The sequence below is a fragment of the Hypomesus nipponensis genome, chromosome 14 (assembly GCF_054491055.1).
Source record: "Hypomesus nipponensis isolate SF chromosome 14, ASM5449105v1, whole genome shotgun sequence".
In the NCBI taxonomy this organism is placed as follows: Eukaryota; Metazoa; Chordata; class Actinopteri; order Osmeriformes; family Osmeridae; genus Hypomesus; species Hypomesus nipponensis.
In genome coordinates, this window is record NC_140374.1 from 11,160,784 (window position 1) to 11,232,872 (window position 72,089).

Below are 72,089 nucleotides of genomic sequence, written 5' to 3' on the forward strand. Positions count from 1 at the left end.
TTCCATTGGTTACTTCAAGGTCTGATGCCTATAAAGACAACAGCTCCTCTTCCCTGGACTGGTCACCACTGGTAAAGCTATTCAATCATTTCAAAGTAATTCAAAAATATACTTCAGTGGATTTCCAATTTGATCTTAAGACTTAATTTTCAAATCTCTATAGTGCTTCTACAAGACTCTTGAACACCTTTTTTGTAAAGGATTCTCCATGGAATGTCTCAGACATGCATGTGATATTAAATTCACACAGTACAGTATGCAAACAAGAGTGTTTAGTCTCTGTTTTCATCTGCTGCAGTAAAATAGATACACTTTCAAGAAACAAATCATAAAGTGAATCTTGCAATTAAAGCATGTGCTGATGTCATCCTTCTCTATGGAAAACCACATCCCATGGTTCAATACTTCATATGTATCCTATTCCTTTAATCTTGACTCGTCCCATCAATTGCAGCAGGTGACTAGAACAGGTGTAACTCATTAGCTCTGCATGTGGGCATTGAGCTCCATCAAAGCTGACTCATCATGAAGCCTCATCTGTGCTGGTGAGCTGTGCTCCAGTGGGCCATGCCAGGCAGGACATAGTGCTTGGATGAAAGACTACTTTCCTGGACCACAGTCTAATGCTGTCCCATTATCTGCTCCTCATCTGTGTCTGTCTCAGTGGGCTTGTTCTGCCTGCCAGCCTTTTACTCATGAATCAAGCATGTAATCACTTCAACCACTGTTCCTCTTCACTGGCAAACACATTCCACATTCTCAAAACTTTATATATTCAAAATAATTTTGACAATAACAAAGGGAATAATCACAAGCAAAATAAGGTTTGTTTTTGATTAATATTCCTTTTTTATAGAATGTTATTGTTTGATATTGTATATTCCATCAGTGAAACAATGGATTGCTTTCTGCCAGGATGGCATGAGACTAAATTAAACAAAGGCTTTGCTGACAGTTTGGTGCTAGAGACCGATGACAACTCGGCCTCTCGCAGATACACAGGCTACAAAACAACCTTTAAACATACTTCTCTTAACTATCACTGTATAACTTTTTACATAGATGAACGGCAAATGACAAATGATCTATAAGACGCTAAAGAGCACTCAGTTTCAGGATGCACATTATTTCCGAAAGAATATGGCATCTCATTATTACACGTTCTATGCCTCAGTAGCTTGACTAGAAGCAGCCCTTGTCTCTCGAATCCTAGGCCCCCCGGTGGAATGCAAAACAGGTGCCGCACCATTGGTTCCCCCGCAGTGGGGGTGAAAGAAAAACACCCGCCCCCGGTGGAACATGACTGACAGCACATCACATTCTCCAGCCAGCTGTGTCCCTGGCTGAGCACGCTGACAAACCCATGGAGCATGTAGTTGTCCTCTCTAAATACGTAAAAATGTTGGGACTTGCAAATACTGTATGTCTATGAACACTTTGCTCTAAGGGGTTTCCATGTTTATTAACCACTCTAATCAAAAATTGAGGCTTGACCTGATTTCATTGGAGGAATTCCAATCACAGATGCTTTTTTTTTTTGTTGCATGAATGAAAATATGCTGATAAAAGGGAATTAAATTATTTTCTCCCTTGACAATCCATATGTGTTTCATTGGGTACTCTCACGTCTGGCATTTATTTATATATTTGAATTCTGGCTGCAGTTTCAAAGTGTTGAGTTTCTATTTGAAACCACACCAAAGCCTGTAAGATTGAAATAAGTATCCTGGCATGAGCCACCAAGTGCACACTCATGTTGCTATATCATGTGACCTCAACTCTCCAATTTCTGATGTTCTTTTTTTCCTGGCAGCCCTAAGAAGAAAATAAGAAAAAGTCTCAAATAAGAAAAAGGAAAGCAACAGTTTATTTGTATTCTTGATAGAATGTACAGACAGAAAAGATTATAGATGACAAAACATTTTTGCATGTCAGACTGAATTATTTAAGACTTGAGTTTAAAATCCAGAGTTTCAGGTTAAAAAACATTAACTCCCTTCCACTGGTCTGACCCTGACTATAGTGTGTACCAGCACCACACCAAACCTTCTGCTGTGCAACAATACTCATATTCACGGCCTGCAGACAGCAAATTGCTTCTCTCATTCCCCACCACGCCCTGCGTTCATTCTCAGCCACCTGCAAAACAAACCCTGCTGGAAATTTCACTACAAATTACTCTGTGTCTGCCAAATCCCCCAGGGAGCTGAGGAAATCAAAACCCTGGAACCCCAACCCCCACCAAAACAGGCCTTCCCTATCACCACACACACACACGAAGCACAATCATTGTTTGTATTTTGTTGTTTGCCGCATATGGACTTAATCACATTTTGTGACATTAGGGAACGCTGATTTAAAGTGAAACAACAGGATGTGGTGTTGTGTGCATCTCAGCTGGAATAAAATGTTGTTTAGAAATTTTGATTAAAGTTTGGGATAATTCTAAAGAATTTACTGTTTCATTGTTACTCTAACTTGCTTTTGGGATGCGAATAAAAGTTTTGAATCTACATTTAAAACTAAATGAAATTATAAACTTGTTTGTGTCTTTGTTTAATTGCAGCAGTTTAACACTGATATAAAATGAGGCTGCTCTAAATAGGATTTACATTACCTCCAAGAAAAGGCTGAAAACTGAGACATGTTTGGCTCCAGGGGAAAATCAAAGGAACGCACATACCTTAGCAGTGAATAATGATCAACAGCACAAAGCCCCGTATCTGCAATCTAAATCTAACACTGCCTCCTGGTGGCATATCTACAGAACTGCAGGCATACTCAGGAATGTTTGAGGGAGGGAGCAGTGGCCAATGTGCCATAGAGATGAGTGCTGAAAGCTCCTTGGAAAAAGGATTAGGACTGTTTACGTGGCCAAGTGGCCCACTGCCAACTGCTCAAGTGTGCAAACTTCTTAAAGCCACAGTGCTTGGAGTTGGCCATGAATCTTTTCACTCTATTTACTCTCAACCCAGACGGTGCAGATGGGGTTTGCTTTGTTCAAAAGAAAAAAAGCGACCCCTTTACCACCAAAACCCCCACCTCTACTGCAAGATTTACAGGGTTGAAAGTTCACATGTGGAGTGAAATTACTAAACCTGCAGAAAATCTGTCTGCTTGCAGTGACAATGGCTATTAACTTTTGGCGTACACTAGGAGCCTCTGAAATAGTGCATTGTTTGAGTCCCGCCCAATGGTAGTCCTTGTTGCAAGAGATCCCTAGGAAGTATCTGACAAGTTATAACATGATGGTAAAGGTATCTGTGTGTATGTAATATTATTGGCAAAAAACAGTTAGTCAAACCTTGCGTTTCAAATTGTCTACTTTTTATTTTTACTTTTGGTACACACTGCAGCTGCCCTTACAAAGTATATATTTGATGCTTGCAAAATGCACACAATTGGGACAAATTACTCGTAACATTGCGCCTTAAACATTGAACTTTTTGCTCATTCAGCCGCCACAGTTCTTTGCTCAAAAATGGGAATGTTGTTCTAACCTTGGAGAAAAACTAGAAGCTGACTAGAGATGCTCATACTGTCGGAGGACAACCAGAAGAGGCTCTGTTATTGTCAATGTGACATTTATTTTGCTGCACAGAGGATTGTGGGTCAGAATAGGCAGAAAAGTGTGCTTGCCTGCATACTGCAACTGGATGTAGGAGGACATCCTGGTATTTTTGGCATACTGCATACGACATTCTAAATATTTTCCTGGCATACTAAATAATATGGTAGTATGGGTTTTGGAACACACCCATAGTTCCACATTTACAAAATTTTGAGTTTGGTTCAAAGGCTTCTGGGATTTGAATATTGGTATGATTTCCAACAGATGTATTTTATCTTATTGACATGGATTTTATAATCGAACAAAGATAAGTTCAGAGCATTTCCGAACAGGGTGGGGGACTGGGGAGTGAGTGAGTGGGATGAGGTCCATAAACCCAGACTCAGCTGAGAACATGGAGGTATCATACTGAATGCCAGGCACTCTGAGAGTGCCAGGCACTTGGGCCTGGAGCTGGATATGAGCACAGACTGTCCTGAGTTGATCTTGAGTTGGAGCTGACCCATGGTGCCTCTACAGATGCAATTCTTAGCCAGTACAGGTCCATTCCTCTCCCCGATATACACCTGTACACCATGGTGTAGCATCTGGTAATATACCATTAAGCATCTATGGAAAAACGGATATTAGCCTTGTCTAGACTATACAGCCTTTTTTATAGTTAGTCCACATATTTAAGTTTCAATATTCCTATATGTTTAATGTATGCACCTCCCTGCCAAAGTAAATTCCTTGTTTGTGCAAACATTCATGGCGAATAAAATCCCTTCTGATTCTGATTCTACATTAAATAGACCACCTTTCAACAAAGCAATACAGTCTTATCTGGATTCTTCCTCTGAAGAAAAGTGTATATAATATAACAAACATCCACTATCATGGACATAAAAAGGCATTTCCCTGAAGTTGTAAACTTGTTCACACATACTGTATGTCAGATGCATTAACTATTTTACAATATGCTGCTTGGAATAAGCTACAACAGGCTGCCGTCTAAAAGTAATCATTGGTGATGACGGAATATACGTATAGGTCACCTTGGTCTGGAATGACTGAACTTCAACTCTCCAAGTAAAGAATAAAGCTTTTATTTAAAAGCTTTAAAAAATAAGATTCCATGCATGCTATAGATCAGGATGTTTTGTTGTCTGAGAACACTCAATATGAAAGAACTAATTTTTTCACATGCAAAAATCCCTTCATAATAAATTTGACATTAGTAGCATTTCCAATTGGAAAATGTCTACCAGGAAAAATAAATAAATATATTTGCTTAGAGATCTGATTCATAAAACTGTTAAAGGCCCTTTAGGTTAGTTTGGTCAAATGTTTTCTGATATTCAAGACATGAACATACCTGAGATCAATTTATGTTGCAATAGTAACAAATAAAAAAAAAAGGCCAATAAAACACATAGAAATTACCAGTAAGTAGCATACAATTTGGCACAACATGGCACTATATGCTTAAAAATCCACAAAAAGCAAAACAAGTCAACTTATCTTCAGATACATGATGAAACATCCAGTATTGAAAGACTTACAATCAAAACCTAACATGTCATAATATAATATCCCTTGTTTAAGAGAATATATTGCACTAAACAAATATTATGCTATGCAGATATGTAAAATACCTGTTAGTTTTCATACATAGAGTTGATCTGTAAATGGCACTATTGGTTAAAGACTTCTGTATTGAAAATACATTATAAAACATCTTCTGTGCTGTTTTGCGATATAAGACTCAAACAACAGCAAACACATTAAGTTAACCATCAAAAATACATGCAACAATCTCTAATTAGACCACTGAACACTGTTTCACATTGATCAATTGATAAACTGCTAATGCAGTTTTCATTAATCTTTCATTAAGTAGCTGTCCAAGTTCTGTACTGACAAAAGAGAAACAATTAGAAAACAAATCTCCAGAGTCATAATAGTGGATCCAAAGCAAATTCTGCTGAAAAAGGACCAGTTTGTAAAGATGTAACAGACTCTATTTCAATAATTATTACATAGGCCTATGTGGTTTGTGAGGACCCAGAGACACACTGTCCTGACTGCTGTCAGTACTCCTATGGATTACTGTGTCTGTCCCTGAGCCGTTTGCTGAACTGAGGTGAGAATCTATCCCTGTACCATCTCCAGGAGTCACACCAGTATTTTTTGTTTTGAAATAAACAACATAAAAAATAGGCAGGATAATGCCTATTAGGAGCATGGCAACTACAGCATTCCACCACTGGATGCCCCAGTCTGCCCCATAGCTGGTCAAGCGCTGGCCTCGGAAACCAAACTTTGGTGGCTTTTCTGTGCTTCCAGAAAAAACCTCCTCATGAGCATCTGTGGTTTGAATTAGTTTCTCAATGTCGTGGTCCACCTCTTTGAGATAGTCTGTGTAGTCCTGCAGATGTGGCCTACCAGAGCAGCTGGCTTGAGGTCTGTCCTGAAGTTGAGGTGGTGTAGGAGAGTTTGGTGTTGCTTGCTGTGGGTCTTCTAGCTCTGTTTTAGCCTCAGTCAAAAAACTATGCTTCTTCACTGGGATTTTTATCAATTTCAAAGCAAACAGATCCTGTTCCTGAATAAGGTTGTTAGCTCTTTTAATATCTGCCACCTGTGAGAGACAAAACATAATTATTGTACCATAGATCATCCATCAGACACTACAGACTGTTAACAGCAACGAGCTTATGGATGTCCTTGCCTTGCAGCCATACTGCAGAGCCAGTTTGTTTAGGTTGTCCCCATCTGAGACTTCTCTCTCCACCAGCTGTAGACACCCTGCTCTGTCCTGCTCCTGCCGTCCCCGTGGTCTAAGCTCCATAACATTCAGCTCCTCATCTGAGGAGTCTGCAGAGTCATCCTGACGTCTCCTGAACATGTACACCTGACCATCCACACTGGCATGTACATCCACTGGAGCCTGGAAGGCCTGGGGGAGAGGTTCCCCTCGCCGCATTGTCATTATTTCCTAAAAGACGAAGTGACAAAAGTTAAAGAATTAAAACTTGTACTGTTCATATGGTTTATTCATAAACTAGGTGGTTCATATGGTTATAAACTAATCATATTTCTTGATCTGAGCTAACAGGTTTAGGGTTCTTATACCAAGGGGCGTTATAACAACAGTAACAGTAGATTCCTGGTAAATCACTTAATTCCAATGGTTACTTTCACTGTGAATATACGGTGGTTAATGACACTAGGCTATTAGAACCAAATACACGGTCTGCCACTGTCGTAGGGTGACAAGTATTGAACACCCAAGATATTTCCCTTCTGCATTATATTAGTATCTCTGAAGTTATTTTATTTACATCTTTTCGATTTACTTTGTTATTTTTGTACTTGTGCTTTTGACTTTTGCACGGTAAACTTCTCTATATGTATAGCTAATATTCACACGCGCACACACACACACACACACACACACACACACGTACAGCCTTAAAGCTATACACTTCCACTTTACAATTGTAGGTTATCTGCAGATAATCATAGCCCGCTTGTAGCTTGGATCAAAACCTGGGACCAATTATGTAGAACTTTATTAAGCTATTGAAATTAGTTGGCTAGATAAGCGCTCAAAACGAAGGGACCTGGCAAATAACGGTGAGGACACTGCAGTGAATGTCATTTTGTTTCGGTCGGGTCAGCTGTGCTAGTATCAGTGGAATAGGAGCTTCTCCAATTTATTAAATTAGCACATATCATCTGATCTACTTGAACCTACACATTCGCAACAGAAGCATTCGTAGCATGCTACAGACAGCCCTTGTTACACAACAGGAGAACTAGGACAAAGTTAACGTTAGTTTGTAGGGGTGAAATGTACTCACCTCTCAACAACACTCCATCTGCTTGGCGAGTTTAGGCATTCTTTAGTTGCAAACTAGCCAGCGTAGCTTGCTATTAGTAGGCTACTAGCCTGTGCTATACTAGAGACGATTCGGCGGAGCATGGCTTGCCTACAGTCAATCCCATTGGTCAGCTTGCAAAAACACTGTAGTTTGACAGCAGTGACCACCAATCACAGGTTAGCTTAAATTGGGGGATCAGAATTCATTTCCTCCAGATCCAGCTAGGAAGTTCTGGTGGATAATTCCGGTATCACCGGAGAACGTGTGTTGTGCTACGTAGTCTCGGGATACCTTGCTAAAGATAGGCTGTTTAACAATCCACGTTTTTCTCCGTTTTTATGTTTTTGCGAACTCGTTTGACGTCGTCTTTCATTGCCCAAGTACGGTTCCAATCCAAACATAAGTCACCAAGACAATAGCCTACAGTATCCTCCGACCAGCGGTGGCACTAATACCTCGGATACACATGAAAAAAGGGGCCTGAGGAGAGAGTTCCGGCTTCAGGGTCCTGAGGAGAGAGTTCCGGTTTAGAGGGGCCTGAGGAGGGAGCACTGCATTTGGACCCTTCTCCACCAAGAACGCCAAAATTACCCGGAAGTGTTCTTGATCCGCCCCTTTTATCTAAGATGCATCGGATGGTGACTTCAGTCAGAGAATGGCTGTTTATCAATCCGAAGGACGCTGAGAACGCAAGTACATTCTTTTGAAGAACATTCTTGCAAGCGTCCTTGCGAGAATGGTCTTGCAAGGACGCAAGGACGGAGAATGAATTGAGATGGTTAGGGTTTTCCTGGACTCGCAGCATTATGATAACACTGACAAAATACAAAAACGAGAAAACGTAATATAGAGAGAACTGCCACTCTCGGGAAACTTGCGGGTTCTGAACTGGTTGAAGTTCCATGTGAGGGCGCTAACGAGCGAGTGCAGAATGAATGGAGGTCTATGGAGCTATACCCCTCAAAATCCACTTTTCTCAGGATATAATTTTTTTTCTAGTCATTTGAATTCTGAATTTGAAAGGGGAGGCAAAAAAAAAAACACACTGCTGGCTGTTAGATTTTTTTAAAAGTCGCCTTTCTGTTCTAAAAAGCTTTTGAAAATGTAATTGACGTCATACACATCGTATGACCAGAGCTACTGCTTTACGGCAAGCTCTGGTCACTTACTTTTTTATCTCAGGGCATCAACTACACAGCTGACAGGTTAGGCTCTTCCTGTCAATACACATGCTAGAAAGAGTTTTGGCTTGCTAATGTTGTTGCTAATGTTGCTAATGCTCTGACATTCTGATTCCGCTTCGGATGCCATCAAGCAAGAGCTCTGGTCGTATCAGTCCTTCACTAACCAATCAGCATTCATTAGCAGAATGCTAGCGTGTTATAGGCAACAACGACTCACCCTGTAAGAAATCAAAAGGACATAAGTACTCGTTCATTCAACTTTCTACCTATAATCCATGTTGAACATGCAAAAACTACAATCAAATCTGAGATTTCTCAACGACAATCAGGTAAAAGAGACAAATTTAGCCGTTTAGCTCCATAGACTCCCATTGAACATGCACTCGCTCGCGATCACTCCCAGTGGAACTCTGGTGGAACTGCAACCAAATTCGGTACAATGGGGCTTAATAGGGAGTGGCAAGGCTCTCCTTAAACAGGCTCTGCTTCAGTGTGTGTCCACTGCAGTGACATGATGCGAGCAACGTGTTTTCCATTCATTTTCTATGGAGCCAGGCGAATCGCTTGCATGGTGCATTGTGGGTAGCGACGCAACAGAGTTGAGATTCTCAACTTTATGCAAATGAGGAGCGATTTTCTTGTTTCTCGTAACATAGCAACCATGGTAAACATTTCTTGCTTTCTAGGTTTCAAGGTGGAGGAGAAACTAGCTAATCGTTTGTGTGGCCGCTTACCCAGTCCTGTACGATACATAGCTGTAATCGTACAGAGATGTTTTTTACTAAAAAAACGATGCTTGGCGCTAGGTTTACTGAAGTTGTTGGTGCTTGAACTTTGGTGCTTGAACTTTCAAATTCAATAGTCACATTACGTAACTTCGTCCTGTGGCTCTGGTAACTAGCTAGCCAACCCGGCTGGATCGATAGATTTGCAGAGATTGAGGAAAATAAAAGTTTTTTTTACACGTCAACGTGTATGTCTTGGTGGTTTGTATTTTGTATACAAGTTGTATTTTGATCGATGTTGCGACTACGTAAACCCAAGTCTGCACATTTGCACATGACAACTACAACAGTGACTTTAGACTAGAGAACTACATTCTACGTGAATCAGTTTGAAACGCCCCCGAGCGTAGTGAACTGTGGGAAGGCGATTGATGGCAAGCGATTCGCGGATTTGCGTCGCTGCAGTGCACACGCACTGTAACTTCCGGGTTCTGAACTGGTTGCATTTCCACTCAAGTTCAACGGTCGAGTGCAGAGTGAATGGAGGTCTATGGAGCTATACCCCTCAAAATCCACTTTTCTCAAGATATAATTTGTTGTCTAGTAATTTGAATTCTGAATTTGAAAGGGTAGGCAAAAAAATACACAGCGCTGGGTGTTGGATTTTTAAAAAGTTGCCTTTCCGTTCTAAAAAGCCTTTGAAAATGTCATTGACATCATACACATCGTACGACCAGAGCTACTGCTTGACGGCAAGTTCTGGTTACTTCCACTTTTCTCTCGAGGCATCAACAACACAGCTGACAGGTTTGGCTCTCCCTGTCAGCTGTCTCCTGGTCGAAGAAACATGAGAACTGCTACGGGGTTGCTCAAGGAAGCTGCCTAGGTCCATTACTTTTTTCTCTTTATATGTTACCACTCGGTGACATAATCAGAGAACATAACATGAATTTCAATACCTATGCGAATGACACACAACTATATCCACTGAACCCTACGATGCAACGGCCATCAATTCCATTACCAGCTATGATAACTTTCTTAAATTAAATATAGACAAAACTAAAGTCCTACTATGTGGCCCCAAATCCAAAAGAGAGATGGTTATTAAGAATCTAGGAGGTTTAACCCCCTGGCTTAAACCAGAGGTGACAAGTCTGTGTCCTGGACTCAGATTTGAATTTCAACTCTCACAAAGTGACCAAAACTACTTTCTTTCACCTGAGGAATATAGCGAAGGTATTCATAAACCAAAATGATGAAGAGAAGTTAATTCATGCTTTTATATCCAGCCAGCTGGACTACTGTAACACACTTTTCGCTGGTCTTCCCAAGAAAACCACTGGAAGACTACAGCTCATTCAAAATTCTGCAGCTAGATTATTAACCAAAACTAAAAGGAGAGAACACATTAGTCCTGTCCTAGCTACTTTACACTGACTCCCTGTTACCTTCAGAATTGACTTTAAGGTCCTATTCCTCACATACAAAGCTCTACACGGACAAGGACCTAGCTACATTGCTAACTCTCTTATAAACTACACACCAGCTAGAACACTGCGATCATCAAATGCAGGCCTATTAGAGGTCACCGATCACTCCCAGTGGAACTCCAGTAGCCTGACGTTGTCATACTCAATTGTAGTCAGAATATGAGTCTGATAACTCTCCGTTGGGCTGTGACTATGGGGCGTGTTTCAACCAAACTCAAAACAAATGCCTCCTCGCTCAATTGGATAGACCTACAACCAATCAGACCAACGTAATATGTTTGTTGAAAACAAATTCACTGTTGATCATCTGTCCATTATCGTATAAAGCCCGGCCTGGCAATTTCATTGGTCCACCCAGCTCCTGGTTTTATATCCACCTTATTCTCAGAGGGTCTACTGTAGAAATGATTATGGGTGAAACTTCCGGTGAGCTAGCGGAAGTTGCTGTTTGCTAGTAAAGCTAATGTTATGTTAGTCCCAACCAGCCGTCAACAATGTTTCTTTCTCTAAACTATAATTGATTTTAAACTTGGTTGTGTTATAAAATGTCATTGCGGAGCTCTGGTACCTGTTGTGCTGTTCGCGGTTGTACAAATAACCGGACAAAACTTAATATGTGGCTTCAACGACAGTGTGTTGAACACACACCCACAACCAAAATGGATTGTTGTTGTGACAAACTGTACAGTTTTCATCGCCTGCCAACAGATGAGGAACAAAAAAGAATGTGGCTGAAAAACTTAGCCTTGAAGAGACCACCCAAAACACTGTATGTATGCTCATTTCATTTTATGGGCAAACACCCGACGGAGGAAAACCCGTATCCGACTTTATGGTTGGGCTACGAAAGACCTCCACAGAAGAGACGTCGGGTCCTCAGAAGGATTGACAGCTGTGCCAGGAGAAGATCAGGTAGGCTATGATTTGAGGCATAGAGATGACACAGCATTGTAGTGTTTGTAGGCTAAATAGGCTTCATGTCATCTAAACTAAATAGTCTTAGCAACACAATCAAACAATAATAGTGCTAATGTCTCATACCCATATATTTGTGAACTCTATTGTTACCCTCAGATGAGCCTGAGGAGATGGATCGGGATGAGGAGCCGTGCTCTACATCAAAGCCCTCCTGTGATGCCCAAACACAGTGGTCAAACCCAGAGATGGAGGACCACATCTATTCAAAAAGGCCTACCATCACGTGCAGAATGAGTACTACATCACCCCCAGAATTACCTCATCCTGTTGCTGATAGCATTTTGGAGAGCGATGCAGACTCCCTCTTATATACAGGGATTCCACTCACTGAGTTTTTTACCCTTGTATCCTGCCTACAACCATTTGCTCCGACTTCTTCATCCATGCCTTTTGTGGACCAAATCCTAATGACCTTAATGTAGCTAAGACAAAATGTTGTCATGGCTGATTTAGCACGACGATTTAAAACATCTCAAGGTCAGGTCAGCAAGACAGTTGGAATTTGGATAGACATAATATCTGAACACACCAATGATCTTGTTCTGTGGTTGCCTCGTGAAACAATCAGAGCAACAGTGCCCCAAGACTTAAAAGAACGCTTTCCAAACATAACCTGTATGTTGATTGCACAGAGACTGTCTTACAGAAAGCTAAAAATCTGAACAGTAGAAGTGAATCATACAGTCACTACTATGCCAACAACACTGTTAAATATTTAGTGGCGATTTCTCCCTCTGGAATAATCATGTTCATTTCAGATGCTTATGGTGGCAAATGCAGTGACAGGTACATAACACAGAACTCAGGGTTTCTGGACTATTTGCGTGCTGGAGATGAGGTGATGGGTGATCGTGGTTTCACAGTAAGGGACTTGCTGGAGGAGTGTAGAGTGAACTTAATCATTCCAGCATTTACACGCAAAGGTTGCCAGCTGACCAATGAGCAGGTCACTCATACACGGCGCACTGCTCGCGCCCGCATTCATGTTGAACGTGCAATTAGGCGTCTGAAGGTGTACAAGATTCTTTCTCAAACAGTGCCAATCAACTTGGTCCCAGAAATTGAGAAAATAATCAAGATCTGCGCTGGTAGTGAATTTAAGAGGTGAGCTTATTTCAAGTGAAAAGTAAGAAGACATGTAATATATTGCACTTCAACATACACACACTTCATTAATTTAACAATTCAAGAAATGTACTTATGGAGCCTGGCGAAATCGAAACAGCACAGGACACAAATATATTTTCGGGGTCTTTATTCTGGACTATAAAAATGGTGTTCAGCTAAATAATGAAAATAAAACAAAACCAGTAGACCAAGAAACTGCAATAGTATTACGACGTGTACAATATGCGTTTCTTTTTACTTAAGACAGTAGCGTGCAAAACTAACTACAGTGACTCCTGTATACACAAAAATAATTCACAATTAACATGGGTACATTGATAAACAGGTAAATAAATGTATAAAGCTTAATACACAACTTATTAACCTGTACAGATCGGTATCAAAGAAAATAATAGTCTTACGCCATGCGGTTACATCTGGACAATGTCTGCAGTATCATTTAACACAGAACCCAGGCAAATGCGTTTTAAATGACCGTCAACATAGCTTCGCGCTTTTCTCCAGTTATTTCCCAGAGTTCCTTGCCCCACAGGTGGTAACGAAATTCTGACAGTGCCCTCTGGTGGTTAATAAGTACATACATTATCCCACCTGGCTACACTTTGGTACAGCTACAATCGTCGTACCTCTAATACTTAACAGGTAAAGTGCCGTAAATTCCTTTACTCTAGAAATAAAGCATAGAAAGCTTAAACAAAAATTTATATAAAACGTGTTTTCATTAATGGATGTTTTTTGATGAAATGTATTATCTAACTTTTGATCACATGTAATATACTTTTCTATATAATAATACAGATGTGTTTTGATATAGTTTATGTATAACTTATTTTCCAACGGCCTTCCTACGTGTTTTATTAAATTTACCTGGTGTGATTGAGGACACTCCTCCCCATATTGGAGCATACCTGTGTGTTACAGTATATAGTATTTATTGATTGTTGAACTTTTCTACTACTGATTTTCTACAGCACTCTAGGTGTTTGTTGTGTGTACAAGACCTGTTATGTGCTTACTGTATTTCCAACAGACTCAGGTATTTGGGGCAGAGCTTCAGCTTTTTTGTAACAAAATCATCTACTACTCTTGGAAGAATGTGTGAAAAATCAAACTTCTGGAGGTGTTTGATGTGTGCATCTGCACAGTCTTTGTCAAATGAAATGTCCAACTCCAGGTGCTCAGTTGATGTTCAGATAACAAGTTTACAGCTCTGTAGCCCCAGGCACATCATTGTCCGCTGGGTCTGGAAAAATAAATGAAAAAAAAGTCTTACTGGCTCATTAATGTTTTAATGAAGGTTCACAAATATCTGTTGCATTAGTGCACACAAGTAACAATATGTGTGTACCCACCTGGATGTAGTATCCACTTTGCCCATTGGGAAGAATTAGATAACTTCCATCACTTAAGCATCTGATGTCACCATTTGGCCGACCAAGAAACTCTGCAAGTGACACATGACTCTTTTGGGGACACTTAATCTCAAGGAGCTGTCCTGAGTCCAAAATTCCATCTGGGCTGGCTCCAAACCAGGGATGGTCAGGACAAACTACTAGGCCTTTCCTCTCCACAGTGTGCCCTTGAGCCTCCATGTGCTGCATGGCTATGTGCTCATTTTCTTTTCCATATCTAGTTGCAGTATTGCCAGTAAAGATGGGATGCAAATGTCCATTTAAGAATTTTTGTGGGTTAGTAGTGCCTCTTTTGGGGATTCTCTTTGCTGTGCTCGCTGTCAGTCGCAGCTTCCTTGCATCATGCCACAGTTGTGATGCACTCTGTACCTGGGTCTCTTCGGTCAACTTCTACGCCTGAGCAGGACTTAGTTGTACATAGGTCTCATAAAAAGTGAGACATTTCTTACAGGTAAGTGTTGTGCCGTGTTCTGTATGTGGCATCTGTAGATCACACTGGCTCTGAGTTGACTCATTATTCTCTATATCTAATCTGTAACACCGCTGAAGGAGACCATCCGTCTGTAGCTGGAATAGTGGGGCCATCACAGAGGAACTAACATAACTTTTCAATTCTGTGTGATCCTTGAAAAGTTTTGGGCAGCCTTCTGTAGATGACACACTTGATGCTGATGTTGATGAGCCTGGATGAATGTGGTCTGGTTAGTGATGTTTGAAATATATATGCTTCACCTTCTTCTGTTCTGCATTCTTCCTTGTGCCTGCATTCCACTTCCTCTGCACATCAGTGCATGATATCCCTGTCTTTCCCTGTCTGACTGCATTCTCAACCTAAATGAGAAAATTGTCTATTATAAAATAGTTGTCAATTGCAAACTAATATTACAAAATACATAAAAAAGTGGGAAAAAATAAAACTATCAAAAGAATCAACACTTTACCTTCCAAAGTATTGTACCTGCATGGCTGCAAGATCGCCCTGGTCCAGCAACACATGAGCACCCTGCCGTTTATATTTCACCTGACAACGAAACTAAAACCCAGGACCGGTGATGAGGGACTTTAAGGCTCTGACTAGGCTCTATGTCTGCTTTAAGGTAGACAAGGTTGTGTCCCACCTCCTTTATTAAAATGCGACCAACTTTACTGCTGTGGAGGTACTGATAAGACTGAGCTTTTCATGTTGTTCATCGCTTCACCGTCCGTAGCAACAGAGTTGATAAAGTAGCTAAATATGTTGGTGTAAGTTATTTGAGGTCACTTTTTCAGGTCGTCCTCCCATCCCTCGATTGTAGAGGGCAGAGGTATGGTCAAATTTTCCTGTTTGAGGTGTAACAAGCTGTGTTCCCACATGTTTTATTTCGCAATCAAATTAGTTTACCGCAATGACTTTATGAGCGTTACCATGACAATCGCCGGCTCCGGATGTCGCGCCCATAATCCAGGAAATGGATCATGGGAGCTAGGAATAAGGTGGATAGTTTGTCCCCAATACGAGTTTTTGTGGGTGGGGCCAAGCTGGGCTGGCAGCCAGGCTAGAACTCTAGTGGAACTGCAACAAAATTCGGTACTATGAGGCTTAATAGGGAGTGGCAAGGCTCTCCTTAAACAGGCTCTGGTGACTTGGTCAGCGAGAACGCATCTGATTTCCCAGAAGTCATTAGGTGCGTTCGACATGAACTGCGGCTGCATGAAACCACCGGCGAGAGTAGCCGCTTGCAGTAGGGGAGGAGTTAAAAACGGCTCTGTGAAGTCGGACATTCCAGCTTCTCGTGGTTTGCTGCGTTGACGTCAGTCATGGCCGATCAAGCATTGTTTGCTTACTTTACTTTATTTATAATTAAACTTAGTATTTCCGTTAGTGAAGAGACAGACTTCAACAAATTGCTATTTAAATTAAACAGTTTGGTCCGGATTTGAGCATCGGCAAAAATGAATGTGTCAGAATAATGACAAAACACACGTCACAGTTGTCGTGTGTGAGTCTGGCCAATCATGAAATAGCTGTGTCGTCATTAGGACCCGTGCAGTTGCTCTTGAGAAAATGTGCTCGGCTACACAGCCGGCAGTTCTCAAATTGATCTCACGGTACTTTGATGGCTACGTCACAGTGACCTTGCCTCGGCGCTGTCTCAAGTTGGAAAAGTCCAACCAGAATTCACTGTTTCAAGTCAGCCGCCTGCAGCCGGCTGCAGTGCTGCATGAAGTCAGTCCATGTCGAACGCACCTACTGCAAGAACACACGCATCTCAACTCGTTCTCCGTCCTTGCGGTCTTGCAAGACCGTTCTCGCAAGACGCTTGGCAAGTACGTTCTTGGCGTTCATCGGATTAACAGCCTTATAGTTAGAGGTTATTATAGAGTTACAGTAGCGGCTCCACGAGAAACGTCAAAGATGATGTTCCCCCTACAGCGGAAGTTATGTAGGCTGGTGTTCTACCAAATGTAGCCCATTGGCGTACCAATGTTTGCCCTGTTACTAGATGCGTTCGACATGGACTGACTTCATGCCGCGCTGCAGCCGGCTGCAGGCGGCTGTTGAAACAGTGAATTCTGGTTTGACTTTTTGTCCGACTTGAGACGGCGCCAAGGCTAGGTCACTGTGACGTAGTCATCAAAGTACCGTGAGATTGATTCGAGAACTGCCGGCTGTTAGCCGAACGCATTCTCAAGAGCAACTGCATGGGTTCTAATGACGACACAGCTATTTCATGATGGCCAGACTCATGTAACGGATAGCAGGTTGAACCTTATGATCCTTGAGGCACACAACCAACACGGTGAGGTAGTTTATAAATTATAACTTGATTGATATACAGCTCTAAAAACAGAATACTCAGTTATAAGCAAATCACAATTTTACATCTGGTGCCAAAAGCTAGGGTGGGCTAACCCCCAGGGGACTGTTGTGACAATGGGCCTATGCCTTACAAGTAAAAGCACCGCAACAGTTAACAAATCCACAGCACCGCAAAACGTAATCGTGCACTATGCATATATACAGCAAAACGGCAATAGGCTCATACACCAAGCCACCCATGGAAGTAACTCACCATTTCACGGTAATGTGAGATAGGCAAGAGCCACCCCCTCTCTCTGTAGGTTCGTCATCGGGTCCTTTCCGGGCACCTGCTACTAACCAGGGATCTCCCCCGTCGTTTGTCGTAGATCGCTGGTTTTTCGTCGTCCGGCGCGGGCCCCAGATTCTTTTGGCGTCCGACGCGGCTCTAGAAAAACTCTTGTTGGGAGGACACCGTGGTTTTTATGCGCTTGCACGACCAATCCCGTGGGTTCCCAATTAGCCAGAAAATAAGGAACACCTGTAAAGGGATGTCACAAGCACACACACAATACGCACACACAGACAGGCTGCCCCACCCCCACACACATTTTCATGGTGGACATTTGCCCCCGTTATACTCACACACGACAACTTTGAGCATGTTTTGTAATTATTCTGACACCTTCAGTTTCGCAAATGCTCAAATCCAGACCAAACTGTTTAATTGAATTAAACATGTGTTAAAGAAAGGGTTTTAGTCTGCCTCTTCCCTAACGGAAAGACTACGTTTAATTATAAATAAAGTAAGCAGTGCATAGTCGGCCGTGACTGACGTCAACGCAGAAAACCACGAGAAGCTGGAATGTCCGAATTTGTAGAGCCGTTTTCAACTCCTCCCTGACTGCAAGCGGCTACTCTCGTTGGTCGTTTCATGCAGCCGCAGTCCATGTCGACCGCGCTGTAACCACAGCTGTTGCACATACCTCTCTCTTTCCCAAGCAATTTATTTAGCATACAAAATCCACGTGATGAAGAAAGTATTTTGTCCGTGTCTTCATGAACGTGATTAAGTTCAGTTGAGTTCTGGATTTTAATAAGTATTTATCAATCTGCAGATTGGGAGAGAAAACCAGACCTCTGACAATAAATGACAACACAACACCAGGCTTAGGGTCTCAATAATGTCTCTCTCGGCTCTGAAGGCCGGAGGACCATCTTTTATAGGGCACAGGAATGTAAACATAGATAGCGACAGTCAGGCAGTAATTTACATTTAATCATTTAGCAGACGCTCTTATCCAGAGCGACTTACAGTAAGTGCTGGGACATTCCCCCCGAGGCAAGTAGGGTGAAGTGCCTTGCCCAAGGACACAACGTCATTTTGGCACGGTGAGGAATCGATCCAGCAACCCTCTGATTACTAGCCCGACTCCCTCACCGCTCAGCCATCTGACTCCCTCAGATGGGAGACTCCCCCCAGTAATGACATTACAACAGTCTCAGAGAAAGAGATTCACAGCTCCTAACACATGACCACTCAGAATAGAGAGATTATAGTTGGCGCTCTCCTTGTAGTCATGACAAAGGACGTTTACCCAGTACTTTCTCCTGATACCGAACATCTACTAACCCTGACACATAGACACAATCTACTCTTATTAATAGCAAGCTTAAATGAGAACATACTAACTAGTATCCAATGACTAGTTCTATTGATAAGTGAATAATGTAAGCACACAGGAAAGCGCAATTTCTTCCACACACGTCATTATAAAATCGACACCAATTATCCTCATTCAGTTTCTGCATGGTGTGCACGAATGCTTACTCTTTTACCTGGTAAAAAAAATGAAAAAATGCAACGTGCGCAATAGGCTAATGCGCTTATAGGCCTACTTTCTGATACAATTAATCAATTAACTCATTAGAATGAATACATAAACACATGAGAGATTTTAAATGCATTCCGCATTCAAAGAAACAAAGAAAAGCATTCAAAGGACTACTTTCAAGTAGTCCTACACAACCTAGTCAAGTAGGCAAGTTTACTTTAGCAAGTTCAAACATTTGAGGATTGAGATCTGGTGGAACAGTTTTGTGCTTCCCACGGAAATGTCTTCATGTGGTGATCCCAAAAGTGGGCATGCTTTCCCTTTCCTTACCCTCCTTTTTAATTTCATACCGTCTAGGCTAATGTTTCTGAAGAACCCATTTGGTATTGAAATAGTAAAACAAATGGAATACGTCTTTACATATTAGGGCATCATTGTGTGGCAGTGTGCTCTACATCCTGATAGTCTTATCATGTCTTCTGCCTCGTCTCATCTCAGATGAATGAAGTGGAGGAAGAGAGCCGAAAAGGTAAACTGTTGTGACACAACCAAGCACTGTAAGTCCAGAGTGAATTTGGGCACATTACATCTCTTAACAACAGTACTTATAACCAGAGGATGCAGACAGGACAGGGTCTTGGGTACACTGTCTAGTCTGATCAAAGATTTTTAGTAGCAAAGGATGTTTTACAAATAAAACACATTGTAATCATTGTCAGCTCCTGGCATGGGGAATTGTTGATGGAAAAACGGCACATTAAAACAATGGCCTTTAGATGGGGCTAGATATCTCCCATGCTCTTAGGAATTATTGTCTTTCTCATGAAAGAAAAACATGTTTCAATGGCTGGGAAGGATTTTTCCTTTTATATTTTCATCTATTATTCCTCAAGCTATTAAAAGTACAATACAATTGGTAAGATTTTTTCTGTAAAAAAATTAAGATTTTGTTGCGATAATAAGGTCTTCTGACAGTTGTTTTGCAACACAGACAGCTCAGTGCCAGTGGTATGTTAATTCAATTTTATATGTGCAGCTTGCTACTTTCCAACCAATTCTGTTACAGCAATTCTGTTACAGCCAATCGGCAAGGCAGGCCTTCCCCTTGGTCTTATTTTGTTAAACCACTGTCAATGAAACTCGACCTGGAGGAAAGGGTGGAGTTTAGACAAGAATATGGGGTGCTGCAACTCATATTTGAATGTGTAGCCGAGCTTTTTATGGGTTCATTTCAGATCTTTCTTTTGTGTAAATAATTATATATGGACAAGGTCTTCAAGCACAACTTGTATTTGTTTACTATATTTCTATCATCCCTTCACTGTATTTCTCTCAGCCCTTCACTTACTTCAACTGACGCTTACTTCAGCCCCGCGCCTACGGCAACCCCAGAGGGACCAAAACACACCCTTTTCCGTAGAACATAGACAGTGTTGGGGTAGTTACTCAAAAAAAGTAATAGATTAGTCATTACTAGTTACTTTTTACTGTAAGTAAAGTAAGTACTGTAATGCTTTACTTTACTAGATTACTCACTGCTGAAAGTAACTTGTTACACTACTAGTTACATTAATTTTGGATTACTCCGTAACATCACCTGAGATGCACTTGCCAAATAACAATATATGTACCATATATATGCCCAAATCAACTCAAATTGTTATTATAATGAGGACAAATACAATATCTCTCTTTCATGCTTTTTAATACCACAAAGATGACAAAAAAGGTTTAAACAACAGTTTTTACGTTTAACACGCAATTTATACTTTTGCATAAGAAGCCTACTATTTGCTACATGATTCGATAGCCAAACAAATGTCCTGGTGCACGTAACTCTGTCAGGCTATAGCATTTGGTACTTCTGTCAATCAATTTCTTATTTCCTGTTAGTTACTGCATCCATTCAGCGACAAAGTGTACTACCAACCCTTTCCGCTTTGAGTTAATGTAATGTGTTTTTGAGTTAATGTAATGTTGTTTCCCATTTGGGGGAGCATGTCTTTGTATTGGGGGGAGGTGAGCAAGTCATCCTATTTGGGGGGAGTTAACTCGTATTTGGGGGGAGTGTTTTGATTTGGGGGATGTACTCATATTAGGGGGTGTGGTTTGCACTTCAGGGCCAACGTAGTCCGGGAATTTTTAGCCACTAGACTTGAGTTAGCATGTTGCTGTTGAAGATGCTTTGACAGATTAGAGGTTGTGTTTGCGGATGTGGAGAGGTGTTTTTGGCCTGGGCACAATGTACATTTACTAGGGCTGTGAAAAATAACGCATTAACGCGTTATGATTAAATTACAGGATTAATTCGTTATTTTTCTTTAACGCATTTAACGTCATAAAACCACAATTCAACCCAATCTGCAACTTCTGGATGAGAAGTTTGTGTTCCAAAAAAACTAAGATGGAACATCCAATAAAACCAAAGTGATATGCACACTCTGCGGGAAGACGTTATGGCTCTGGATAAGAGCGTCTGCTAAATGACTGAATGTTATCGTTTCACCGAAGCAATACCAGCCTTAAGTAACCCTTACCACCTCAACGCGAAGCATGCGTTGGTCGGCGAGGGGAGTTCAAGTAGAATGCGTCAAACCATCCTCACTGAACAGCGTAGGGCCCCCACTATGTCTGCCTGTGACAAGGTGACTAGCACAGTTGTCAAATGTATTGCAAAAAGCTATAGACTGATATTGTTGAGGACGTGGGGTTCACCAAAGTTTTGCGAGTGGCAACGGGTGACTCGAGCATCAAGGTACCGCAAAATCAAAGACGCACACTAATGACAAAAATTCGGAAAATCGGTAATATGTAATTAATCATGATTAATCCAGAGAAACCTGTGATTAATTTGATAAACATTTTTAATTGTTTCACAGCCTTAACATTTAAATTTTTTGTCCTTTCGCTCAACTAATACAAAGTAATGTGCATACCTCCATTCCTCAAAAGACGTCCTAAGCAGCTCTGCCATTCTTGTTTTGCCTCTTGAAATCTGGGGCGAAGTCAAATGATGAGTGTTACGCAAACACAAGTACTGTAAATGGAGGTTTGATTTGTATCAAACCGTGTCTCAACCACGCGTGTCCTTTGTGCCTTGTTTGACACGGCCCCGTCTCAACCATTCGTAAAAACTGCCGACTTACATATAAAGTCGCAGTCTTTTTCGCCTCAAATCGAATCGTGTTATGTGACACGTTGCCATTTACACACGTACATATGGAAGGCCTATATGGAAGGCCTAGTATGGCAGGCCTAGTGGACAAGTAATAAGACGCCCCCGTGTGTCAACCACGCGTAATCCTTTGCGCCTTGTTTGACGTGGCCCCCGTCTCAACCTCTGACTTCCATACAAAGTATGAAATTAAATTGAACCGTGTCACGTGACACATTAAAAGCATGTGTTTATTTAGACGCGTGGTTTTAATGTGTCACGTAACAAGTTGCCATTTACACACATACATTGTCTAGCAAACCACACAAAATTAACGCCTGGTTTGGCTCAATCAGCGTCTGGCTTTGCTAAATTAAAGTCTGCTTTGTTGAATCTCTGATGGGAAATAATGACAACAATTATAACAACTAATATGTAATTAAAGTAGGTCTAAGGATGCTTGTGCGAGCTACTATCAAATACAATGTTGGTTAGCTAGTTAGCTATTAGTGTAACGGGGGCAAATGTCCACGATGAAAATGTGTTTGGGGGTTGGGCAGCCTGTCTGTTTGTGCGTATTGGTTGTGTGTGTGCTTGTGACATCACTCTACAGGTGTTCCTTATTTGCTGACTAATTGGGAACCCACGGGATTGGTTGTGCAAGCGCTTATAACCACGGTGTCCTCCCAACGAGAGAGCCTTCTAGAGCCGCGTCGGACGACAAAAGAATATGGGACCCGCGCCGGACGATGAAAAACCAGCGATCCGCGACAAACAACGAGGGTGATTCCTTGTTGGTAGCAGGTGCCCGTGAAGGACCATACGACAAACCTACAGGGAGTGAGACAACAGCAACGTTGCGATCAAACAAGAACAACTAGTACATCGCTCTCAACGAGACAACGCCAAGGAAACCGTAGAGATACAACGCCCTCTATTCTATATCCTACAAAAAGGAAATACTCTTGCCTATCTCACATTCCCATGAAATGGTGATTTACTTTTGCTACCAGTGCGCGTCCTGATTATATTGTCTTCGTCCGCAGTTCTGGGGGAAGCGCATACAAGCCACTGCGGGGAAAGGACTATCTCGGTGGAACAGTAGTACGGTCGCGACTACGGTCCACTGGGTCATCATCCGGGTCATGAGTGGTGTATGGACTGCCGGCATAACTATTGATAAATCCTCTCATAGAACCGTTCCACTTTACTATAGTGTGGTCTTCGTCGTCGTCATCTGCCGCTTGTCCGGGGATCGGGTCGTGGGGGCAACGACCTAAGCAGGGAGGCCCAGGCTTCCCTCTCCCCGGCCACTTCCACCACCTCTTCCTGGGGGACCCCGAGGCGTTCCCAGGCCAGCCGAGTGACATAGTCCCTCCAGCGTGTCCTGGGTCTTCCCCGGGGCCTCTTCCCAGTGGGACGTGCCCGGAACACCTCACCAGGGAGGCGTCCAGGAGGCATCCTAATCAGATTCCCGAGCCACCTCAGCTGGCTCCTCTCGACGCGGAGGAGCAGCGGTTCTACTCTGAGCCTCTCCCGGATGACCGAGCTTCTCACCCTATCTCTAAGGGAGAGCCCGGACACCCTGCGGAGAAAGCTCATTTCGGCCGCTTGTATTCGCGATCTCGTTCTTTCTTTTAGAGTGGTCTTAGGTGGCTAATTATTTATGCCAATCTGTATATTTATGCTCTTCCCATGGGAGGCTTTGGGTTATGAGCCTATTGCCATTTTGTTGTATATATGCAAAATGTGCACGATTACGTATTGGGATTTGCTGTGGATTTGATAACTTTTGCGGTGCTTTTACTTGTAAGGCATAGGCCCATTTTCACAATAGTCCCCTGGGGGTTAGACCGCCCTAGCTGTTGGCACCAGATGTAAAATTGCGAATTGTTTACAACTGAGTATTCTGTTTTTAGAGCTGTATATCAATACATTTATATTTTATATTTTTTTACCTCACCGTATTGGTTGTGTGCCTCAAGGATCATAAAGTTCAACCTGCTATCCGTTACAAAATAAATGTATATTTTTTTAAACTACCTCACTGTGTTGGCTGTGTGCCTCAAGGATCATAAATTTCAATCTGCTATCCGTTAAATTCTTAGTTGGTGGTCACAAATACTGTATGCAGTGGCGCCTTAATGCACAAGCTTACCTGGGCTTAAGCCCGGGGCCTCGACCAATCAGGGGCGTTTTACTCTTATCTCCCAAATAAATGTACCGGTACGTTTTTTTTTTTTTTATACCCGGTACGGTATTTTGGACGGTATGTTTTCTTTTGGGGGGGGGGGGGGGAGCTCTCCCTCACGGCCCACATTGCTGCAGTCTCCCGGTCATGTTGATTCACCCTCTACAACATCCGGAAGATCAGGAGATACCTGTCTGAGCACTCCACCCAGCTACTAGTCCAAGCACTGGTCCTTTCCAAGTTGTACTACTGCAACTCGCTGCTCCCTGGTCTCCCAGCATGTGCAACCCGCCCTCTTTAGAGGATTCAGAACACAGCTGCCCGCCTGGTTTACAATCTACCCAGACGCTCCCATGTTACCCCGCTCCTCATCTTTCTCCACTGGCTACCCATCAACGCCCGTATCAGATTCAAGATCCTGGTACTAACCTTCCGAGCAGTGAACGGGACTGCAACCGACTACATCAAGTCTCTCCTGCAGCCTTACACCCCCAAGACAACCGCCTGGTGGTCCCACCGCTCAAGACCGCCCGGTCCCAACGCAAGCTCTTCTCCTGTTTGTTGAAAACGAATCTAACTCAAGCGCTATTTGGTGACGTTGTAGATTACGTTACTGTTGATCATCTGTCCATCATCGTGTAAAGCCCGCCCTGACAATTTCATTGTTCCGAACAGCTCCTGTTCGGACATCATTTTTCCCCAAACGTGCCCCCCCCCAGACCCAACTTCCCGACCAAATTTTTTGGTGGGCGGGGATAAGTTGGGCTGGCAGCCAGGCTAAGGAGCCTGTACAAATAAATAACCATAACAACAGGGACGGAATCAAAGCCTCCATTTACAATATTGAAAGACTTAAACAAGCTAACTTGTATTTACAACAATGAGTGACATCAATATTTATTTTAACTAGTGCTGTCAGTTTAACGCGTTATTAACGGCGTTAACGCAAACCCAAATTAACGGCGTCAATTATTTTATAGCGCGATTAAAGCTCTTTTTGGCCTAGCAAACTTTGTAGTTTTTTTCACATGATGTTGCAACAACTACCGACGTTAGAAAAACTACAACACCACACCGGATCTAGCTAGACCGGAAACAAAACAACAGGCACGCCAAACACTCGTTTGGCTTGCGAGCTGGCTAAAGAGTAGTAGCAGAGCCCGTTTACGGATATTAGACATTCTCTGGTAGTAGGCTAACGTTACGTTTTGAGTGGATGACGAGCGCGAGATGCCGAAATGGATGCCAATAAGATTCTGAATGGAAAGTTTGCTTTTAAAAAGTTGCCAAATGGTTCTATTGACAAGACCAGTGATCTGTGTGTTTTGTCGTTGTAAACTGAGCTATCATCGCAGCACGTCCAGTCTGAAATACCACTTGATGGCCAAGCACACAGCTGATGCGAATTCTCTGCCCCCTCGTCAAAGCCAGGCGATTGCAATGTTGTTTTCAATAAAAAAAATATTTGCACAAAGCAATCCGAACCACTTTTCTATGTTGATAATAGCATTAAAATTTGAAAAAAGATTGGGACAAAAAGAAATCAGGGACATTTAGAATAGATAAAAATGTGCGATTAATTGTGATTAATCGCGAGTTAACTATGACATTAATGCGATTAATCGCGATTAAATATTTTAATCGTTTGACAGCACTAATTTTAACCTATTTGAACAATGTTACTTTTCTGAATGTAGTGTTTCAGTGTCAAGTAACGAGTAAAAGCGCTGAAGTGTAGTACCTACCCTTTACGTTCAGAGTTAATGTAATGTGTTTGAGTTAATGTAATGTCGTTTTCCATTTGGGGGAGCGTGTTTTTGTATTGGGGGGAGGTGAACAAGTCATCCGATTTGGGGGGAGTTGACTCGTATTCGGGGGCAGTGTTTTCATTTGGGGGATGTACTCATATTAGGGGGGGTGTTTTGCACTTCAGGGCCACCATAACTTACACAATACAGCCTGAATATTACATACCCATCGCAAGACTACAAACCTATCTATAAATCCTAACCTTATTCTCTGTAATAATCTGCGAGTAATGGGTATTCTACCATTGAGCTGGCTACTCTGTCATCTTCCTCTATCATCTTCCATCTTCATAATCTATTAAGAACCCATGTTTCCCATTAAAAGTAACTACTCTGCCTGGCCACCAACACTATCGTCCTCACTGTTAATAAACATATGCACTATTCTTTTCCCTACAAGATCCTCTGCACTAACAGGGTTTAATACTAGTTTATTTTCCTGGTATTCGGTCCATGAGGGCAACCAGTACTTTTTTCTATAGCCATCATATTTTATTTTGAACAACATTTCATCTTTTGTTCTTTTACAATCTATAACTGTCCCATTAAACCACCTATTTAACCCACACTCTACATACAAATGTTTAATGCTGCTGTGGCAATGCAATACTTGGAAGTCTGACTATACTCAACCCTCCCCTCCTCCGCCCCAGATCTTGTGCCGTAAGATGCTGTTTAGCAGCATCCCTCAAAAACTCTACCTTCCTATCAGCAACAAAATTGGCCAGTGCAGCTCCACTCCCTTCATCTAAACTAGTGTCTACAGGCTCGATGGCATTAACTACAACACTCTTCATATTACTGATGAGCTGATCTACTGGGAGCCTTTTGCCAAATGTTGATATATTTAAAATCCCACTATCATTTTTCTGCCCCAACACAAAACAACGGAACTTTAACTTAGCAACAATTGCTAGTATTAAATCTCTCCCTAAATTACTTACCTGTTCATTAACCTCTAACTCGCTTGTCCATAGTCCACCATACTTCCCAAGTTCAAGAGTGAGCTGTTGTTTCCTGCGCACTGCTTGAACCTCTCTAACTACCTGCAATCTATCTTCTCTAATTCTATGCATTCTTTCAAAGAACAGTGCCCTCTGCCCATTCACAGATGTCCGAGCTGAGGCGAGAACTTCAGCTCTTCTATCTGGATCTAACCCTGACAACAATTCCCAGGACCTCTTCTGCTTAAACATGACCATACCTTCTAATGCTATTTTACTTGCCCTGAACTTTGAACTAATCAAATACCCCCAAATCCCTTTCGCATGAAACATTTGATTTGGGCACTGATCTGAGGACGTGATACTGATCTGAGGACACATCATCATACCGTACATGTTTCAAGTGGTTCGCTACCAACCTACAGCAAACTTTCACTAAACTAGCAAATACAAGTTCTAGAACTTGTTGAGTCATAGCATCAAACTCTTCTGACGTTGACTCCAACAACTTATCTAAGATGGGTGCTCTGTGGCCCCTCCCTGAGTCACCACCTTACAGCGGTGGAAGGGGTTGCATGTCCTAGTGATCCTGGAAGCTATGTTGTCGGGGGCTTTATGCCCCTGGTAGGGTCACCCAAGGCAAACAGGTTCCAGGCGAAGGACCAGACAAAGTGTGGCTCAAAAACCTACAATGAAGAAAAACAACAATTGTTCTCAGTTGCCCCTGCCCGGAAGCGGGTCATCGGGGCCCCCCCTGGAGCCAGGCCCGGGGGTGGGGCTCGATGGCGAGCGCCTGGTGGTCGGGCCTTTTCCCATGGGGCCCGGTCGGGCACAGCCCGAAGAGACAACTTGGGACCCTCTTCCAGTGGGCTCACCATCCGCAGGAGGGGTCATGGGGGTCGGGTGCAGTTTGAGACGGGCGGCGGCCGAAGGCGGGGCCTTAGCGGTCCGATCATCGGCTGCAGAAGCTAGCTCTAGGGATGTGGAACGTCACCTCGCTGGTGGGAAAGGAGCCTGAGCTGGTGCGCGAGGTAGAGAGATTCCAGCTAGATATAGTCGGCTTCACCTCGACGCACAGCATAGGCTCCGGAACCAGTCTCCTTGAGAGGGGCTGGACTCTCTTCCACTCTGGAGTTGCCCTTGGGGAGAGGCATAAAGCTGGGATGGGAATACTTGTTTCCCCTTGGTTCGGCGCCGTTACATTGGGGTTCACTCCGGTGGACGAGAGGGTAGCCTCCCTCCGCCTTCGGGTGGGGGGACGGGTCCTCACTGTTGTTCGTGCTTACGCACCACACGGCAGCTCAGAGTACCCACCCTTTTTGGAGTCTCTGGGGGGGTGCTGGAAAGCGCTCCTCCCAGAGATTCCCTCGTCCTCCTGGGGGACTTCAATGCTCATGTGGGCAATGACAGTGAGACCTGGAGGGGCGTGATTGGGAGGAACGGCCCCCCCGATCTGAACCCGAGCGTTGTTTTGTTGTTGGACTTCTGTGCTAGACACGGCTTGTACATAACTCCGTTTGATGATCGACTTTGTAGTTGTGTCGTCGGACTTGGGGCCGCATGTCTTGGACACTCAGGTGAGGAGAGCGACGGAGCTGTCAACTGATCACCACCTGGTGGTGAGTTGGCTTCGATGGTGGGGGAGGACGCCGGTCAGGCCTGGCAGGCCCAAACGTAATGTGAGGGTCTGCTGGGAACGGCTGGCAGAACCCTCTGTCAGAACGAGCTTCAACTCCCACCTCCGGGGGAGCTTTGATCATGTCTCGGGGGGGGGGGGCCGGGGACATTGAGTCCGAATGGGCCATGTTCCGGGTCTCCATTGTTGAAGCGGCTGACCGGAACGGCGGTAACACTCGAACCCGGTGGTGGACTCCGGAAGTGAGGGATGCCGTCAAGCTGAAGAACGAGGCCTATCGAACTTTATTGGCTGGTAGGACTCCAGAGGCAGCTGATGTGTACCGGCAGGCCAAGCGGAACGCGGCTTTGGCGGTCGCGGAGGCAAAAACCCGGGCATGGGAGGAGTTCGGCGAGGCCATGGAGAATGACTTCCGAACGGCTTCAAAAAGGTTCTGGACCACCATCCGGCGACTCAGGAGGGGGAAGCAGTGAAGCAGTGCTCTGTCAACACTGTATACAGTGGGGATGGTGCGCTGCTGATCTCGACGGGGGACGTCCTGGATCAGTGGAAGGAATACTTCAAAGACCTCCTTAATTCCACCAACACGCTTTCCGACGTAGAGGCAGAGTCTGGGGACATCGGGGGGGGGGCTTCTATCTCTGGGGCTGAGGTTGCCGAGGTGGTTGAAAAGCTCCGCGGTGGCAGGGCCCCTGGGGTGGATGAGTTCCGCCCGAAGTTCCTTAAGGCTCTGGATGTTGTAGGGCTGTCTTGGTTGACACGACCCTGCAACATCGCATGGACATTGGGGACAGTGCCTCTGGACTGGCAGACCGGGGTGGTGGTTCCCCTCTTTAAAAAGGGGGACTGGAGGGTGTGCTCCAACTTTCAGGGATCATACTCCTCAGCCTCCCTGGGTCTATTCAGGGGTCCTGGAGAGGAGGGTCCGTCGGATTGTCAAACCTCGGATTCAAGAGGAGCAGTGTTGTTTTCAGTCCTGGCCATGGAAGAGTGGACCAGCTCTATACCCTCCGCAGAGTCCTGGAGGGTGCATGGGAGTTCGTCCAACCAGTCTACACATGTTTTGTGGATTTGGAAAAGGCGTTCGACCGTGTCCCTCTGGGGCTCATGTGGGGAGTGCTCCGAGAGTACGGGGTACCGGATTCCCTGATCGGGACTGTCCGGTCCCTGTACGACCGGTGCCAGTTTGGTCCGCATTGCCAGTAGTGAGTCAAACTTGTTTCCGGTGAGGGTTGGGCGCAGCCAGGGCATTGAGGGGGTCCGGTTTGGTGACCTCAGGATTGGGTCGCTGCTTTTTGCAGATGATGTGGTCCTGTTGGCTTCATGGGGCCACGACCTTCAGCTCTCACTGGAGCGGTTCGCAACCGAATGTGAAGCAGCTGGGATGCAAATCAGCACCTCCAAATCTGAGGCCATGGTTACCGACCGGAAAAGGGTGGAGTGCCATCTCCTGGTCGGGGAGGAGATCTTGACCCAAGCAGAGGAGTTCAAGTATCTCGGGGTCGTGTTCACGAGTGAGGGAAGAATGGAGCGCGAGATCGACAGGCGGATCGGTGCGGCTTCCGCAGTGATGCGGGTTCTGCATCGGTCCATCGTGGTGAAGAAGGAGCTGACTCGAAAGGCAAAGCTCTCTATTTTCCAGTCGATCTACATTCCGACCCTCACCTATGGTCACGAACTATGGGTAGTGACCGAAAGAACGAGATTGCGAATACAAGCTGCCAAAATGAGCTTTCTCCGCAGGGTATCCGGGCTCTCCCTTAGAGAGGTGAGAAGCTTGGTCATCCGGGAGGGCTCAGAGTAGAACCGCTGCTCCTCCGCGTCGAGAGGAGCCAGCTGAGGTGGCTCTGGCATCTGATCAGGATGCCTCCTGGACGCCTCCCTGGTGGCCTGGGAACGCCTCGGGGTCCCCCAGGAAGAGCTGGTGGAAGTGGCCGGGGCAAACCAAAGCTACAATGCGTCTTCTACCGGCGTTCCACAGTATTCGACAGTTGGTTAGCCTTGGCTAAAAATGACGCGTTCTATTGTCCTCCTACTCACAGTATTCACACTGGACCCATGACACCACCTCTACCTTTTTTTGAAGGGGATCAGTCTCAAAACACAACCGACAGAGACTGACCCCATCCTCTACCACTGTTGATGGTCCAGCTAAGGAGACAAAGCAGAGGGAGTAAACTTTACTACACAATTCTATATTCATTGCGTTCTCTTCAATACACACCAGCTGTGACAGATCAATACACATGATTGGCTACACTGTGTTCACATGCTTACCTGTTGGTGGTGTCATGGGCCTGGTGAGCACTGGTTCCTTGGAAGACGAGGAGGGCAGGGAAAGGGTTCTTGGCTCTGTCACACAAAAAAGTAAAATACGTTTCTTAAACAATCAGCTTTTTTTCTTTTTGCACTAAGAAAAAATTTACGACTCAAACTTTTTTACCAGATGAGTGATAATCCGAGTGGGTTCAAGCTGTGGAGGGAGGATGGGTTGGAGGTGTACTGGCTACAGGGGGAAGATTTAGAGATCCTATACGTTTCGAGACATTAAATAATTTTTGTTTTCATTCTAAGAAAAAAATCTAGACTGCTAATATAAAACCAAATGATTACATTACAATAATATATTACCCGCTGATCTTTTCCTTTTTACAGTGGAGGAGGGCAGTTGGAAGGTAGAGGCAGGCAGTCAAGTGGAAGGGCGCCGGACCCTTGTTGTTGTTGGGTGGCCAGGAGTGGGGCAGTGGGCTGAGGGGCTGGCAATGGTGTTGCCAGAGATGGACAGAGCAGAGGTGCTGGGGGGGGGAAGAGGCACGGCGGCTGGAGGCTGGGGGGGGCATCTTCCTGCCAGCGGTGGTTCCAGGACCAGTGATGGTTGTGGAGGATGTTGCGGGGGTGTTCCTCCTGCCGGAGGCGGTCCGTTGGCGGATGGTGGGGCGGGCCACCTTTAACCGGGCCCGCTCGTTCCTTTCCTCTGCCTTCTGCGCCCTGAGGGTAGCTGCCACCTGCTCCTTTTCTTCACGCTCCCGGAGGAGCCGCTGGTAGTCATCTCCGGTGATGACCCTTGCAGCAACATTCAGCCACCGCTGTTGTTTTTTAAGAAAGTTGCGGGGTGCCAGGATTTCTGCCAGGTCTGGTGGGATGAGCCCTGCTGCCACCAGGGGATGAACAAAGGGACGAGGACCTTCGGGAGGTGGAAGTACAGGGGTGTCAGACACATCCAGGGGAGGGGAGGTGGGAGGGTAGGTGCTGAGGTCCAGTGGAAGGGAGGTGGGAGGGTAGGTGTGTTGGCTTCAGATGGTCCAGCGGCGTCCTCCGGGGCTCTGGTGGGACCTGGAGGTGATGTCAGCGGGAGGAGGCAGCTTCCTGAAACCTGCAACCACAAATCTCCAGTCTCTGCACCACTCGTACGGGCTGCCTAGGGTTAAAGAAAAATTGGCCTTATTTAATATAAATGAATTGTTGTAGAGGCAGACTTGCGGGCAGCCTTAGCAAAATCTGCCTTTAGGGGGGAAATCCCACGTCGAGAGGTTGCAGGACATGGGAGAGATGTGGTGGCAGGCACAGGAGCACGACACCTTCCCTTCTGGCTGTGTTGATCACCTCCAGGTCCAGGTGGCTCTTGTGTCCATCGCAGATCAGGAGCAGGGGGCGCTCCCTCACGGCATGTTTTATGATGTGGTCCTGGAATCAACGCCGGAACAGTTCTGAGTCTATGTACCCTGAGGGACTCTTGCCAAATGAGTAGGGATGCACGATAATATCGGCACGTCATTGGTATCGGCAGATAAAAGCTTCAAAACTTATCGGCATCTGCAGATATGAAACTTTCTGTCGATGTACCTAGCCGATAAGGTGACATGCAAATTATGCGCACGCAAAGCAAATGTTTAATCAAGAAATAAGCCTGTCGCGTTGTGCCTAACAACTCCCCATACCTGTTCTGAAATCAGCGCAAAACACGGACTTGTGGGCCTTATTGCTTTTCTAAAACTGTTACTACAAATATACTACAAATGGTTTCATAAACAAAGACAATCAAATTTAAGAAAAAAAATCGTTTAATAATAAACCGTAATTCTTCCGCCGCTACTAAGTATAGTTCCTATATAAATCATTGCAACGCAACAGATTGAAAACAGTTGACGGCCCATGTTGTCTTTATAGTTCCGGCTTCATTCCTTGCCTTTGCTAACGCTTCGATTTCAGCCTCTGTCTTCTCTGCATGCCTGGTCTTTTTAAACCTTTTCTCCTCCATTCTGTTAATAGTCTCCCACGACTCGTCAAACATCAGTCCACCCTGCAAATCAAAATTCACAACAAATGTTGCCATTCTCTTTTACGACTAGGTTGCTTGGTACCATGTAATGTCTTTTTTTATTTGAAATATTCGATGCGCAGTAATATGGAATGTTATGTTATGAGGACAACTTGAAAGGTTATGCTGGATTTTACAATGGCATGGTACGCGATATAGCCAATCAGAATCAAGGATTGGAACAATACATTTTAAAAGTTACTATGAGCGCCAACAACATGATTCAACATGTCGGCTGTGTGGCAGGACTTCACAGTATCAAAGGATGATGACAAAATGGCTATTTGCGGAGTTTGTAAAGTGTCAGTGATGCGATACATTTTAAGCTTACAGAGTTAAAGCTGCATTTTTGTGCTTATGTGTCAAGAATTTGTCATTGTCAACAACACAGTTTTAAGGAAACTGTAGTTGTTTAAGTTCAAGGAGGTACTGTTCAAGTATAAAAATTGTGACGTGAAAATTTAAATAAATCTGCCATATTTGAAATCATTTAAATAGTTTTCATGAGTGAATGTCTATTTCTAAAATGATACAAATCAAGTTTTTAATGTCCTGTATCTACAGCAAGTACCCCATCATAATAACAGATTAATTCTAGTACAGGAGAAACTTTTCAATAATTAAAAAGCAGAGGTGTATATATCGGTATCGGCATCGGCAATCAGCCAAAATGAGCTTGTAAATATCGGCATATCGAATATCGGCTAAATTTCAATATCGTGCATCCCTACAAATAAGGGCCCTCGGGGTGCTCCTGTGGTGTAGCCCCCCCCCCCCCCCCGGGAAACCATTCCCATAGATGATGAAGGGGGGGATGTTGCCTCCAACCGTGTTCAGACACGCCAGCACCGTGATGTGGTCCCTGGTGCCTGTTTGTAGGGGTGCTTGCACCCCTTCTTGACCAGCACCCTGTCCCTGCTCTTGTCCATCTGAAACCCCAACTCATCACAGTTATATATCTGTCGGGGTTTTTCCCTCAGCCCGTTCTCTACCAGTGTCCTTCCAAGTAGTTCGTAGAACTGCCCCACATTTTTCTCCCTGGCACACGAGGCTCGACCTCGGTCGATTATGTCCGGCGCCCTCATGGTGAGAATGCCACGGTGACGCTGGCGGAAATTACACCACCATCTCCTGCAGAGGAGTTTGGTGGCGGTAGGGTCTCTCTTCCTCCTTTAACAGAATATAAATATATGAATTTGATTTACAATAAGTATTTTGGGGGGTGCATATGTAATATTGAACATACCTAATGGCGGTGGCAAATGCCAGGAGTTGGGCCTTGGTGAGTGGGAACCCATGGCCTGCGCTGTAGAGGCAGTTCTGGACAAGGGCTTGTTCATCCTGGTCAGTTAACTGGAGCCCTTGCCCAGACTTGTGGCCATGGGTTACCCGGCCCTTTACCCTATCTGCCAGCGTCATCCGTGGCACATTGTTGATTTTGACTGCCTGCCTCACTGATACACCCTCCTCCTCCACTGCTCTCAGAGCCCTTAGCATGTCTTCCTCCCTCCACAGCTTACTTTTGCTAATCTGGCTCATCTAAATGAAATGTTGATATTTGTTACTACCATAAATTAAGAAACTACTATGTTATTTCTGTTACCTAGAGTTCATAACAGTCATATGAATAGAGCTTTCTATGATAAGCTTCAATAATAGTTGATGAGTTGAATAGTCTAAAACAAAATGCTTGCTTTCTAATTTAAAGACAATTAATACTTTGTATTACTGTATTGTCTATAGGCTACCTCGAATATATATTACACAAAACACAATTTAAATTGTTGCCTATATCACACTCTTGACCAACATTGTCATGTGCTTGACAGAAAATGTCACGTATCAGTGGTTATTTTATTGATATTCTCGTCTTTTAAAACCAAATCCAATAGTAATGCCTGTAATCAGAACACACCAGCTGTAACCTGGTTGAAATCCTTTTGACTGAATGTATGGGATACATTGTAACCTAGCGCCAAGTTGTGCCTTGTTAAAACTTTCAGTAGCAGACACCTGCTAGAAAAACGCCAATCCAAATGTTGTCATGGCGTCATATTCACTAGAGCAAGATAGTCAACAAAATAGGTAAGAAAATTGATCATCTGGATCTCTTATTGAAGTGGGCAGTTGTCAGATACCCAGATGATATGATAAAAAATTTAGATCGAGGTTGACAACGGACAGTTTGATTAACTACCCGCTAGGCTAACTAGACTATCTTTCGACCGTCGTTTTGTAGCTCTATCGCAAATTTGACATGGTCTAAACTAGCTGGCTAGCTACATCTTTAACAGTGTATTTAAATACGAATATGTTCATGTAGGGGGCTGTAATTTGGTATATAGACAATAAGATGTATCGATATCGGAGAGTTACTTACTTTTTTTGCTGCAGCAAACCGTCTTCTGAAAATTAACGGTAAAAATGTTCTCATCTCGAGGGTGGACGATAATGGGGCCCCGAACGTTGGAGATTTAGAGTGGACGATAATGGGGCCCCTTACACTAACATTTTGATTTTAACATTAACACATTTGTTGGAGTGACTAGTTATGCACTAGTAGTGGTAATAATACTAGTTTACATGAACCATAACTGTTTGGGGATGTTCTCTCAACAAAATCTTAGATATCGTTCGCTAGCAGCTGAAGGCCGAATCCCAATACTCCCCTTCACCCTTAGTTTTGCGCGTTCCCGTGAGAGCTAGTGGTATCCCAATACTCTTTTTGAGCTAGGGGTAGGCATAAAACTAACAGTTTATTTCAACCGATACAATGCGTTGGAAATCATACTCATATCATGAAGAAAAAGGCAAAATATGTGATGAGTTCCATCTAGAATAGTAGGCTACTAGATTTAGCCCTAAAGCCTATTTCTAAAATATAGGAATACTATACAGTGACAGAATACATTTCCGTTAAGAATCAGACACATGATGCAAACTTATCAGACTTGTACCCCATTCTGCCCATAGATTCTGCAACTGCAATGCCTTAGCTCACACGCTCATAACCAGATAAATCTATTCTCGCGACTGGTTGACGTATACAGCTAGTTGCAAGCGTGCACAAGAGGTCTCGGAGCTAGAGAAAAAAAGAGCCACTGTTTAAAGCTAGACCGGAAGACACGGAAGTGGAAAGATGGCCGCGTCCAGTCTTGCTCTCTCGCTTGCCTCACTGCGCCACTGAGCACTTTTCATAGAAATGAATGGGGACGCCATTTTGGAAGACAAAAGTAGCGTACTCTAGTTATATTAACTCTATGGTATACACCCCTTAAAACCAAGAAAGATCGGGAGCTTACTTAAAACCAAGGGCTATGTGAATACTGAACGACCGGCAACAATGGCGGCCAGATCATCCAGAGAATCCGATAAATGTAATATATTCGGCTTAATTAATTGATAAAAAAATTATGAGTCTTGTTTTGTGTTATGCACAGTCCTGAACATGTAAATTTGCAACCATTTTCCTAATTGAAACGTTTCTAAAAATCGCTAGTTTGGTACGCTAATGTTACAGTGCTGAATTGCACAACAGTCCCGAATTTCTTTGACTAGCATGTCTACAGTTTTAAAGGGGCAATTGACTGCAAAACCGATTTTACCTTGTCATAGTTGAATAACGACAGTTCGGTGGGTAAACTGAACATACCGTGAATATCAAAGTCCATTGACACCTCTTTCCTATTCAAATCTCAAATAGAAAAAAATTGGCTGTAAAACGCTAGCTTTTCAACAAAGCTACCGGTCCTACGTAGGACCGGTGATCGCCCTCTTATTGGCTCTGGTCTGTATCTTTGTCACGCCCCAGAATTTACATCCAGACCAGCCCGAGGTAGCATCTATCTCCGATAGTAGTTTAGCTGCGCGCTGCTCTGTGTAGGCTACAATAAGGAATTACAAAGAAGAACGTTTTGAATTATAACAAGGATATTGAAAATGGACCACGGCCGTAAATGCTGTGTTCCAGGCTGTACAGGGAAGGCTAACACTCAGTCTTCCAAAGGACCCAAACCTTCAACAGGCATGGCTGCTGTTGTGTATGAGAAATCCCGCGAAGTTCGACATTCAATCATTCATTTGCTCTGAACATTTCACCCAAGACAGTTTGGACAACCTTGTACAATTTCAAACAGAATTTGCTAGGAAGCTGAACCTGGAAAGAGGTGCTGTTCCGACCGTATGCCCATTGCAACCGCAAGCTATAAGGACAGTATGAGGTTGTGCTAACAGTTATTAGCAATGCTAACGTTTCCTGTATATAGCATACCAGGTAGAATGCTAAATACGTTTTTCTACACACATCAAATGACTCTAGCTAGACTAGCTGTAGTCGGCATTAGAAAGGAAGCTTCCGAAAAATAGCCAGAAAACGAACAGCAGTCTGGCTTATTGCTAACGCCTGTATAGATAATCTATTTGAAATAACTGGAGAAAGGCAGGTGCTAGATACAGGATACGTTAGCATTGCTAGTAACTGTTACTAGTAGTAACACCTAGACTGTAGGCATGTAAACAAATTTAGCTTGAAGTGGAAACAAGTAATGTTATCATTTCAAATGATATATAGTCAATCTGTTGAAAACAGTGTTGTGTAGACACAATAGATTTATTTGTGCGTTTTTATTTCAAGTCTACAACTTTTTTTTTCAGCTAGTGCTGCTGACATGTGTAACCTTTTATTATATTACTCGAAATCTCTGCAAATCAATCGCTAGATTATGACTTGCCTCTACACATTCACTGTATGGATAGCGAGTGGCTGCAAGCCAGGATTTCAGCGTCGAATGTCAATCGTGTGCCGGGTGAGCTACCTAGACTACGCAGCTAGCACAGAAGAAAGTTAAGTAATGTGAAGAAACTGAATTAAAGTACAAAATACAACACACCAGGGACGCCGACAACCTCAGCAACCCTGCGCCAGGCATCATTTTTTTTGTTACGTCTCTGTAATCGAACATAGACGTATCATACAATACTGGGTGTGAAGACACACATACGATGAGTTGCTTTTCCATCCTGAAATTGTCAAACCTAGAAATGTTTACCATGAGCAACAGTTGCTACGTTACAAGAAACAAGAAACCAACCCGATTGGCCATCGCTGGCGTTTTCACGCTCCTCATTTACATAAAGTTGAGAAAATCCAACTTTCGCCGCCCCGCTCGCCTTCCCACAATGCCCTATGCGGGCGTCAACGCCTGGTTTCATTGAAAATGAATGGGAAGCCGACGCCCCGCTGCAGTGTGAACGCACCGTCAGAAGCAATATGGTTAAACGAAATTCGCTGCTAATGGAGTTTACTTACAGGGGCAATTGACTGGGTTTTTTGGGTATTTCACACTGTTCCTTAAGGTCTCCGAATACGGTATGTAACATTGGTTGGGTTGAAAATGGCCCGGGTGCTGTTCTATGCCCCGACAGATCCTCTGAAACGTTCCCGGGAAAAAACACTAGCTTTTCTCCTTTTATGGTATGCTCATTAATATTTAGATTAGCTGCGCGCTGATTGGTTGGTTTTCAATGAGTGAAGCTGGGGAGCAAAAACGCAACACGGCCAACAGCAGCACTCGCTGAAACACCGAAGTTGGAGACTTGAAATAAAAACGCGCAAATAAATCTATTGTCTACACAACACTGTTTTCAACAGATTGACTATATATCATTTGAAATGATAACATTGCTTGTTTCCACTTCTGTTGTTGAAGCAAACTGGATTGACTTGAGTGGGTAGAACATTAGGCTACAGCTTAGCAACCAACCATATCGTGATTCTACTCTGCTTCAGTTAGCTAGCTAGCTCTGGATATCTTGCTGTAAAATTACATGACAAAGATCTGGACAAACATGCATTGGAATTGTAGATTTTCATTACACAGGTTATTTATTTGAATGAAACACAGTCAGAAACATGAATCAACGTGAGCCCCATTGCCAATAAACTAGGCTAAATTATCACACATTCTAACTATGCTCTTGCGTTAACTAGCAAGCTAAACTTGTTTACATGCCTACAGTCTAGGTGTTATTAGTAACAGTTACTAGCAATGCTAACGTATCCTGTATCTAGAACCTGCCTTTCTCCAGTTCTTTCAAATAGATGATCTAGACAGGCGTTAGCAATAAGCCAGACTGCTGTTTGTTTTCTGGCTATTTTTCGGAAGCTTCCCTTCTAATGCCGACTACAGCTAGTCTAGCTACAGTCATTTGATGTGTGTAGAAACGTATTTAGCATTCTACCTGGTATGCTATAGGAAACGTTAGCGTTGCTAATAACTGTTATCACAACATCATACTGTCCTTATTGACCTTATTCCGGAAGTCACAATGGGTGCGGCCATCCGCGTATTCTCATTTCCGGTTTAGATACTTTCCACTTTATAACGGTGCTAAAAGACAGTGTCTTAAACAGGCTCTGGTACTCATTTATGGCTAATAGAGATGTCCAGCGTCAACTGCAGTTTGTGGCTGCCATAACAGGTGGAGAAGACAGAATCAGACCCTGTATGATCATTGTTTTGACCATGGAAAAAAGAGGTCCGAGTGTTGTGGGCCGACATAATTTGCATCGACCTCCAACCAAAGTTGAGGATCTGCGTCCCTGGCTGAAGGCGCTGAATTAAAAAATCACCGAAGTTTCCTTTTGTCTGCTCGTATCAATAAAGGGTGTAAAGTAACTATATTTTAGTGTTCTCAATTCATGAAATAGATACATGATTATAGCCAAATGTATGGGCATGGCTGTGAGCAAAACAATTGCTGCAGTGCATCTAAGTTTAATATAAAGCTTTTGAAACAACGCAGCTATCAAATTATTTCATGCGTCTTTACAATTGCCATTAGATAGGAGGGAAGATACATATTTTGTAAGTTTTAACACGTTGCATATCGCTTGTACCAAAGCCCCTCGATGAAAAAGTTGTTACTATTTATTATTACAGCACAATTTGTCACTCATAAATTTGCAGTTTATGGCTAATAGCAGAGACCTGATGTAAAAACTAGAGCCTCAAGTAGATAAACAAGAAGCTAGCTAACGTTCTACTCCTCGCAGTGCTAGCTGGTCGGTTTTGAGGGGAAGTCTCAAATACATGTACTGACTGTAAAATGTATCACACGAGTGAATCCTAGAGGACCTAAGCTTTCAAACAAAGTATAGCAAATGCATATGCCCTGCAGTGAAATCGTTAGAATATCTTATGTTTGTGGCTAATGTGATGCCTGCATATCGCAGCAGAGTGCAGGGCAGCGATCTGACCGGCAAACGAATTATATCAACAAAAAGTCGTTTTCAAGCCATCCAGTGAAAGGGTGTACGTGTTGACTTGTTGTAGCACACGAACATAGCACATCTTGCACAAATCCACCAAATGATTAAATATTTTAGCAGTGGGACTTCTCAACAGTTCTCCATTGAATTGAATGATATCCCCTGTAAAGCGGAAGTGCAAATACAATGGAAGTGCAAAAAGATGAAAAAAGTGGGCGGGGCGGAATAAGGTGAATAGCTTGCGGTTGCAATGAGCATACGGTCGGAACAGCACCTCTTTCCAGGTTCAGCTTCCTAGCAAATCCTGCTTGAAATTGTCCAAGTTTGTCCAAACTGTCTTGGGTGAAATCTTCAGAGCAAATGAATGATTGAGTTTCGAACTTCGCCGGGATCTTCTCATAGACAACAGCAGCCATGCCTGTTGAATGTTTGGCTCCTTGGGAAGACTGTGAGTGTTAGCCTTCCCTGTACAGCCTGGAATACAGCATTTACGACCGTGGTCCATTTTCAATATCCTTGTTATAATTCAAAACGTTCTTCTTTGTAATTCCTTATAAGTAGCCTACACAGAGCAGCGCGCAGCTAAACTAGTATCGGAGATAGACGCTACCTCAGGCTGGTCTGAATGTAAATTCTGGGGCGTGACAAAGATACAGACCAGAGCCAATAAGAGGGCGATCACCGGTCCTACGTAGGACCGGTAGCTTTGTTGAAAAGCTAGCGTTTTACAGCCAATTTTTTTCTTTTTGAGATTTGAATAGGAAAGAGGTGTCAATGGACTTTGATATTCACGGTATGTTCAGTTTACCCACCGAACTGTCGTTATTCAACTATGACAAGGTAAAATCAGTTTTGCAGTCAATTGCCCCTTTAAGAAACTTGACTTCAACCAAAGGATCGCCTCACTTTTCAATTTGAAGCAGTAAATCCAAGGTATGGGTAATGTCTTGAATGGTCTAGGGCTGGGCGGAATGACGGTATGTACCGTGCGACCAGGGGTGAAAGTAAGCCGATACTGCCCAGTACGCCGTACCGGTAAGAAATTACGACACACGCACAGGCCCGTCGCGACAAGGCAAGCAAAACAAGCAATTGCTTGGGGTTAAAAATAAAATGCAACGACAAACGGTGTGAGCGCCCCTTGATAGTCAATGCAGTGAAGTGCAATGACACTGTTATTGGGATCCCCTCAAGGGGCCCCTCTCATGATCTGTGCTGCTGGCAAAATACAAAAACCTCGTTGGTCGGCAGTCATCATGAAGCGGAATTATGCTTCAGGAAGCCAAAAAAGGAAGAAGAGAAAGGAAGAGGAGGATAATAAAAAACAAGATAGTGGTAAGTGATAAATTACACTGGATAAAATAGCTCTACTTGTCTTGGTGTAATTTTGCAGCAGGTAGGCTAGCAAAAATATGTTTAGGTTAGTCCGTTAGACAGAGACTTACGGTGCGTTCACACTGCAGACTTTTTTACCGCTCTGCACCGCCGGCCTTCCCACAGTGCACCACGCTTGGGGTCGTGTCAGACAGATTAATTCAGAGCTGTAGTTCTCTTAAATCACTGTTGTAGTTTGTATAATGTCATGGCAAATGTGCAGACAAAATACAACTTTTACACACATTAAGCAAAAATCCGATACGCATTCTGGATCTGACATGATCTTTTCTACAGCACACAATAGGTTATCTTTTTCCACACTTTTTTTAGGCCGAGTGAAAGATTACATGCCACCCGCACTCTATGTACAGTAACGGGTCTTGTTCCGGCTGGAAAAAAAGATGCATCAGACATAAATGTTGACATGTGTAACCTTTTATTATATTACTCGAAATCTCTGCGAATCAATCGCTAGATTATGACTTGCCACTACACATTCACTGTATGGATAGCGAGTGGCTGCCAGCCAGCATTTCAGCGTTGAATGTCAATCGTGTGCCGGGTGAGCTAGCAAGACTATGCAGCTAGCACAGAAGAAAGTTACGTAATGTGAAAAACTGAATTAAAGTACAAAATACAACACACCAGGGACGCCGACAACCTCAGCAACCCTGCGCCAGGCATAATTTTCTTTGTTTACATCTCTGTAATTGAACATAGACGTATCATACAATACTGGGTACGAAGACACACATACGATGAGTTAATCTTCCATCTTGAAATTGTCAAACCTAGAAATATTTACCATGACAAACAGTTGCTACGTTACAAGAAACAAGAAACCAACCCGATTGGCCATCGCTGGCTTTTTCACACTCCTCATTTACATAAAGTTGAGAAAATCCAACTTTCACCGCCCCGCTCGCCTTCCCACAATGCCCTACGCGAGCGTCAACGCCCCGCTCGCCTTCCCACAATGCCCTACGCGGGCGTCAACGCCTGGTTTAATTGAAAATGAATGGGAAGCCGACGCCCCGCTCTGCCCGCCCCAGTGTGAACGCACCGTTAGTTTTAAAATGCCGCAGTGCTGTGTCCCGTGTTGTTTAAATAGATCGGAGTCCAACAGTCATTCTAGCGGGAGCGGGCTGCATTTTTTTCTGTCCAAATCAACAAAGCTGCCATATGATGGCACTTATCTCTGCCGATTGGGCACTCACATGTGCTGTACCTGACTGCCTGACCCTCATCAAAAACAGATACAGGTGGGTTAAAGAGTGATACTAGAGTGATAAGAAGTCCTAGTGAATGCTTGATAAGTAGACTATAATACAGTAAATAAACAAACAAATAAATAATAAATAATTAGGTTAAGTGAAATTTTCGGCGCAATACACCTGTATCATAGTACCACCAAGAAATAAAAACTACTTTCACCCTGCGTGCGACGGTAGAAATGTGTCTACCGGGAGAGATTTGGCTATCCCGTTTCAACCGCGGTATACTCTTATACTAGATTTTTGTATTACACGTATCAATTAAATGTCTGGTTGATGCATTGTATGTAAGCCATCATATAAATCGCACATCTTGCGATATTTAGAATTGTAGTTGAACTTCTATTTGATTTGCTATTTTTGAAGCATGAAGCACATTTGCGTTGGTCTGACGGAATTTTCGATGTGGAGTGTATTTTGTACCACATGCCGATGCAAATTTATTATATATTTGAAGACCCAGTCTGCAGGTAAGCAATTCGATTTGTTGTTCAAGTTATGTCTCATGCTGTAAAATTATTGTTGTAAACTTACACTGGTGGCGTTGCTAGCATTCTTGATCTAGGATGACTAGTGAAGGCTAACTACTTAGCTAGCTACTAACTGAGAGTGAGGTCATGCCGGTGTTACGTCCCAACTGGTTCCCAATTTAACTGGTTCCCCAGCTGTGCGTGCACCTATCAGTCTGCCTCTATCACCAGATTCGTCACAAATTCACAAACATATTACTGGCGATTTTCAAGAAGGATCTCATATTGCTGACTTGAAGCACTGAATGCTGGTTAGACATAGCCGAGGCTAGGTATGCCATCAAAGTACCGTGAGATCGATTTGAGAACAGCCGGCTGTGTAGCCGAGCGCATTTTCTCGAGAGCAACTGCACGGGTTAATGACGACTCAGCTATTTCATGATTGGCCAAACTCAGACACAACAACTTTGACGTGTGTTTTGTATTTATTTTGACATCCTCCAATGCTCAAATCCAAAGCAAAGTGTGATTTGTTTGTTTGGTTTTAGTCTATGGAAATACATTTTTGTCCAAATTTAATTTAAAAAATAGGTAAATAAATAGATAAATACCTAAATAAATATTGCTATGGAATAAACCCTGAAATAAATAAAAAGATGGCAATAAATATAGCATTGTATACATAATAGCTGAATAAATGTACCTACCTAAATAAATAAATACACTTACTTATTTCAAAATGACGTTTTTGTAATGACAACATTTATTAATTTCATTGGGCTTTGATTTCCTAATGCAAAGCAGACAGTCACTGCCACCGCTACGTTGCTACGTCTGCCATTATGTGGATAGCACCATATATAAGTCTATGGGACAGCTCGATAAGAAGTCAGCTATCTATAACTATCTAGCCTCACCATTATGCCATGCCGATATTATCATCTAGTGAGACCGGATGTGAAGCCAGACTAGGGGTGGGCGATATGGCCAAAATCTTCTATCACGGTATGAATAATTTTATATCATGGTTACGGTATATATCACGGTATAGTAATTGTTCTGTAAACTCAATTGAGAAATGGCACAAAATAACCATACCATACTTCATCATCGCGCTCGATTATTTGTTACAAACAAAAACAACTGCCTCACATGAGACAACACTTGAGTTAAAAACAAAAGACTCTAAAAAGTTACAAGTACGAGTGTTACTATTGGAAGATGCGCAGTCATGCCATCCGCGTGGTGACCTACTCACAGCTCAATGCGGATCCGTAATGCCCTCCGACGAAAATGTCAAAATGAGCGAAACGGTCAGTCTGACTTTTACTATCCATATAACTTGGCTTTCGGCGTGTTAAGCTTGGTCGATACGTTAAAGTCTCAGTTTGATATTTCCCGGTGTTACGTCCCAACTGGTTCCCAATTTAACTGGTTCCCCAGCTGAGCGTGTACCTATCAGTCTGCTTATCACCAGATTCGTCACAAATTCACAAACATATTACTGGCGATTTTCAAGTCGGATCTCATATTTGCTGCGGCAAATATGAAAGTATGCCTATGGGCTACGTGCACACTACATCAGACTACCATTCGCAACAAAATAAATGGAGAAAAAATAAAACATTTGCAGGCTCGCATGAAGTGGGATTTGATCGCACTAGAGCAAAAAGATGTAAGAAAGTCCATTGATTTACACCGCGAGCTATAGCAGCTCTGAAAGGTTAGCCAACTGGTTACGTATTTGTTAACTACGTTGGCTTTCAGGTAGGCTAACATTTTGATTTGGCTTCTTCTGAATCAACTAGTTACCATAGGCACTACCCGAATGTAGGCTATTAGTCACGTATTTGGGGTTGTTTGGAGGCTATAGCCGTATTTACCACGACATCACAGATTCTTAATTACACCACATATCCTTTGGGGTTATTGGTTTGGGGTTCATCCATAACAGCTGGTTACCTGTTAGGGTTACCTTGCCATGATTATCAGAAGTAGGATCATATCTGTGCCCACGTTTCCATATCATGCAGCGACGATATAAGAATTACTTCGCAATATGTGGTGTCATAAGAGTCTGTGATATCGTGGTTAATATGGCTATTGCCTAGAGACAACTCCAAATACGTGATGAATAGCCTACATTCGGGTACTGTCTACGGTAAATAGTTGATTCAGAAGAAACAAAACAACACGTTACCTGAAGGCCACCGTACTTAGTAAATTAGTGACCATAACATTCATACGCCTCAGTAGCTTGCTGTGTAATGCAACGGATGATAGCAACGCATCTGTTTTTGCTCGTGGGATCAAATCGCACTCAAATCTTTTATTTTCTTAGCTTCCATTTATTATGGTGTGAATGGCTGTAATGTAGTGCTCACTACATTTGTTCAGAATATACAATTATGAAATGAATTGATTTAAAAAGATATAGTGAAGAAACACTCAGCCATAGGCCACACAAATCGCATAGGAAACTAATGTTTCCATGTTGTGTTCAAGCCCATCGCCCCTCGGCTTGAAGCAACGGCCCCGGTGGATGTAGGTGGTGTTGCATTTACAGTTAAGTTTCCGACTCTTCCGGTCGTTTTTATTCTATTAACTCCAGTCAACATTTACAAAACTATCTCCCCCAATAATTTTTGTTCGATTCTCGAACCTGGCTCATACTACTAGCTTTTTCATATAATCATTTTTCCAGATTTTTGCTAAATTTGAAACCAATCCGAAATGGGTAAACTGGCACACCATTTATTTGCCTAGGTCAATAAAAGTTGCCTGCAAATGTGCTCGCGGATACTAACAGGGCACGAGCACAAAAGTTCACATTGGCCAATAGCCGATTTACATTGAGCTGAATGAGCCATAGACTTATATTGAATGAGCACAGGGAGAAATGGCTTGAGTTGCCTGCCTTGTTGTAGCAAGTTTAGCAAATGGTTGTCCCACATACATGAAATGTTGTTAATATAGTTTATTCCTGTTATTTTAAAACAGATTTGATATTTCGTAAAAATGTTCATGACATGATGGCAAATGTATTATGTTAAGTGCAAGCATATTGTTGACATGTCTATCTGGAGCAAAGACGAAGATTCTTTAACTGTTAACCACAATTGGAAATGATATATATTTAAATAATATTAGTCTTGCCTTCAGAAGCTTTTGTTAAACACACCCATTATTCTTTTTTTTTATCGTGTCATCAAGCCAGACTGCTTTTGTGGGACAATGAAGGTCCTCAGTGATGTTTCACCCCCCACTTACATCTGATGGAAACGTCTTGTAGCCTATATGGTTCTGTGAATAAGCCCCTTTCAAAGGCAAATGTTCAATAAAGTATATTTTACACACAGTTCTCAAGCTTTTATTTATTACATTATTTCCAAGTCTTGTTAGATCACGTTATATCCATTAATAGGCGTTTGGTTTTGTAGGATGAACATATAAAACACTAGCCACATTTCTACACTGATGATAAATTGAAGGCAGTGTGAATTTGTGACATTTCGTTTGAATATAAAGTTGAAAGTAAGCTATGGTAAGTCTGCATTATGGAAGATTTTGGTTACCAAAATAACTAAGCTTTCTTTGCCTGGCGAGAACAACGGAGCTGTTCATGTTAACAGTTTATTTCATCCGATACAATGCGTTGGAAATCATACTCATATCATGAAGAAAAAGGCAACATATGTGATGAGTTCCATCTAGAATAGCCCTATATTTAGCCCTACAGCCTATTTCTAAAAAACAAGTGGAAGGAATACTATACTGTGACAGAATACATTTCCGTTAAGTTTGCATCATGTCTCTGATTTTTATCGGACTTTCTGCCCATAGATTCTGCCACTGCAATGCCTAAGCTCATGCTCATAACCATATAAATCTATGCTCGCGACTGGTTGTCGCAAAGTATGACGTATACAGCTAGTTGCAAGCGTGCGCGAGGTCTCGGAGCTAGAGAAAAAAAGAGCCACTGTTTACAGCTAGACCGGAAGACAACGAAGTGGAAAAATGGCCGCGTCCAGTCTCGCGCTCTCGCTTGCCTCACTGCGCCACTGAGCACTTTTCATGGAAATGAATGGGGACGCCATCTTGGAAGACAAAAGTAGCTTACTCAAGTTATATTAACTCTATGGTTGTGTTATTTTGATCGTATTGTCTGCATAGGTTAGGAGCAACGTTCTTAGTAGGAATTTTTTGTATGTGGTGTCAGAAGCTTTGCTGTCGTGGTAAATACGGCCATAGCCTCTAAACAACCCCAAATACGTGATTAGTAGCCTACATTCAGGTAGTGTCTATGGGAACCAGTTGATTCAGAAGAAGCCAAATCAAAATGTTACCTGAAGGCCAACGTAGTTAACAAATACGTAAACAGTTGGCTAACCTTTCAGAGCTGCTATAGCTCGCGGTGTAAATCAATGGACTTTCTTACATCTTTTTGCTCTAGTGCGATCAAATCCCACTTCATGCGAGCCTGCAAATGTTTTATTTTTTCTCCATTTATTTTGTTGCGAATGGTAGTCTAATGTGGTGTGCACGTAGCCCATAGGCATACTTTCATATTTGCCGCAGCAAATATGAGATCCGACTTGAAAGTATTACTTGCCAGTAATATGTTTGTGAATTTGTGACGAATCTGGTGATAGAGGCAGACTGATAGGTACACGCTCAGCTGGGGAACCAGTTAAATTGGGAACCAGTTGGGACGTAACACAGGGAAATATTGTAGCATTTACGGCCCGACACCGCGGGGGCTAGCTAGCGGAATGATGAGGACACAGAGTAGCTGACGTTTAACCGGAGAACCGGGCTTTATTGTGCCTAGTGTACAGGCTAACCCCGGGGTTGGAGGAGTGCCCAATACAACAAAAGGGTTTATAGCTAACTGCGGCTGGTAGCGGCGTGGCTTATTAGCTAACTGTGGATTGTAGGAGCGTGTCTTCTTCTCTGCCTTATTTCCCGAACTGGCGCCTATTTGGCTCAACTTCCCACTTCTCCCGCTGTCCCCGCCCCATAACCCAAACTGGCCTATCAGGCTGAACTAGGGCAACTCCTTCCCCCCATAACTCCCCATCAATCCCCCCCATAGTTCTGCTGGGTCGCTACACGGCCCCCCCCTCTAATTCCTCGTCCCTGAGGAAGAGCATAGTCCTGAAAGCGACCCGGGAGTCGACGTTCTCTCTGTGGCCTCCTTACTCCACCATCCAACAGAGGAGCTCCTGTTGTTGCAGCCGTGTTCCTCGGCACCACAGCTCCAAGCGGGGTCACCTCCTCTCCTGGAGGCACATTCTGTTGCTGTCTCGGTGGGGTCCTCCTGTGGCGAGGTGACCTGGCCCGCACCCTGGGGGGTGTCATGGGGAAGGCGGGCTGCTGATTCCCCCGATATGGTGCCATCCTATCCCTGTGCAGCACGACTGTGCGTCCTCTGGGAGCCAGTTTGACCCTATACACAACCTCGCCAACCCTCTCAACCACATAACAGGGGCCAACCCAGTTGCTGTCCAGCTTGGGGCAACGACCTTTTACCCTCTTAGGTGTATACACCCAGGCGAGGTCCCCAGACTGGAAGTCCTGCCCCTTAGCGCGCATGTCGTAGCATTGCTTTTGGCGAACCCCTGCCTGCTGGGCTTGGTGTCTGGCGAAACTGTGAGCCATTTCCAGGCGGTCCTGTAACTGCCTGGCATACTCCGGGCCAGCCATGGCATCTGGTGCATCGGGCGGTCGTCCGTAGGCTAGCTCTGGCGGCGTTCTAAGCTCCCTGCCCAACATCAACAATGCAGGAGTACAGCCAGCACTGCGGCATGCCATGAGGATGAGGGGTAGTTGCAGGTCCCAATCACTCTGATCTGGAGCGGTGGTGAGGGCTAATTGGGCGCCTAGGGTCCGCATGAAGCGCTCCACCAACCCGTCGCTCTGAGGGTGAAGTGGGGTGGTTCTTGTCTTACGGATGCCCAGTTGGTGACACATTGTGGTGAATACTTGCGATTCAAAATTCCGCCCTTGATCGGAGTGGAGCTCCGAGGGGGTTCCAAAGCGGCTGAACATTCCTTGCACCAAGGCTTCGGCCACAGTTGTGGCTTCTTGGTCAGGTAGGGGGTATGCTTCCACCCACTTCGTAAAGTAATTGATGGCGACCAACACATACTTGTTCCCTCTACCGGTACGGGGAAGTGGGCCCAACACATCGACTGCCACCCTGTCCATCGGTGCCCCGACACGTTGCTGCTGTAGAGGTGCACGGGACTGACCTTGGGGGCCTTTACGAGCAGTACAGGAGTTGCAGTGGAGGCAGAAGTCCTCAACATCCCTCCTGCTCTGGCCCCAATAGAATGCCTGCCTTAGCCGTCTCAACGCCTTTGTCACCCCAAAGTGGCCTACTCCGGGGGATCCGTGATGTGCCTCCAGCACTTTGTCCCGGAAGTCCCTTGGCACGACCACCTGCCAGCGCGGCTCCCCAGTGGCTGGCTCACGCCAGCACCTCTTCAGGACTCCTTCCTGCAGCTCCACCCCAGGCCATTGGGACCACAGGCCTCTGACCGTAGCCGACTGGGCCACCACATCTTCCCAGGGCGGCCGGTTGCCTGTTCCCAGCCACCCTATGACCGTTTTAAGGTCAGAGTCCTCAGCTTGCAGTTCAGCCCAACCCTTAACATCATTGGGCAATAGGGCTCGACAGATCACCCCCCCGTCTGTAGGTTAGCTGCCTCCCGTTCCTCCTCGTGGTTGCAGTGGTGACAGTCTGGGGCACACGGTCGGCGGGAGAGGCTGTCTGCATTTGTGTGACTCTCACCGGCTCTGTGTTGAATGGTGAACTGAAAGGCCTGGAGTTGTTCAATCCATCTGGCGACTTGTCCTTCAGGCTCTTTAAAGGACATGAGCCACTTCAAGGCAGCATGATCAGTTCGAATGGTGAATGGAAGGCCACAGAGGATGTGCTTGAAAGGGTTTACTGCGTCAATCACCGCCAACAGTTCTTTCTGTGTGACACAATAGTTCCTCTCCGGCTTACCCAAGGTACGACTGTGGTAAGCAACAACCCGCTCTCCGTCAGGAGTCAGCTGCGAGAGTACAGCGCCAATGCCTGTGTTGCTAGCGTCCGTGTCAAGGATAAATGGCAACTCTGTGTTAGGTGCAACCAGAACTGGGTCCTTACATAAGGCTTGTTTCAGCTTGTTGAAGGCTGCATTCTGTTGTGGTCCCCATTCGAAAGGTGTGTCTTTGCGCATTAAGACGAACATGGGGGCAGCTACAGTAGAGAACCCAGCCACAAAACGCCTGTAATAGGATGCAAGTCCTAAGAAGGATCTCAGTTGGTGGATGTCAGTGGGGGTAGGCCAATCCCTGACGGCTGCTACTTTATCTGGCTCCGTCATGATGCCAGCTCCACTGATCCTGTGGCTCAAGAAGGAGACCTCCTGCCGAAGAAAACTGCACTTCCCCGGGTGAAGCTTCAGGCCTGCACGCTTAATCCGCTCCAGTACCTCCTTCAGGCTCTCAAATGCTGAGTCAAAACATGGTCCATGGGCAAGGAGATCATCCAGGTAAACGAGGCAGCGTTCAGGGGGCATATCCACAAGGACCCTTTCCATCAGCCTTTCAAATGTGGCCGGGGCGTTGCATAGCCCGAATGGCATGGTGGTGAACTGCCACAAGCCACGTCCCGTGGTGAAGGCGGTCTTGGCTTTGTCTTCTGGGGCCATGGCCACCTGCCAGTACCCACTCCGGAGGTCCAATGAGGAGAACCATGCCGAACCAGCCACGTAATCGAGGGATTCATCTGTCCGCGGCAGTGGGTAAGAGTCCTTCACAGTTCTGTCATTCAATGGCCGGTAGTCGACACAAAACCTTGAGCTTCCGTCCTTCTTAGGAGCCATTACGACCGGTGACACCCAAGGGCTCTCTGATGGCTCGATAATGCCAGCATCCCTCATCTCTTGTATCATCTGGTCAGCAGCAGCTTGGCGGCTTTTGGGCAATCGTCTAGGCCGCTGGCGGATTGGCTGGGCATCCCCTGTTTTGATAAAGTGCTGGACCAAGTGTGTTTGGCCAACGTCGTTGGGGCCGGTGGCAAAACTGTGTCGATACTCATACAGGAGATTCCATAACCTATCCTGTTGCTCAGAGTTTAGGCCTTCCCGATTCTTCTCCCAGATGCCCCGGACAGTTTCATCGGCTGCTGACTCTTCCCCAGAGCTGGGGATCACACTTGCGGTTCGTACGACAGCATGGGGGTGTAACTGGGCATGTGTATCTGGTTCTGGGGGTATGAGGTTGTCGTCGGACGGTGGAAGAGGGCTTTCTGCAAAAGGGGCCTCCCAGTGTGTCTCCGCATCCCCGCTCTCACCAACCTCGTTGGACATTTCAGGGGGGTGGGGATCATTCAGGAAGGGGATGGTCGTCCCGTCTTGGAACATTACTGTACGTGCTCTGAAGTCTAGTGAAATTCCTGCCGCACACAGAAAGTCCATTCCCAATAAACAGTCTTCTCTTATTTCAGCGACCCAGACTGGTTGGAAGGCTGAGTAGGTCTCTATTTCGATTAGAGCCTCCCACCTCCCCAGCATGGGGGCCTTTTCCCCGGTAACTGTGGTGAGTTGGACATCTGTTGTTAGTGTTTGAGTTCCGGTAGGCAGGAGGTCTGGATGTAGGAGCGACGCAGTTGAGCCTGTATCCAGCAGGGCTTGGGCCCATCGGCCATTAACCAACACAGGCACTCTACAGCAGTCGGCGGTGGGTGCGTTACGGGGCAGAAGAGCATGGGTGACAGGGTGGTGAAGCGCTTTTGTAACAGGTTGTGTGATATTGTCTTTTGGGAGCGAAGGGTGGCTCGGGTCGCTCCCTTTTACACCGAGCCCTGAGCGTTTCCCGGCGCCTGCAGGGAAGAATCAGACACTGTGCAAAGGCGCCATATGTGACCCCTTTGGTGGCATTTCCAGCAGACTTGACTCTGTCGGTCGTCCGGTGACATCACTTTACGTTCGGAGCCCGTTGGATACGAGGTAGGTCCCGGAGACTGAACGGCTTGGGTCCTAGGCCGTACAGAGACCTGTCTGGTTTGGTAGTCCAAGCCTTCTGTGAGTATGTCTTCCACTGCCAATGCTTTATCTAGTGCTGCCTCCAATGTCTGTGGGTCAGCGAGTCGGACTTGCTGGCGCAATGGAAGGGGTAAGAGGCCACGAATGAAGGCTTCCTTAGTTAACACCAAGCGTGTCGTATCATCAAAATCGGGAAATCCCCTTTGTGCGAGGTACCGCAGCTCAGCCGCGAACACCCCTAACTTTTCTCCGGATTCCCGCACTCGATCGTTGAACCTCTGTCGCATCACAACTGCCGGGGAGGTGCTTCCAAAACGCCTCTTCAACGCCCCGAATATAGCCTGTGGATTCCCTAGGTCGGCTGCGGTCACGTCCAACAGTACTCTTCTTGCTTCCCCTTCCAATGCTGAAACTAACTGAACAGCCCTTTCCGCCGGGGACCAGTTATTGGCGGCCGCTAGCAGCTCAAACTGGGCGTAATAGGTTTCCCAAGATGTGAGGCCATCATAACGTCCCAATTTTATGCGGCTGCCCCTGGGGGTGGGTTCTGGGGCAGGTTTTTGGAGAGTAACCAAGGCAGCAGTAAGTGCGGTAGTCAGAGCCGGAACCAGGTCACTTTGTTGGTTAGCAGCGGTAGCCATGGAGCTAGACTTGGGATACGGTGCGTCAGTGGAAAAGTTAGCATCACTGTCATTAGCAACTGTTGCATAAGCATCGTTAGCTATGGTTGTGTAGGTGCCAGTATAGTTGTTGCCCATATTTGCATAGTCAGTGTTGGCTTTACTATCACCAGCATTGTTCCCTGCTTCAGGTGGTTTAATAACACAGCCTTGTGGTTCTCCCATCATGGACATTATGCTGCCTTTAGAACCATCAAGGAAATGTCCAAAGGCATGCTCCATTGCAATGCTCATTCTCTGCATGAATTCATCTTCTATCTTAGCTGTAATGTCTTTTTGTGACTCTGGAATAGAACTTGGTTGGCCAACCACTTTACCTTGAGGATATTTCGGTGTGATGACGTCATCGTTGTCCGGTTGGCCAAAGCCCGGGCTGCATGCATGTAGTTTGTTTACTTCTCTCTGAACAGCGAGTGGCTTGGCCGTGGTAACATGGAAGGGGCTTTGAACTGCAACATCGGGGACTTCAGTCAGCAAAGTGGCGAGTGGTGAGTGAGACTTTTTTTCCTTCCTCCTCACAACTTGACTTGCATCAGTTGGTTTCCTCATTGGTGTGTCCGGCGGGGTGTATGGGTTGAAGAGGTCGGACTTTCCGATTCGTTCAGCCATCTCGTTCCTACGGTAGCCGCTAGCGGTGGTAGCCCGCGCGTGTGAGGGGAATGGAGGCTTGGAGATCCCACTTCTGACACCAGTGTAGCATTTACGGCCCGACACCGCGGGGGCTAGCTAGCGGAATGACGAGGACACAGAGTAGCTGACGTTTAACCGGAGAACCAGGCTTTATTGTGCCTAGTGTACAGGCTAACCCCGGGGTTGGAGGAGTGCCCAAAACAACAAAAGGGTTTATAGCTAACTGCGGCTGGTAGCGGCGTGGTTTATTAGCTAACTGTGGATTGTAGGAGCGTGTCTTCTTCTCTGCCTTATTTCCTGAACTGGCGCCTATTTGGCTCAACTTCCCACTTCTCCCGCTGTCCCCGCCCCATAACCCAAACTGGCCTATCAGGCTGAACTAGGGCAACTCCTTCCCCCCATAACTCCCCATCAATCCCACCCATAGTTCTGCTGGGTCGCTACAATATCAAACTGAGACTTTAACGTATCGACCAAGCTTAACACGCCGAAAGTCAAGTTATATGGATAGTAAAAGTCAGACTGACCGTTTCGCTCATTTTGACATTTTCGTCGGAGGGCATTACGGATCCGCATTGAGCTCCAATAGTAACACTCGTACTCGTGACTTTTTAGAGTCTTTTGTTTTTAACTCAAGTGTTGTCTCATGTGAGGCAGTTGTTTTTGTTTGTAACAAATAATCGAGCGCGATGATGAAGTATGGTATGGTTATTTTGTGCCATTTCTTAATTGAGTTTACAGAACAATTACTATACCGTGATATATACCGTAACCATGATATAAAATTATTCATACCGTGATAGAAGATTTTGGCCATATCGCCCACCCCTAGTCTGGCTTCACATCCGGTCTCACTAGATGATAATATCGGCATGGCATAATGGTGAGGCTAGATAGTTATAGATAGCTGACTTCTTATCGAGCTGTCCCATAGACTTATATATGGTGCTATCCACATAATGGCAGACGTAGCAACGTAGCGGTGGCAGTGACTGTCTGCTTTGCATTAGGAAATCAAAGCCCAATGAAATTAATAAATGTTGTCATTACAAAAACGTCATTTTGAAATAAGTAAATGTATTTATTTATTTAGGTAGGTACATTTATTCAGCTATTATGTATGCAATGCTATATTTATTGCCATCTTTTTATTTATTTCAGGGTTTATTCCATAGCAATATTTATTTAGGTATTTATCTATTTATTTACCAATTTTTTTATTTAATTTGGACAAAAATGTATTTCCATAGACTAAAACCAAACAAACAAATCACACTTTGCTTTGGATTTGAGCATTGGAGGATGTCAAAATAAATACAAAACACACGTCAAAGTTGTTGTGTCTGAGTTTGGCCAATCATGAAATAGCTGAGTCGTCATTAACCCGTGCAGTTGCTCTCGAGAAAATGCGCTCGGCTACACAGCCGGAAGTTCTCAAATCGATCTCACGGTACTTTGATGGCATACCTAGCCTCGGCTATGTCTAACCAGTATTCACTGCTTCAAGTCAGCAAGCTGCAGCCGGCTGTCGGCGCTGCATGAAGTCGAACACACCTCATGTTTGTAATTGGTAATATTTAGCAAACATGCCCCTTTTTATGTGAACACGCTCATTGCTCAATTTGAGAAACCTGGGTTGGAGGTTGAATTGCAGTTGTTAGGCTCGGTGAAGCAAGATAACGAGAATTGATCCAGGGCGTGTTGAACTTACTTTGTAGTACAGGGCCTTGATGTCTACCTTGATGTTTGTGTTCCCTTGGGAAGGACCAGGGGCCTATTTACAGATCTAAAGGTTGACGTAATATGATGTCATCACATAATCAAGTGACTTTAAACCACATTTCAGAGAATTTTTGGGCAACACTGGCTTTTATATGTGTCGGTTTGTAATCTTGAACACAACCTGCTCCAGAGCAGGATAGGTGTGCAGCATAAGTCACCATGGTGATCTACCCTGGTAAAACGTGAAGCACCGTTGTGACTGAAATCCAGGGTTAAATCTGAAGTTACCTCGCTAACCACAAATCTTGTTTCGTATTATAGGCCCTTAATCAGTGGTGGTTTACTGGGTTAATTAAACTATGTCTGACACAACACATGATACTTTCAGCCATAGTTTAAGGTAAATGTACAGAAATAAAGTCTGCTGGGTTGAATAGAACTGTCACTATGATGTCACCCTCCCTGTGGAGTTATATTCCTGATAGTCCCATAATCAATTCAGTCATTTCCTGAAATGTTGGTCCCCTTACAAAAAAGCTTACAAATTTAAATTGAATAGTTGTTAAATGTAACATTCCAGTTTTTTTATGTTTCCATTGTTAAGGGATTTTTCTATAAGCACTTTGCTGAGGTATTATAGCTTGATAACAATCAGTATGTTAAATTTGTCAGAATACATTGGCATTATCATATGGGATTAAGAATTAAACATTTCCTGATAAGTAACAAAACAATATTTCTTTGCCAGAATTGTTTTAGCCCACAGAAATATTATTTATGAAAGACATTTACAGCATCAGATCAGTTTGCATGCAAATCTGGATTACAGATATTGCTGGAAGGAAAACAACTGTCGGTTTACAGCACCAACATACAGTAGGAAGGTTTGGCTGCTCGACGGATCCCTTTCTGTGGTAGAATCATATTGTTTACAGAAGACAGCAAAAAGAATCAATGTAGAGTTCATCAGTGTCACCAAGTACTCGGGATTGTTTGTGTGGATGCAGCAATGCAGAAGTAAGCAAGCTTGAGGGGAAACATAAATTGTTTTTGTTGGAAGACACTGCCTCTCTATGCTGGAATTCAACGCTTCAAGTATTTACAGCAAAACATATTAGAAAGGCAATTTGAAGAAAAATGTCAAGATGTATTTGAACATAGAATCTGCTAGGAAATAGTATTGAGCATCAACACACTTAACAGAGCTACTATGTGTCCTACTGTAAGACATGCCTGTATTTCTTACCTGCATTGCCAGGAGAAAAAATATAGCATGATTTCAGGCAAATGGTGCTCCTTACCACATCATCTCAAATGTATTTTAATTTACCATGTTCCCCCTAGAAATTAGGCATATGTGCATTCAGAGGCAGATTACAGTACTTTAACTGCATGACCTAATTTGTGAACAAGCTGTCAACTAGGTCAAAGCTTGTCTCACATTTCATGCCTGAAAAGATGCAGCATGTGTGTATTCTCTATTGAAGGCTATGGGTCTTATGTACAGTGTAGGCTACAATATAGTTCATCTTACCATCCTTAATGTCAGATGCAGTATGAGGTCTACGCATGAAAAGGGCTAAATGCTGATGCATAGTACTCATGAATATTTCAGTGTTCCTCTCTTCATATAAAATTCATTTGCAGCCAGCTGGAAATGGCAAGTGACCTCCAGTTGACTCCTTTAACTTGACAGTAAAGCAGGCTCAAAACAAACTTCACTTCAGTGATTTTTGGCCAATTAACCTTACAATCAACTGCTTGAGTCTCTGATTAGATACATGGTTGGTGTTTTTAATAGACTGATATAAACAAACCCTGACTTATTTCTTAAAAAATAAAGATTTTCAGGAATGTCTTTAGTACCGCATCGTCCAGCAGGGTCACAAATGGAACATTACAGACGTCTCATAGTCTCAATAAACCTCTGTGCTGGAAAATTCAAAGAAAAAGTGATGTAAATGTTGCCTTAGAGCGATGTATCATATCATTTACATCACATTCAGGGCTCAACGCTGAGCTATGATCACCGAAGCGGGATAACACGTTGTGTTTCAGGGCCACTGAGCAGCTTGTTCAACTGACACTGAGGGAGGAATGGAGGGAGTGAAGAAAAGGGAAGGAAAGAAAGTAAGAAAGAGAGAAAGAAAGAAAAAGAGAAATGGAGGTAGTGATTCAACTTTGTACATTATGTACACATTTGTTAAGAATAACAAAAACAGCATTGTGTTCTATAATTCAGAACATAGATGGCATATTAAGTTACTTGAAGGATTGATGTGAGGACATTTCTGACTATGACTATATTATTGTGTTTTACATTGCATACTACAGCACAATGATACACCATTTAAAAAGAAAGATCATCATTATTGCATTCAATGTCTTATCTTTGTGGTCAAGTCTTTGAGGATCTTCCTGACTTTATGATGACAGAATATTGTCCTACGATTTACTGTAAAACATATCATGCTATCAAATTACTGGTATGGAATTATCTATTATTTCTATACCAAGTATAGAAAAGCTTTGATTTGCTGTTACTATATACAATACTGTATATAGTATAAGAGGCTGAAGAGTGTCTGGCTGGATCAGTAGATGGCAGTGGTGGCCCTTAAAACAGACCCAGAAACCTGAGCCTTGGTGTGTAGGTCAATAGAAAGTATTATCCACCAACCAGGGACTAAAAAGGGGGATCCTGTTATGTAAAGGGTTGTTCTGACTTCTGACAATCAGGGGATTTGTAGAACATAGTGAACAATAATGCCTACAGCACAACTGCTACTGTACCTGTAAGTTAATTAATTAAATTGATTTTTTACAATATTTATTCTGTAGAGTTGGAGCAGTTGGGATCAGCATTGTCCACTTTTTAGCTGGTCTGGTTCAATGCTATTTACATAAAAACACAATACATTTTATGACCAGTAAAATGAATGAATTGTATTGATGTTTCTTCATAGACACTGGCCTCATTACACTGCTTAGAGCACTCAACCCATAATCTGATTATTTGTATTGTAGAAAATGGAGCAGAAGACTGTTGTTTCATATGATTGGTGGTTGTGGACACAAACCACGGGTGAGTTGACGATCTGCTTGGGGTTGGCCGCTGAGATCAGTGGGGTTCTTGAGGAGTCGGTGTGGGAAAACAAAATTAATCTTCGCAGCTCAGGGTCATGGCAACAGGTCAGAAGTTTATTGATTAAACGTCATCTGCCCAGGTGAACGTGATTCATAACTCAGAAGAGGCCTCAGTCGACAATCCATCATTACATTTCCAGAGGAAGATTCAAACCAACTGAACATCACAACACTCTGTGTTACCCCAACGTTCAACTTGCCCACATGTTGTGATGGTGGCAGGTGGTGTGTTGATATTACTGATTTACCAGGTTTCCCAGGTTCTTGGTTGTCCAGTATCACACCATCACAGTGTGTGCCATTCTTTCTTTGTGCAGAGACTTCCCTCATCCAGAGAACAACAGTAATCAAAAGTGTATTATCGTCCAGACAGATCCTGTCTTTTGCAATCTTAACGTTCTCCCAACCCCCTGTCACATACAACAAAGAATAAAGTTATTTATAAAATTCGAAGGAATCAGATTTGTGGAAACTTGTTGAACAAACCCAAAAATTACACATCTCTTTCAGTGTCCTTTCTTGCAGTCTAGAGTCATTTGGCAGCAGTGTATTCGAAATGTAATTGGCCATTGTGTGTCAGATGCAAGGTTAAATGTGTTTATCTGCCGAGATCAGTTTAGCTCAAGATGTGAAAGGTTATGATCTACACTGGCTTGAGAAGCATCTTGCATCAAACCCTTGCTGCTAAATTTGGCAAGCGGTAGAGTGTGCTTGGTTTTGGCTGCTGTGTGTGTTTGGAGTTCAGGGCAGAGTTTTAGGCAAGAAAGGCTTATAGCTAATAAGGCCAACCCCGGGGTCTTAGGAAAGCAATCCCCTTTGAGGGGGTAGAAAGATTGCGACAGGGGTAACTTGGATCCCAAACAACAGCCCTCAGGGACCCCCTCCATTCATACAGGATAACGTTGCCATTCTGATGTGAGCACTGGCAGATCTGGTCCCCAAGCTGGCCATGAGCGTTCTGTGACACGTAACCTTGCCCTGTCACCACCCTCACCAGTGTGTCAGCTGACATTACTGTGATTGACGTTGAACCGGCACTCCAGTTCTATGAGTTTAGAGGCTCTGTATAACCTCACCCTGACTGTTGCCGGGGTGAGGGCATTTGGGGCACGGCACTGTACATTGTACCCTGTACACTGTACACACTTTCATTGTGTCTTTTAAATCTGGACAAGGACAATGCCTCTGTGGCTTTATAGAAATGACAACTGCAGTCAGTTTTCAAAGTTTTCAGCAATTTTTCATCTTGCTATTTCATTTCTGTTTTAATTAATTATTTAGAATTTTAAAATGCTTGCATGTGTAGTTGATTTGTAGCTAGATACATTTGGTGAAAGAAAACACTTATGTCAAGAGCTGGAATGAAAAAAAGAGTATCACAACACTGATTTAAGGTAAAATAATTTTGTGTTAATTTTAGGTTTTCACCCCTCTTTCAGATCTCTGTTCTAGACAAGCATGCGAGGTGGAATGATATGGCCTATTGTGCCTGGGTAACCAGGGGACACAGCTGCATTAAACATGGATGACAGCCGGGAGTGGAGAGCTGCTGCCAACATAGCCATAATTCCCTGCTATTAAAATATGCAATGACCCACAAAGCACACCAAACTGATATCATGAGCATTAAGTCCCTGAGTTAATGTTGTGTGCTTGTTCTTTTCTATGCTACTGCTACACTGGGAGCAGGCTTTGAAAATGCTGCATGGCCCTTACCCTCTCACACTGTCCTGCTGGAGCCTCTCTGTGGACTTTTGTAGCTTTGTTATTTGCAAGTTCATTCTTATTTTCTAGGAAACGCTTTGATAAAGGTTCAAATGGGGATTGTCACATCTGGAGTTTAAATTCTATTGTAAACAGAAAATGTCAGCTCTTTTATGTGCAAGTTATGTGCTCAGTTTGAACTCTGTAAGAGCAATTAATTATGGAATACTGAGAATTATGCACGCTAAGGTGAAGTCTCCATTCAATTTGAATGGGGTAATTATCATGGACCTTTGTTAAAAGGCTTCATGTAGACCACTATTTTGATGGAAAAACACAGGCTCACAGCCACAAACATGCATTGGAACACACGGTAAGAACTATTGAACCTTTAATGGCTTGTATCCCCATCACAAGTTCAAACAGGAGTCACAGGCATCACTAGCGTTCTCTCATTTTTGATAGGATGTGAGTTTGCTCATGACCTGGAGTTTTCAATAATGTATGCCTGCTGCATTCAAGCTCTGCTCTTAAGGTACCATCCTTAGTTTAACCATGAAATGACCTCAGCAGTTCTGCCTCTAAATTATCACTGAGCTGGGGAAAACCATATGCAATGAAATATTAATTACGGTATGGACAAGGTCTTCACTCGGTCACTGGCATATGACAACAGCAGACGATGGTAACAGAAAGAGATAAACACACCATTATAGATCTGATGTACTGTAGAGCTACATTATTGAGGGTATAATCCTAAAAAGGCCACCACAGAAGCATTTACTGTGAATGAAGAGAACATAACATTGATAAAGATGATGCTTCCCAAGGAAGTTCTGCTATACAATGACAGATGATTCCTTGGCTCTTAAGACACACTTCAGCCAACTCTTATGTTTTCAATGTAAAAACATGCATCGTATAAATCTAACAAATTCCTTGGTAACACTTTAGAATAATGGTTAACTCCTCACTAATTACTTAAGTGTTACATTGTCATCCTCCAGGAACTACTTGTGATGTGGACCATTTTTTTAAGTGACAAACATGTTAACTCCTCACTAATTACTCAAGCGTTTCCTTGTAATCCCACAGTAAGTAACTACTTGTGATGTATACCATTATTTTAAAGTGACAAACATGTTAACTCCTCACTAATTACTCAAGAGTTACCTAGTCATCCCGCAGTAACTGTAATCTGGACCATTATTTCAAAGTGAAAAACATGTTAACACCTCACTAACATGTCACCTCACAAGAGCTACAACATAAAACAACTGCAGTGATTGGATATTTTTTATTATTATTATATGCACTGGAAGATTTCTATGAAATCGTAATAGAAAATCCTACATAATGCAAAAATGCGCATGGGCATGCAAGAATAAAGCATTTTGTAAAACATGTCTGAATTAAACATTCTTTGTTTGGCACAATGATGAAACCTAGCATTTAAACAAAAATTCTGTATTTTGGAATGAAACATTCAACACATTTAACAAACTGATGATAAACTGAGTCAAACATAATGGCTAATAAGTAATAAGTAAGTACATAACCCTAACCCAAATGAACGTATAGGCCTACTCACTATGGCCCAAAACGCTAGCTACAGTTGTTGCTAGCTGTAAAGCCAGACTACGGTGTTCATTTTAGGACATCCTCAAACGAAAAGGCGTCAAGTCTCAGACCAAACAGCTTCAGTCTCAGAAAAACCTCTGTCATTCTCAGACAAAACGTCCTCAAACTAAAAGCCGTCAGAAAAACCTCTGTCATTCTCAGACCAAACGCTCTCAAACCAAACGCCATCGTTCTCAGACCAAACGCCCTCAAACCAAACGCCAACGTTCTCAGACCAAACGCTCTCAAACCAAACGCCATCGTTCTCAGACCAAACGCTCTCAAACCAAACGCCATCGTTCTCAGACAAAACGCTCTCAAACCAAACGCCATCGTTCTCAGACAAAACGCTCTCAAACCAAACGCCATTGTTCTCAGACAAAACGCTCTCAAACCAAACACCATCGTTCTCAGACAAAACACCCTCAAACTAAACGTTGCCAGATTTTTTGTTATCTAAGTTAGCTAGATGGGGGAGATGCTGACTAGCTTTCTGAATTAGCTTAAGTAGCAAATTTTAAAGTGAATACCATGGTACCAAGCTAGTCAGCAGCTCCCCCATGACAGAGGTTTTTCTGAGACTGAAGCTGTTTGATCTGAGACTTGACGCTTTTCGTTTCGTTTGAGTCTGAGGATGTCCTAAAATGAACACCGTACAGACTACAGTTTTTGACTATCTTGTAAAAAGTCCCTCATACAAACTGTATAGTATTGCAATCGAAATTCGCATTAATTCTACAATTCGAATTTTGCACTAATTCTACAATCGAAATTCAAGTGAAATTCAACTAGTCGTTGTTGTCGTTTGTTTGTCAAATACTGGATATTTACCATCCATAAAAATGTGCCACTGTCAAATGATTTTGCTCTCTTAACTCACTCATTGACGTTGCACCAGTATAGGTTTAGGGGAAAAGACATAGATTCAGGACAAATAGGTTGCGGTAAGCCAAGTCGACTGGATTTGGAAAATGGACCGGCCGTGATTTGATATTTTCTGAGCTGCAGAAAGACGTAATAGCAGACATATCGAAATTGCCCGCATAATCATACAGTATGATCAAATATTGGGGAGGACGTGTCCCATAATCATACAGTTTGATCAAATATTGGGGGGGACGTGTCCCATAATCATACAGGGGCGTGTTATTACGTTAATATTCATAAACTGGTTTCCACAAATAACTAATTTCAGGCACAAGCTTTTGAAATGTTATGACCATGTTAATCAAATACCTACCAAGGAACTACCTTTGTCCTAAATTCTCTATAACTTACTGCTTAGTTAATCTTGGTTCCATATTACTACCTATTACCTCCTGCATAGCTACTCATTAACAACGGACCATTATTCTAAAGTGTTACCTATTCCTTTTGTGTTTTTGAGCTTTAATCTACTACCAGGAGGGCAGGATAAATATTTACTTTAATTTCTCCACCTGTCATTCTAAATGAGTAATCCCAACAGGTCACTGCCTCTGCCGCAGTGAACCAAAGTGAACAGGCTATAAAGAGCTTTGAACACCTTTGTCTGCTGTCATGGAGAAGATGACGTCTGTAATACATAGCAGTCATAGGTGGGAAGGGTTGGATGGCAGAAAATGCCAAGAGCATTGGATTGTCAGTTTTACTTAATATGGGGTAAAATCTGCATGACGGCAGATACTGTTGATGCCCTTTGAATGAACCAGAAGGAGCGATGAGGGAAGCAGGGTGGGGGAAGGGGAAGGTTGGAGCAGAATAAGATTGCAATCTCATAATCCGGACTAGAACATCTTTAATGCTTTCTTTTCATGGATCAACTGAGGTCTTCCCTTATAGTACCTCACTCAACTCTTGTGAACCAAATGACATGAGCTGAATGAGCTGCTAGTTTGCGTCTTCAAACAAACTCAATTTACATTGAGAGTCTACATCATTGCGATAAAAAAAAAAAACCTGCAGAGTTATTATCACTTTAATAAAAAAATAATGTAAGAGATGTAATTGTATAGCTCCATATTTTTATCATAACATACACTTCCTTCTACATCCAATTTGAATCACAGGCATGCTGTAGTTATGGTTTGGTCGGCACCTCGATTCAATATCCGTAAACGCTGATTTCCGCCATAACACATACAACCACAAAGCCACTCATCAACTCACAAGGTGGATGTTCCACCTTTGACCAAGAAATGATACATGTTCTATATTTATAGTTTTTGAGATCCCTTAAAGCTGCGCTAGGTGATATTGTCAGAACTTCCAACTCCTCAAGTTGGATTGACAGTGGTTTCACAAAATGACCTCACTGCCAAGACCCATTTTCACCGCCCTCCACAAATGCACCCTTGTCACACACCAATAACCAGGTGAAGAGAGAGCTGAAGAAGCTCCACAGAGGCAAGGCAGGAAAATTCCAAGAGCATTTTGCATGAGCCCAAGTGTGCTGAGAAGCTGCGCTGCATTTTGTGGAGTACTCCATCATTTGTTCAACCTCAGCCTCTCTTGTGATGTGGAAGACTTCCTGCCCCCATCCCACGTAATCAAGACCATGGGGAGGCCAGCCCTCTCCCACCTCAGGCCATTGGTAATGGCCAGTACCTTCATGGATCCCTGAAGTTCGCATACCAGACTTTCATCGGAGTGGACAATGCTGTTATCTGTCTGCCTCCTCTCACCTGGATAGGGCTGGGTGCACAGTGAGGATCATGTTTAAAGACATATTTTTGGTGGCATTTCTGCCTTTATTATTTATTTCTGACATAATGTTAGTGATAGTGTGTTTGGAGGGGACAGGGAATGTGGGGAGAGAGAGAGGGAGGGGATGACATGCGTTCTGGGCCGGATTCGAACCCGGGCCACCGCAATGGGGCCTCAGCCTAGATGGTGTACGCACTAGTCCAGTGAGTCACCTGGTTGCCCCCAGGTAATTGATTCCCAACCTGTGGGCCACAGCCCACTAGTGGTCTGCAAGGGTAATGCAGGTGGGCTGCCAAAACAATGAAAACAAAAATGAATAAATATCAAAATATTGATATATACTGTTGTTAAATTATTAGAAATTCTTACACGTTTTCAAATGACATTTTGCTTTTAATTCACCATGACCGAAACACCAACATTTGGCACGTTGACGGTAGCTCAATTGACATTTCTGCGTTAACTTGGGTTTTGCCTTCGGCCACTTCAATAGAGCACTTAGCTATTTAACATTATGTTATATGGAACTATTGGAATGTTGATAGTAACGCAAGTTACCTTTCTTAACATTGGTTGCTTGCTGTGGCGATGATGGACACTTGTCTTCTATGATTGCTCAAATTCTTTCACCGTGAAAGTGAACAGTGATTAGCAGAAATTCAGTGAACGCATGATTTGGGGCAGTGGGCCTCGAAGTGGAAAAGGTTGGCAATGGCTGCCACAGGGCCATGCTTTTTGACTTCTCTAGTGCCTTCAACACCATACAGCCATGACTACTTGGGGAGTGGATGGGGCAAATGCTGATGGATCAGGCAGACCACAATTTATGAGACTGCAGAACTGTGTGTGTGAGATTGTGTGAGGTGATCAGCACTGAAGCTCCAAAAGGGACAGAACTGTCACCCTTCCTGTTCTCTCTCTCAGGCCGGATGGTCAGGGATGGTCTCAATATCTCCAGGATGTTCTACAGGAGATGGAGTAAGGTCCCCCACTGCCTGTTCTCATCCAGTCCAACCTGGGAGTACTTCAAGTACTACAACTACACTAAACTTCAACCATACCTCTACATATGCACAAACATGGTTTATTCCAGTAGCACATAGCTATCTGTTTCCTTGGCCGTGTAGGCATACTGTACCACATCATCCTTCGCAAAAAAAGCTTATTTGTGCATTTGTTGAGTACGGGTTGTAATGGTCACTTGAATTCCCTTTCTTTTAAAGATTTTCACAAAGCATAACGCACAACATAAAATCTTTTTTTTTTTGGTCTCAACACCAGTTAGGCTAAATCAAATAGAGATGACAGCTGATTAATAGTGTTTTGTCTTCATATTATGGTCATCCCCAGGAGAAGAGAATAATTACGAAACGAAATGGTCAATCTGTGAAACCATCCCTCTGCCCCTGACCATGTACTGACATATGCCCTCGTGCTCAAGAAGACAACAGATAAAGACAGGCTATACTGGGAGTCAAATCGAAGGTTAATTGGAGCCAGGAAAATGTCAACCAATTTTACCAATCACCCAGGAGGAATAAGAAGCCCCTGGTCAAAGAGATGCCAGAATATATGTGCTCTACAGTACATTACATATCCATTATGGAGTGTTGAGGAGAGTGAGGGTGACATATCTGTCTTCCCAGCACTCTTGTCCCCCGCTAGCATTTGTGTGTGTGTGTGTGGTGGGTGAAGGGGTGTATATGTGTGTGGTTTTACACAAAGTCATTTGTTTATTTATCTCTGCACATTTACTGGTGCTGTGTGTTTGCATGCATGTGCGCCTACCCTCCTGCATATGAGTGGATATTTATGTTTTGAGTCAACGTCTGTGTTGTTTTTTGAGATGCAAAGTCCCAGAGAACCGACAGGTGTTGGCACCAGATTCCCGACACTTCAGTGGTCATGACATTTCCACCCCCTCCAGTTAGACACACATGGTGGAATGACAACAACCCTTGAAGAACTTGAAGGCATAATACTCCCTTTCTGAATTAGCCCACAAATTTAATGAGAGATGTAAGGAGAATCAGTGTTCCCTGTGTTATCTACCACCGTAACTTAAATAGTTCATGTTTGTATTATCGTCATGGCGTTGTCCAACTAGAAATTGTAAGATATCTGTAGGAGTTTATTCAGGAGAGTCTACTGAAACAGGACTGAAAGTGTTTACTCTTCCACTGTTCACTGGATACACGAGAAATAAATAGATAAAGAGCATGTAAAAACAAAAAGTAGAAAAGAAAGGAAAATAAGAATGCTCACTTTTAAGGTTAATTGGAGCCAAAATGTCACATCAATCTACCAGTTTACTAGAGGAAATTGGCCTGGCCTTTTGTTGAGAAATGGCTAGGGTTGCCACATGGGTTTTTTACACAGACATGCACTTGTTACATTTGTAATGGGCTTACTTTGTCTGTGACCTGGACCAGTCTGATGTATAACCCACCGAGGCAGAGCCAAGACCTGTTGTCCCCAAAATATTGCATTAAATTCATATTTCAGACCTCCTGTGGATGAATAACTCTCCTGTATGAAGTCTATTGTGAACCATGCCCCCCCTGTTTGTTCAAATGGATTGATACACACTAGGGAAAGAGGAGCCATCTTGGTCAAATGATTTTATTTAAAAAAAAGCTACTTGTTATATTGACATTTACTGTGTTCGTTGGGGGTCCACATCAATTACATTGGGCTCTATAATTTGTTCAGTCGATTTGTGCATGCAGGTGTTTGCATCCAAGTCCATCTGTACTTTTGCCTTTCTTGGACAGGAATCAAATTCTACAGGGCATTTGTTACATGAAATCTTGGCTACACACCAAGGTCTTTAAAGTGTCTCAGAAGAAGGGCAGGTGAACCCTGATCCTCCTCTGATGACTGGAGAGGCTAATAATAACAATAAAAAAGATTAGTCCTGTTCTAAGAAAAGGTTCATGCTGCGATAAGGTCTAATTGGTGATTTCCCTTACAAAGTTGATCGAGTCCTAAGGCTGCCTGTTATTGAACTGGTCAATTAATCTCTTTTCTCTCATAATGAGGTGGGGGATTTCCTGTGGCTGGAGCCCCGTACAAAGGCAGCTATGGTGCCCATAGGATGTGGTGTCCTCGTACCAAGTGAGCCACCAATTAAAATTGTACCTCCCTACCTCCCCTACCTCCCCAGGTGGCAAATTGGTCTGACCCAGCCTCAAAAGGAGAAGACTTAACCATGACTTCAAATCAACTTTATGAGAGAAGACAGGGGAAAGGGGTAATTTCCTCCATGAAATGGGATTGTTCTGGTCAGACTTTTGCCCCCACATCTGCCCTCATCATTTTTGGGATAAATGAAAGGACTCCCTGCTGTGTGGCAAAGGTTTATTCCCAAAGACGAAACATCATGTTGTGGCTTGACATTGGATTCGGGGGTGGGCGGGTGGAGGGGCAGGGGGAAACTTGCACAACAATGAAGTAAGCCGGATGTTGAAGGGTTAAATGGGCTTGACCTGGTTTTGCTGTATTAAATGGAATCCATTGTGTAAAGAATAGCTAGAGAAAGGCAGAGCAGAAGTGGGTAGACATGGATGTTTTGCGCAAGCGGACAACATTTGCACCCTGTTACATCTAGCACAATATGCACAGGCATTTCATTTCTATGAGACGTCTTCCTGTCAAGCCTGTTCATTTCGGTGGTTGGTAAGTTGCAGGTCTGTAAAAATCAACCTGCCCGCAAGCTCCAGCTTCTGGCATCCACAAAGAGTAGTTCTGCATGCCAAACTTCTCTAGCAATGATTTTCCGATTACACTGAAGATGTTGTTATGCTTATGACTCAATTGTGTTAAGTTCAATGTTCCTTGACAAATGTCAATGGACCTCATCTGATAAGAAAATGTCCAATGATCCATGACGTTTCTGCCACTTAGAATCCCTCTATCCCTCTGGCCTTTGCCCTATACTTTTGGTCGGAGCTGGCAGTGGTACAGAACATCTGTTTAGACCACTGTTGACATTATCAGTCAGATACACTGAGCTTGTGGTAAACAGCGAGGCTAAACTGTAGATGGAATTCAGACAGTGAAAAGAAAGATGCAGGACTACCTTGACTAAGTAAGAACTTAAAGAAGTAAGAAGCCACTGTATCTTCATGCTTCCTTGGAGTAACCCAGCCACTGCAGGGTGGTGTTGCACAACACAGCTTTGGATGGAAGTCATGTCACAGTACAGAGTGTACTTGGAGTGAGTGGTAAACTAAAGTAACAAACAAACATGGGCTCCTTGGCTACATTATTTCTCGCTGCAGGCCTTTCCTGAAATGATTGTGTCCTGCGCAATTAAATATGTGGCTTCTTAAAGCATGACAGACAGCGAGAAAGGGCAGTTTGTGTTTCTCCACCAGTAGGTGGTAGTCACATTACATCAGTGCTGTGTATCTGCTATAATAACTCCATGGGAGAGGCTCTTAAAGGAAGTACATTATCCCTACCCTTGCTGCAAACAGCTTTAAAGGATTCAGGGCATTTTAGCACTCACCAGCTAAAATGGTAAATGAATATGGGTTTACCTATACCATGTGATGTGCTCACTGAATATGATTAAATATTAAATTTTTTTGTTGGCAAGATAACCTAACATGGTAATGTTTTGATTACCGTTCACATCTCTTTTAATTCCCTAACAATCTCAAATGATCTCTATAAGCACTACATGTCATACTATGGAAGCAAATCAGTGACATGTTTTACATTTTAAAAGGCTTTGAAAACTTTAAATTTAAATTTAAACTAGACCGAAGTCTCATTAATATATTTCAATGTAAAATAAAATTTAAGCTGCTCAAATTCGAGCACATTTTTTTTGCCTCTCAAAATTGGAGCCTACCAAAAATGTATCAAAAATTTTGCTCAATTTTGATAGACTCGATTTTTTTGGGCAACTTTTTTTTTTGTCAATAATTTTTTAAGCTTACATTTTTTAAGATAGATTTTAGGCTAGAATTTGAGCAACCTGAACTTTAGTTTACATTGGAATATATTCACATGAGAATTCGGTATTATGTCAAAACATGATGTCACAGATTTGCTTTCATATCATACACACCAGTTATCAACATGCTACCTTGTTTAAATGTGTGGTAATTGAAGTGCTTGAAAAGCCAAACCCTTAGGAAGAGGCGTTGAATGTTCATGCAGAGAATACCTAAGGTGAGGGTCAAGTTGAGAGTCAAGTTTTTTGGCTTTGTCTTGTAGAGAACATTCTCTACAGAGAGTAATTATTTGTGGAGAGTTTAGGGCCCTGGGGGTGACCGAGTGGGCGGTTGGGGCAGAGGGTGCGCTGAAACGGAAAGCACGCCAGTCCTGCTCACAGTTGATGCTCAGTGAATCTGAAAGGTCATGTCATGTTTTCTGGCAATTGACTCGATGGGTTTGTATTCTGCAGCATAAGGACGGGACATTGTTGTGTGTGTGGTTTTTTTTTCTGTTCTGTACGTTTACTGGGAAATGTGCCCTGGGGTTATTTTTTGCATTGACCTTATTACCCTGTATTGAGACGAGCCTGCCACACAACTTGTTATCAGTCCTTTACCTTTGTCTCTCTTTTACACACAAAACATCCTCAGTACCAGTAGAATCAATGTAGATGTTCTGTGCTGTGTGTGCTACATTATTATGATCCTCACTAATAATCCGTACCAGACCTCGACAAACACTAGGACTCAAATACCCAACATAATTTGTTTTCAGAGAGCTTTGGCTATATAGGCCTAGATCATAGATTCCCTAGGAAAATAGGCTAGGAAAGGGGGAGGGAGACGGAGATAATGCGAAGAGTGGGAAGCCTGTCCCTCTTCCCATCTCTCTCGATGAAATGAGACAAACACAAGGGTGAGGACTTTATTAGCGCATTTAATTAAGGCTGATCACAATCATCACATAGAGACAGCTTACATCCAGAAACCCAGCCAGCCCAACAGTACGTGCTGAGCGTACAAGTCTTTTAAGATGTATTCCCAAATAATGCCTCTGCCTCGCAGCCATTCTCTGAGAGTAATTTACCAGAACAATGTAATCTTAACCTCTGCCCTTTTATTCATTATCTACGACTGTACTGTGTAATCTAACTCTATAAAAATAAACAGTCTCAACATTAGAAATATGCTATGCATTCGAGCAGTTGTACATGCCACTTTGTACATTCAGAATGACATTTACTTTATTAAATTACTCCAGACCATCATCTTTACAAAACATCCACTGAAATGTCCTTCACCTTGTGCTTACTCCTGGTACATTTCACCAGCTGGTTGGTAGCACACAACATGGCGTTTCACCAGTAAACCTTTTACGACTCCTCACTGGGCCATGCCTCCCCAGTTGACTCTTGCTCTCCAACAGATCTGTGGCTGAGCTCCAGAATCACTTAGATCATTTTACCCGGGGCACAAAGGGGGCAGAGAGGAGCCACTGACCCTGCTCTCGTCGGGCAGGGCTTTACGCCTCACTGGCTTCCCTGGTGTGACATTTCTCCTTTGCCCCCGCCCAACGCCTCCCTGTGTAACCACCACCGCAGTGCAGAAAAAATATAATTGTCTGTACAGATATCAATCAAATGAGCAGCAGCTGGGGTCAATCTGCTGTCACTGCATTCTCCCTTTGTGTCTCCTGCTCTCGTGTAAAATGACAGCAATGACAGCATGTCAGGAATGCTACCAAATGAAGTCACTTACGTAGAGAACAGGGGCTGTCTTGATCCCTGGTGTTGAAAACATGCTTTCTGCATCCTTATTCTTTATGCCTCTTCACGTGACCCCGAAGCACTTCACGCCTCCCAACATGACGTGTGTTTGCCCTGTAATCCCTCCCTCTGTGAGGACAAGTACTGCCCCTGCTATGGGTCATACGATGGTCATGACATTATTAAAAGATCAATTGTGCCTTAAAACACTGCCTCTCTTCATAGGGATACAGTGGAACAGATGGGGCTTATGCAGATCGGCTTTAATATCTATTTAAAGAGGTTTAAAGACAATGATCTAATGAGACATTTACATTTTGTCCTATGGGTTAGAGGAAGCTTTGACTGAAGCAATAGTAAATACTCTTGCCTGCTGTAATGGTGTTGCATCTTCTGTAACCATCTAAAATGAAATGTGACATTTAATCTCTACTTCCTGTACGCTGGTAATAAAGTACCTGTTACTTGAAAAGAATGTTTTGCATGTACTGTAAGTCTTTAACACAGTGGACTACCAGTAAAAAGGAGAATGGGCATTTTCATGTGCCAGTTTTTAAAACAAAAAGTGGTTCTTTCCTCAGCAAAATATATCAGTCAGCTTACGTATTCAAGCAAGAGTCTAATAGGTCACATATTTAGCTTGGCTCTGGGGATAGTCATGTTGAGTGCAGGATATTTGAGAGGCTGTACCAGGGTTAAAAGAGCCAGATTTTCTTCACATTCTATAACGGT

At 43.5% G+C, this 72,089-nt stretch overlaps 1 protein-coding gene, 1 long non-coding RNA gene and 1 pseudogene across 4 annotated transcripts; all 3 read right to left on the bottom strand.

Annotated features, from left to right (window-relative positions):
* Window positions 1-4,643: 4,643 nt before the first annotated feature.
* Window positions 4,644-8,245, bottom strand: lysmd4 (LysM, putative peptidoglycan-binding, domain containing 4). Its single transcript, XM_084672647.1, has 3 exons — window positions 7,417-8,245; window positions 6,282-6,548; window positions 4,644-6,191 (listed from the first exon to the last, which is right to left on the bottom strand). Exons 2-3 carry the CDS (start codon window positions 6,540-6,542, stop codon window positions 5,589-5,591), a joined length of 864 nt encoding a protein of 287 aa, XP_084528773.1. The 5' UTR covers window positions 6,543-6,548; window positions 7,417-8,245; the 3' UTR covers window positions 4,644-5,588.
* A 9,880-nt stretch (window positions 8,246-18,125) lies between these two features.
* LOC146258589 (uncharacterized) lies at window positions 18,126-35,686 on the bottom strand. Of its 2 annotated transcripts, none has more exons than XR_014729791.1 (3): window positions 35,403-35,686; window positions 30,982-31,056; window positions 18,126-30,855 (listed from the first exon to the last, which is right to left on the bottom strand). It is a non-coding gene; the product is annotated as an uncharacterized LOC146258589 (long non-coding RNA). The 2 variants fall into 2 exon arrangements; XR_014729790.1 differs by lacking the exon at window positions 35,403-35,686 and adding an exon at window positions 31,148-31,217.
* On the bottom strand, window positions 31,589-34,555 carry LOC146258590 (uncharacterized; annotated as a pseudogene). Its single transcript, XR_014729766.1, has 3 exons — window positions 34,269-34,555; window positions 33,759-34,192; window positions 31,589-32,446 (listed from the first exon to the last, which is right to left on the bottom strand). The product of XR_014729766.1 is annotated as an uncharacterized LOC146258590 (transcript).
* Window positions 35,687-72,089: the final 36,403 nt, after the last annotated feature.

Excerpts from the sequence above, each read along its gene's own strand:
- lysmd4 (XM_084672647.1), bottom strand. The coding sequence starts at position 6,542 with ATGACAATGCGGCGAGGGGAACCTCTCCCCCAGGCCTTCCAGGCTCCA. Across the intron at positions 6,192-6,281 it reads CTCTGCAGTATGGCTGCAAG|GTGGCAGATATTAAAAGAGC; the intron begins GCAAGGACATCC and ends TGTCTCTCACAG.